We start from the raw sequence: 60,948 nt of genomic DNA, 5'->3' as shown, positions 1-60,948 counted from the left end.
TATTCACTTTATCATCAGTGAAATTCCGCATGTGTATAATATATACAGAGATAAACACGTCATTTTTTTATTTCTTTATCATTATTTATCTATTCATTTATTTATTTATTTATTTATTTATTTATTTATTTATTTATTTTTACAAGCCAGCAATCGAGGCATCTGAATCTTCCAAGGCCTTAAACGTGTTAAACAATCTCGAATCTCTTTTATGCAATAAATGGTCTTAAAATGATAACAAATCTACAAAAGAAAGAGTATGCAAGGGGAAAAAAAAGATAATTTGAAGAGTGGCTTCGCTCACAACTTTCTGTGATACCCATCCCGACAAAATTCTGATTACCAAGACTGCAACTTTTTGACCCAAAGCTTGTTACAACTTCGTACTATGGCTGAAAAGGTACAAAGGATTGCCTTCTTCTTCACTGCACGCAACCACTGCAGCCACGTGATAACTTATTTGTAGACAATTTAACCAAGAGAGAATCAATAAAGATGTATTATTTTATAGCAAAAGGGACCTTGTAGAAGTGATTGTCGGAAATGATTCTATAACGCCAAACCTATATCCGATGACACTCTTACATCTGGGAGCCTGTTAAAAACGCTTAGATTTTGGCAGTAGCTTGATACTCACTGCAGTAAGACGTTTCATCAAAACCCATATCTACAATTTAAGGTAGACCCGTAATAGGTTTTGAGAAACGAGCAGGGAGAATTCAGCAACATCAATAGCTGCTAACGCGTATTTACATGTATAAGTATGGAATACTCGTACTCTATTATAGTGACAATTCAGCTTCACTGAAAACCAAATCATACAAGTGGTATCCTTACACCTACCCTCGTAATCGGACCGGTCGGAAGGGTTTTGCTGCACTGAAGTTATCCACGGGAAAGCAGGCTCCCCATGGACTGCTACATCGAGACCTGGTGATATGCAATTTATTAAAGATACGCTTTCATATTTTCTCTCTCTTTTACTATCTCTTTCTATGCATTACTACACACCATAAATATGCGTTGACTGTTATATCAGTGTTGATTTTATGAGGAATGTCAAAGGGATGGTACAGTTTCGGTTGAGATGGGGTTTCAGGTTTCGAATTGTTTTATCACATTTTTTTTTTTTTTTTAGATAATGAAAAACCTCTTTTAAAATATGCCAGAACATATATACAAATTCAAAGTTTATTTGATGAAAATTGGTTTTGAAATGAGTGGCCGAGATGTCCACAACAAAGCGATCCTTATGATAGGTGGGACGCGCCTTTCATTAGGATCACTTTGTTTTACTTGGTTTCTGGATACCAAGCCACTTCAAAACTAATTTTCATCAAATAAACTTTGAATTACTGTAGAATATAATTATGCTCTTTTATATTTCATATAATAAAAAGGTTTCATATAATCGCACAAAAACAAAGTTGGAAACCTGAAGGACCATCTCGACTAAATATATATACCATCCCTTTAAAGATACACTCAAAGTCTCTGTCACTTTGCCTGTCTGTCGTCTCTCTCTCTCTCTCTCTCTCTCTCTCTCTATTTCTACATAATACACACTATATGCGCTGATATGCCAGATATAATACAGAATATTAATCAATGACATCTTTACAGGTGTAATATAACGCTTGACATTCCCGCATGCAGGAGTTACATTTTCCCCCAGCGAGGGGAAATATTATAAGGGACTGCCAATCGTGTTACTTGAAAATGATAAAATAATAAGGCAATGTTAATGTTATATCAAACAGGTTCAAGAGATGGAGTTACAACAGTCTTTTGGCCCATGTTTAATTCCGAACTATGATATTTATGCCAAAATCGAACTGTATCGCAGATAGAAAAACAATAATGAATTCATGTCTCATTGCGTAATGACCAGGCACTCTTTATTTATAAAGGAAGATATGTCTTTCTTTAGAATCTGTTTTCTTTGAGTCTACATAAAAAGACAATTATTAATCATAAAAAGTCATGTAAACAAAATAATTGTACATGTACTAACCCATTTCCTCCTCCCTTTCCGAAACTCGAAGAAGGTTGAAAAAGTTGAGCGACCCGAAAAGAACGAAAGATATGATGCCTGCCCATCCGACAATAGCCACGCCCCCAAGTAGGTTCCATCCGAAGCACTGGAGGAAAATGTTGGATAAGAAGTTTTGTTCCCTCGATCATCAGTAATGCAAATTATAACGATAACTGTACTACTACCATCTACCACCACTACCACTACCACCACCACCACCACTACTACTACTACTACTACTATCTACTACTACAACACTACTGCTACTACTACAACTTTTACTTTTAATAAGAATGGAAAATGGCGCTATAGAAACTGAATGTATATGCCTGTGTTTGTATGTATGTATGAATGAATGTATTATTGTTATTATTATCATTATTATTATCATTGTTATTATTATTATTACTATTATTAATATTATAATCATTATTATCATTATTATTATTATCACTACTACTACTACTATTACTATTATCATTAGGCCCTATCATTATTATCAATATCATCGAAATTTGAACTTACAGAACGTCAATGGTATAGATGCAAGCACAAAAAGAGGAATATAATATAAGAATTAAAAAAAAAAAATGAATAAAGAGAGAACTACGCGCAAATTACCGTGAAGCCAAATCGGTTGAAATTGAAGAAGACTCCTTTGGTTTTACTGAACAGCGGGGCGGCGATGATCCCCCAGGTACCAGCTCCGAGATGCACTAAACAGGAACGAAGAAACACATTAAGAAAATAAATGGTAAAATATCTAACACTTTCAAAGCATTTCAGAGATTTTTTCTTTCTTTCTTTACTCATCATCAGTTGATATGTGGCCCTCTGAGGGATCGTGTACACCAAACAAACAAAGAGCTCGATAGCAAGACAAGTCGACGCGACTCACTCGGAACAAGTTTTGAGCATGCTCAAGGCCTTGTCATACCGTATCTGGGGAAGTTTTACGGGTTGACTTGATAGTACATAACTCGTATCTCGCCCGTTGTGTGCGCATGCAAGTCCGATTTACCCGCAGCCAAGTTTTGAGCATGACCAAGGGTCGTGGGGATTGCCCGCAGGGTCCATCCACAACGCCAGTAGGAGGCCCTAAGCGGCAACACCTCGTAGGCAACTCCCACGCATGTACTTCGCAGTCCCCGTATACAACCAAGATAATGGTATTCTGTGAGACTTCGGACATTCCTTCAGAGGAATTTCTGCATTGAGTTGTCAACCCCCACGCGCCTGGCACGCAGGTCACACAGAATACCCGCAAGTAGAACTTAAGTAGAACGCTTCCAGCAAGTAAAAAAAAACAAGTAAACTCGCAAAAAACCGGTGCTCGCCCCTTTATTTTTCTTTGAAAACAAAAGCAGAAAAACGGAAGTGGCACCAGAAATATTAGCTGCGGTCCCCCCCCCCCCCCCGCCCCCTTTACAGAATTCCTGGATCCGCCCAACACATTTTTAAAGAGCAGGTATCTATAGGGATGTTACAATGGAGTGGAAAGACCGGTCAGACTCAGATTTATTCGAGGATTCCCGAATCGAATTGTGTGTACAGCTTTATCACTGATCTCTATGCAAAGACACACACAGCCGAAGAATCCCGACTGGTGCCGATCCTTACCGACGAGCGTACGCTTTAAGGAATGATATAATATTGGTTGAATTGAGGACGAAGCTTTTAACTTTTTGCGAGATATTTAGAAACCCCTTTTTTGAACTGTTAAAGACCATACAATTCTAAGAGGAATTCAAAGTTTACTTGATGAAAATCGGTTTTGAAATGGCTGAGATGTCCAAAACAAAGTAAAACAAAGCAATCTTAATAAAATTTGGGTTCCATCTTTTATTAGGTTCGCTTTGTTTTGTATACATTAGCCATTTCAAAACCAATTTTCATCAAAATTAGTGAATTTTGAATTCCTCTTAGAACTATGATATATGCCGTATGCTTATATGCTTTTAATCTAGGTTTCTCGTCATCTAAAAAGAAGTCATTACAAAAACGTTGGAAACCTGAAGCCCCATCTCAACCGAACCTAAACCACGATGCGCATTATTGAATTCGCTGACCGGTGCTATTCGTGGTTTTCGAATGTACCCCGGTGGGCAGCGAATGAATCGGGCAACCTATGTATCCCCACGCTACAGGTCCTCCAAATAATGATCATGAACTGCTCGCATATATTTTTCTATTTGTAAGTCTACTCCAGATGAATTTGTTGTATTTCCTTCAAAAGACAGATAACTCATTTTGATTGATAATACAGTTGGTTTGTTTTTCGCGGAAGTGTTGTTTCGTCTGGTTTGAAGCAAGCCATAAGAACAGGAAGATGTCCGGCTGTCTAAAAATAAATTGGCGTGACAATCGTAGGAGTCATCTATCTGGGTAAGTCTGGTGACGAGTTTATGCTGCAGTTACCATGCAGTAACTGTTGCTTACCATCCATGTCAATAATAAACAGCTAATCTTGTTGAGTTTTCCCATCTACATCATTCAGTGAGTGCAGCACCTCAGGTCCTTTTAGGATTTCAGGGTTTCGAAAGGGGAACGAGAAAATATCAAAAGAAAAGAAAGAAAGAAACTGTATTCCATTGTATAGCAAATCCCCGGCGATTCGAAGAATCACTGAATGATATCATCATTCTCAGCCAAGGCTGCAATGTTGTTGTTTTTTTTTGTGTGTGTGTATGTGTGTGAGCTATAACACAGCGTTCGGGACAAAACAAACGAGTAAACGGTTTACCACAGCGTCTGATCATTTTGACAATACAACTGGCATGATCTGTCATCCTCTGGCACAATTCTTTATGGGTCTTTCTCCCCGCCTGGTCTCATTGCCATAAGCAGACTAAAATAGCTGATATCACAGTCATAAATCATATCAAATCATTATTCTGATACATGAGCTGATCTTGAACAAGTTAGTAGTTATCAGGTTTTCCTCTACCTTTCCTTAAGGGAGCTATGATGTCCTTGGAAATTTAACCCCCTCCCCCCCCCCCCCCCCCCCCGAAAAAAAAACACGATAATCCTCATTGCAGCTTTATTATTCATAGCACATCAGATGAGAACTACACGCCATTCCATTAACGATATTCGTGCACTTTTTGTGAATTACACAAACAAGGCATGTGTGTTTACTCAACTGATTCTTCTTTTTAATCTTTATTTGTCATGGTATATTGTTTGTTTGTTTGTTTGTTTGTTTGTTTGTTCTTTACCCGCAACAGCGTCCACAGGATCGTCGATGCGTAGTTTCAGTACTAGCCAGCTCCAGGCGAGGTACGTTAAAGAAGCTATGCAGCCGATTATGAGTGCACTCCAAGTTGGAATAACGTCACAGCCAGCGCAAATTGACACCTAAAAAAAGGAACAACACCAGAACAGCAACAATAATAACAATAATAACAACAACAACAGTCTTCATTCCTTCATTTATTTATTACATCGTCACTTCCGACAGACCTATATACACCAGTTTAACCCTTTTTGTCGTCATCAGTGTATTGTCTGTGTATACAATCTCAATTACATAATAAGATAATGTTTCTGAGATGGGTAATATCCCCGTTCTGTTCAGCGTAGAGGCTCTGAAGTACATTGTCTATTCAAGCGCTTAATCTTTACCGAACCATATGCTAGCTCTGCGGTGAATGGGACAAAAACAGGATGTAAACCTCTGTAACAACAACAATTAAGAGATTATCAGATTACTAGTTTAATGCTGAAATTAAGCATGCTTTATAAACACATTCTGTCCATGATTAATGCCAACTTTCAAAGCAGTAGCATTATCCTTTCAAAAGTTATTAGAGTTGAATGTGTGCAAAGGATTTTCAAGAAGTGCAAAAGATTTTAAAAATATTCAAAGGGGCCTCTAACATGTCTAAGCAGTAAGACATACCTGATCACACTATTCTGCAAAAAAGGGGTTGTAGAAAAACTGCTTAAAATATAGTTTCCAATTCATATTATGATCCCAAAATTAAGCATAATGTAGAAGAAAATCTCTTTCAGAAAATATAAAAAACTCAAGATTGACTTTGTTGACCCTTTTTATTTCCTATTTTTGAGTCTCACATAAAATCAAGGGGTGCGACTTTTTGTTGGTTTTGTGATGCATGGTCACAAATATCAAACGACCTTTTCTGCCTTTCTATATATATTGAGGACTTAACGATTTCAACGACGGATGTAACAGATAACGTAAACGGACATAATCCCGTTTGCCCCCCCCCCCAAAAAAAAAGAAAAACAGGAAGAAAGAAAGAAATACAACGGGACCCTCCGCAATTATAACTTTATAAATAGTAAATAAATCCAAATAACATTCCAGGGTATGAAACAGTAACTTATCATTCACATCCTACAGAAAACCCCATCCGATTTGCTTCAGTGGTCAAAGAGAAATTAGGATCTTTGTAGAACATGTCAGGAATCCCGTCGCTGCAGTTTTTGTCCATTGTATTCACACATTGATATGCAGTTTCAAGAACAAGAACAACTGCTGAACTTGCAGATAACCAGGTGATAACTGAAGCAGACCAATGACATGCTTTACAACGATCCACATTTCTCTGTGACCACTCAACCAAAATGAATTTGATTAACTGCAGAATGTAGATAAGATATTTCATTTCCAGACCCTGAAATAAATTAATTCAGTGTAATTATATTGAAATTTGTTAATGCAGGAATCTTTTTGTAATTTTCTTTTTTTCGGGGGGGGGGGGCATGATATATTTTAATGTACATGTAATATAATCAGTATTGATATATTTGTGTCATTAAAACAGACATAGACAACAGGAGTGTGAATGTCCAGTTTGAAGATTTCTTACCGCTCCGGCCAGAGCGCCATTGCAGACCAGGGTAAAGTTCCACTGCTTGGTCGAACCGAAGAGCCTAACCACCGCCATCGTGGTCGTCGACGAGGCCCCGACGGAGACGACGGTGCAGATGATTGAGTGAGCGACGACCACATTATCTCCACGCTTCGACAGAGTGAGGGCAGAACCGCCGTTAAATGCCATGAAGCCGAACACCAGAATGAATGTCCCGAGGGCTATGTACTGTTGGTGTTGGTCGTGATGGTGACCGGTGGTGGCAGAAATCGGGAATGGAAAATTCAATTCAAATTCGAATGATTTTCTTTTCATACAGAGTAATACAAAGCAATATACATAATGCCTACATGTCATGATTACATAATACTTTAAGGAACTTTGAATCACATAAGTTTCATAAAACATGATTAGAGTATTATAGTAATATCAACTTTGGTTTGGATAAATAAACAAATAAGCAATTGTGATAATAACGTGAATTGTGATAATGACATATTGAATAGAACATTAACAATTCCCGGAGTTTTACATTCATCGTTCCCTGTTCAAAATCCATTCAAAACTTGCTAACCAAAATCATAAGCAATAGATAAGTGCGCATTAAGAACATCCAGCTTAAACCCTTAAAGAAACAGAATTACGCTCAATGCAAAGAATTCATTAGCCAGAATGGTAACATCTAAAGACAATAATTACTGTGTGAGATATTTGATTTCTTTTTCTTAACTTTCTAGAAAATCGTAAAACTTACAATCTATTCGATCGAAAAGCAGGAGAAAAAGAACACCGTCTTATGCTGAGGTAGAGTCTTCTTTAAATTAAAAGGTACTTACGCGTTACCCTTACCTTTGAACTCTACTGCTCTCATGGGTGTGAGAAAGAAATGTTTACAGTATTTTTTTTTCAACTTTATTTTCCCAATTCACATGCTGCTTCATATACCAAATACATGCAAAATCATGAATAGTACATTATGGAAAAAAACATACATGTATAACATAGAAAACTATGGTATAAGAGCTTGCCATTTGCTCACATGAAAATCTAGACGATTCTTTTTCATAGCTATAATGCGTTCTGTATTTTCCAAATGCTTCATAGAAAACAGAAACGGATTTAGAGTTGGAATGATATTTTTGATTTTACAAGAAAATATAAAATATTTTGTATAATAGATAATTGTATTCACGAAATGTCCCCTTTCAACATGCAAAGTTCCAAAACAGATTTCTTCATCTGTGAACATAACATTGCGGACATTTTTAGCTTTGAGCCAAAAAAAATACTTCATACCAGAAGGATGACACATGGGTACATTTCAGAAATAAATGTAATAATGTCTGTGGATGAGAGTCACAAAAATTACAAAGTGCAGAATCACTGATACCTATTTTACATAGATAATATTGAGTAGCGATTTTTCTATGTACGAACTTAAATTGAAAATTACGAATTCTGTTCTCTATCGATGATCTATAGATCAAAGAAAATCGAGACTTCCATAACAAAGAATCTTGTAAGTTCAACAGTAAATCAGTTTCCCATTTTACTTGATGGTCTGTCTCTGAAAGTGTGGTTTTATGATTCTTTACAAAGCATGGGTAACAAAAATTTGAAACTCTTTTGGATTTAAGAAAATTGTTCAGTAGAAGATCACAAGGATTCGAAAGTAATACAACACTTTGACAATCCATATTTTGTTTTATGGTGAATTTCCATTCTTGAGGAATTGCATGTACTATTGAAAAATAAATCAAGAATGACCCTGGATTAAATTTCTGTAATATTTGGTCATAATTCATGAAGGAACCATCAGGCTTGATAATATTTCCTATGTAAATCATATTTGATTCAAACAAATTTCTAGAATAAATAGGCTGACCATCAACTATATGGGAATTAAACAATAATGGCTGTGAAACAATTTCCTTGAATTTAGCTGGATTGTAGTACTTGTACCAAAAAATATCAATATTATCATTTAGAATAAGGTACCGAGGTGAAAGATTCCATTTAAAGAACATATCACCGCCCATAGTTTTTACATACATTCTAAGAAAAACTTTGTGTTTACTCTCATTTTCTTCATCAAGGTACCTCTTTACCCAAGTTATTTTCATACCAGAGGTAAAAGATTGCAGATGCGGCATTTTCAGACCACCCTCATCATAATCATTATACAACAAAGAACGTTTTATCTTATCGTTCTTATAACTCCATAAAAACCCAAAGAATAATTTTTGAACCTCATCAAAGAAAGATGGAGGAGGATTTGGCAATATACTTAAAGGATAAATCAATTTTGGAATTATCAAAGATTTTATAATAACAATTTTTCCATACAGTGTCAAAGATCTACAATTCCACAAATTCAAAAGTGCTCTTATTTCTGCAATTTTAGGTTTGAAATTCAAATCATAATCGTTGGTACAATCAGAGAGGGGAATCTTTATTCCTAGATACATAAACAAATCTGTTGGCCAAATAAATGGAATGTCTCGACACAATGTTTCTGAAAAACCTCCAAGTCTGACTACATTGCATTTCTCAAGGTTTATTTTTAGGCCTGACATTTCTCTGAAACTATCCAACACTCCAAGACATTTTCTTTCCTAGATTCAATTCATTCGGCTTCAAAAACATAATTGTGTCGTCTGCATATTGACATATTTTCACATCTATATCGTATATTCTTAATCCCTTGATTTCCTCATTTTGTCGCATTAAACAGGCAAGTAACTCAACTGCAATTATAAAAAGATATGGAGATAAAGGACAACCTTGTCTCACTCCACGTTGTATATCAAAAGATTTCGAAGAAAACCCTTTATTTATTACGCAACCCTCAATTTTGCAGTATAGCAATTTGACCCACTGAATAAAAGACTGATCAAAACCAAAGGTATAAAGAGCATAATATAAGAAATCCCAATCTAACATATCAAAGGCTTTTTCAAAATCAATGCTTAAAGCAATACCTTCCATGTTATGCATTTCACAATAATGTTTTATATCAATGAACAACGTATAATTTCTCCTATGTATCTACCTTTCAGGAAACCATATTGATCCCTACTTATTATATAAGGTAAAACCTTTTTAAGTCTTTGGGAGAGAATTTTTGCCAAAATCTTGTAGTCACTATTAAGAAATGATATTGGACGCCAGTTCTTTAAAAGTAACAGGTCTTTACCTTTTTTTGGAATCAAAGTTATAATGCTTCTTCGCATTGAATGTGGAAGATATTTTTCCTCAAAACATTTATTATACATAGAACATAACAAATCTCTAATCTGAAACCAAAATATTTTGTAAAACTCGATGGGTAAACCATCAGATCCCGGTGTTTTATCGTTTGCAAACGACATTATAGTTTCATAACATTCTTTCTCTGAAATCTTTCCCCCAATGAATCGTTCTTCATTCTGATGCAGTGTAGGTAACACCAAATTTTTAATTGGATCAACATCTAACTTTTTCAGATTGTCTTTGGTATATAACCGGAGATAAAATAACCTTTCTTCTTCAAGAATATCAGTTGCATCGGTTAAAATGCCATTGTTTGTAGATAATCGAGAAATACACTTCTGTTGAAAATTTCTCTTTTCCAAATTAAAAAAATACTTAGTATTACGTTCACCTTCAGCAATCCATTTGGCTTTGGTGCGGACAATTATACCACGCACGACTTCTTCCTGTAATTCTTCATATTCCCTTTCTTTCCTTTTCAGATCATTCAATAACACATTGTTATCATTCAAATTATCTGTATTACGCAATTTATTAATTTCTGATTCTAATTTACTCAATCTTTTCTGACGGACACTTTTATTTTCTTTTGAAATTTGAATACACTTTTGTCTTACTTTGTATTTCAAATATTCCCAAGTCTTTATTGGGTTCGAATCTTTGTTTTCAGTCAAAACTAAATCTACTACACTTTGTATCTTTTCCAGATTTTTTGCCGAAGCTTAAATAGATGTGTTGAGTTTCCAAAATCCCGGCCCCCGCTTTGCAACTGACTTCATTAACATCAAAGAAATCAAAGAATGGTCCGTTTTATATCCAAAGCGGATATCACATTTTTCAACTGTAGTGGTTAAGCTTTGGGATATCAAAAAATAATCAATACGACTTCCTATCTTACTGTCATGAGACATCCAAGTGTATTTCAATTTTGATAAATTAAAGGATCTCCATATATCAATCAAATCAAAATCTAACATTATATCAGTTATGGCCTTGAAGCATCGTGGATGATTTTGGATCAAATTCGGAAATTTATCTAACTTAGCATCTAAAATTGTATTAAAATCACCACCGATTACATATGGTTCTTCCCCGTGCATTGCAAGTAGCTTATGCAGATCAGCAAAAAAACTATCGTTGTCATTATTGGGGCCGTAAATATTACCGAGTGTTAACAAATTTGCATTGAATTTCAGGATGACCAACAATATTCTACCATTGTCATCTCTAACAGTGTTTACTATTTCAAAAGTTGCAGAAGGTTTCAGAAGCATACATACTCCTGCACTGTCAGATCGACCATGGTTGAATATGATTTTATATCCCCATTCTTGACACCATCTTTTTTCTGAATCTGGTGAAGAATGTGTTTCTTGTAAGAAAATCACATGATAATCTGAATTTCTTATCCAATTAAAAACGCATCGTCTTTTAAAGGGGTTTCCAAGTCCCCTCACATTCAAAGAACAGAGCTTGATATCAATTGGCTCACTCATGACGTACGTAAAACATTCTCACAGTATTATACGGATTGTACAGACAATATATGAGAAGGAAATTGGCATGTATTTTCATTCCGAAACTCAAAAGGCACAGTATGAACAAGTGATGTGAATTGAGTTTTTGGCCTAGATTTGTAGGCAGATTTGAAATGAAACAAAGCAAAAACCACCACCACCCAAAAGAAACCGTAAAACACGAAAATTGCTGATGTTTACAGTATGTCCCCCCCCCAAAAAAAAAAAAAAAAAAAAAAAACCCACACACACAATACGATCAGATTTTCGCATTGATAACACCCAATCTTATTATGATTAAACTGCCTAAATGCTACTTCAAGGTCTTAAAATATAACATCTTAGCTCTATTTTGCAGAAAACCCCACTCAATTTAAAGCTGTCACAGCTGAATAATGTGGATTGTTGTAAAGCATGTCATGAGTCTGATTCTTCCAAGTTTAGCACTTCGATGCTCTTGTGTGTGAATGCAATAGACAAAACTTGGAGGGAAGAGATTCCTGGCATCCTCTACAAAATTCCTAATTTCTCTTTGACCACTGACAGACTGAAGCAAATCGAATGGAGTTTTCTGTAAGATGTGAGCAATGAGTTATAGTTTCATACCCTGAATTTGTATTTAGATTGATTCACTATTTTTAAAGATATTGTTGCGGACATACGATACAACCTCATGTATTTATGTCGTTCATCTGACGTGCCTGACGCTGGTCTACCGATAGATTAACGATTGCACACAGTTCAGGTAGCGGTTTAGATGTGAGTAGCTCGTTCAGCTCATCGCGAAATACAAACTTAAATTCGGGACTTATTTTGACTCAATTTATTTCCACTTATAAGAGATTATTTCGTCACTTTAGGTGCTTGAATAAAAATACTTTGAGTTATAAACTAGATGGTATTCAAGTGCGCCAATATGAGGTGAAAGATCACGTGAAAAAAAATATTCATTAAGCCATGTTGGTGATGGATCGCCTTTCTAAATGTATTGAAATCGATTTTTTTTTTTTGATAACGCTACTAAAGAGACTTGGTTGAAGATGTTGTTATGAATACAGTCGATGATGCATAATATCATATTAGCATCCGACGGGTATTCCCTTGTCATTCGTTTCGTACGCTCAGCATCAGTTGGATTAACGTTTCACACACGTTTTCCTTCTCTTCTGTGTATACTAGTAATACAGTTAGCACACGGTCATCATTCGTTAGGTAAACGTCTGAAACAAGATTTTTGCCTGAGAATTTGAACGTATTCGAAGGTATCTGGAAGTTGCTCCTGAATGTAGGTTCCTAATGTGTACACGAGGCATACGCTATAATATAGGCATTGTAGCCTTTGAATACTCTGATATAATCTCCTGAACCAGCGACATCCGCGAGTCCTTCAGAGGAGCAGCGGAACATTGGAACCGAAGATTGAGGACGAGGGGTTGTTTTTAAGCCAGAAAAAGCATGTCAACTCGAAAGAGATTAGTCACTTGATTTCAATGTTTATTATACTACATAAAACAGTTTTTCCAAATTCAAGCACTGTAGAGCAAAAAGAGCCTCCTGCAAGGCAATGCTTTAACACTCTGGTACGTCGCAGAACATTTCATAATGCCCACTGGTTAACGACAACCTGGTTGAGATGGAAGACTATCAAAATGTATTCACACACACACACACACTACATACACATTAATACAGTATACTCATTATCCATACGCAGGGTTAGAAGTGGTGGATAGTAATGGCCAGCATTATACTCACAGGTATGGTAGGTTGAACGATCTGTCTCGGCCTCCCTTGCTCGTCAAATCGCCCCAGCCTCGGACCCAAAAGCACGGCTCCTACTAACCCTACAGTACCCCCGGCCATGTGAACCACACCACTTCCGGCAAAATCCTGGATGGGGAGGGGGAGGGGAACCTCAATAATTGTGACCCTTTCAGCACGAGTCACTTAGCGGAGGGATGGTATAGTTTGAGTTCAGATGGGGGATTCAGATTTTTTATTTAACCTTTTGGCAGCTGATTAGAAACCACTTGATATTGCAGGATGGCATGCAATCATTCTAAGAGGAATTATACGTTGATTTGATGAAAATCCGTTTTTGAAATGATTGAGATGTCTCAAAATCAAAGTCATTCTTATAGAACGTGCCTTCCATCTTTTAATATTTGTTCATTTGTGGACCATTTTGTTTTGGGATATCTGAACGCATTCTAAAAGTCAGCAGAAGGGTGGTGTGTGTAAAAGATTCAAGTCCTGTATCACACTCTGAGGGAAAATATTGATGTTGTGTGAAAACACACTGCACTATAGGTATAACCAGATTCGCCTAGAACTATAGTTATGGTATAAGGAGTTCCCTCGCTCATTGAAACTTTATAATATAGATGGTCTCAGTTTGTCAAATGATGGAGTACAGTTGCCATGGTTGTGATTTTCAAATGATTCCAAACTGCTACCTACTGTACATTTTGCATCGCTCTTGAAGATAGTTGGAAATACCACGGTTGTAGCTCCATGGAAATACTTTGGCCCATTTCAATATGAATTTCCCTCATTTGGTCAATCGATTGGAACCTCCTGGTTTTTTTTTTATCCATATTCATTTGGGTCTCTCCCCCTTTCTTTCTCTCTCTCCCTCTCCAGAAATAATCTATCATTACTCTGTTTGTGAATACTTTTGGCGGCTTCACTGTATAGAATATAGAATAATTCGATGAAAATGTGGATCGGACCCCCTATAAAAGAGAGAGAGAGAGAGAGAGAGAGAGAGAGAGAAAGCCTGAGGCCGCAAAGGGCTATACGTGAGCTTGAAGAATAGATGAATTATGAATAAAGATAGATAAAGACCCGAATTGAATTGTTGGAACATTCAATGCAGCCATGGAGGAGACTCTGCGTCTATATAACGTGTATTTGTTGATATATTTTTCTTTATTATGTGGCTTTCACCATGCAGTTGATGATACAAAGAGGTTCTAACTTCGATTCAACTGCACCCCCATCCTACTTGCGTGCTATATACCGTATCAAAAGCACAATGACCATTAATGAAAAAAAAAATGACAACGCTCCCATCACTGTAATATGGCGCTGTTTGGGATGCAAAGAGCCTTTTGAATGTTTAGCCATGGATGAACCTTTGGCTAATAGCGGTGCACTAAATTTTTGGTGTACAATGCATTCTTTTATTATTATCTCTCTTTTTGTGATTTTTCTGTTTGTCTGTCATTTTGTTTGGCTCATTGACTGTCATGGTGTGTGTGTGTGTGTGTGTGTGTGTGTGTGTGTGTGTGTGTTTGTCTTTCTGCTTGTTTGTTTTTGTTTGTTTGTTTATTTGTTGAATTGGTGTTTTGTTTCAATTCCATTGAAATGCAGTCATACACTGTGTTTGATTTGACCAACCTGCATGGTAACACCCGATATACCAGGCCCGGAATTCAGCCAGCCTTCTTCGGTCCAGACCCAGTGAGATATCACCGGATATATAAAACCTGCCAAGGAAACGGAGAAAAAAAAAATGTATATATATCCCATGTAAAAAATGTTACTTTAGCGAGGGTTTAATTTTCGCGAATTTTGCGAATGACAGTAGGAACACGATTTTAACAACACTCAAAAATAATTGTCATGCACTAATAAAGGTAACTAGCGCATAAGCCTCGGTGTCAATTCGCGAAAACAACATCTCGCGAAAATGTCTGTGACCTCTCCACATGCGAAAATATCTGTACGCGAAAATAGCAGCATATACAGTCGCCAGAAATGTTTAAGTCCATGACGTCACCTCATTATTCCTTAGCCCTTTTCCTATATACGAGACTTTGAAGTCTACAATACTCCCAATGCAGGTTCCTATATATTATTAGGCTATTATTCATGGGCTGCTAGATTGATTGCGCATTCAGAGACTCCAACCCCAAGCACCTTCTGATTGGGAGATTCTCCCGCCTGAAACCCCTAGCAAACGGGAGACTCCAATTTGATGTGCGCGAAGTTCCTTGCTCTAGGGTTCTAGATGCTCTCTCGTTTTATCTACGGCTTATTTTTTCAACATAAAATGATATTAAGTAAGAATTCATTTCAAGCGGGAGATATTAAATTTCAAGCGGGAGAACGGGAGGTTTTGCAAAAAAGGGATTTCGGCGGGAGATCTCCCGTCAAAAACGGGAGAGTTGGAGTCTCTGCGCATTACAAACGCTGTACTTTTATATATGACTATACTATAAATAGGTTATTGAAAATCCAATGTAGAAAGATCGTGCATTTCATGTCATATTTGATGGTTCTTGACAGACAAATATAGTGCTATATATTTTTGTGACATCATTTCCAAAAATAGATACATACTATTTGGGAAATGCCGTCATAAAAAGTGACGTTATTCTGCAAATAGTATACCTACAGCTGCATAGTACTTCCTGGAGCGTCAGCATGCCAACATTTTGACATATTCTTAGATGAAAATACCTATAATCACTTAAACTCTTTCAACCTATCACTAGACTTAAGAACTTAATTTTTGATCCAAAATATGATACCAGCTAGTAATGGAAATTAAGGACTTGTCTACGACAGTCATCGCATTACATAAATCATATTTCCTTCTCTTAAAGAGGAAATCCAGTCAAAATATAAGTTATTCTGATAAAACAGAGTAAAATTTTAGGAAATAGAACAAAAGAAGAAGGCATGCATAGATTCTGCACAGGTGAACTCGCAAGCAGGCGGTATTGTAATGGAATTACGATGGAATTACATTTCTGAAATATGTGAACCTCCTAATGTCATCATCCTTGTTCAGTGTAATTTGTTTAAGGTTTTTCAAAGTATTGTTTCTCTGCTAAAAACCACAATAAATTCCACAAATCTGCACATGGAGTTGTCGATTTATGTACTACATGATGTGAAATTATGAAAATCGTCTGGAATGTCCCTTTAATGCTTTTTTCTAATGCACATTCTTAAAGAGGATGGCTAGTACCTGATCAGTCAGGAATCAGTGGGAATGCTGGGGATGATTGTTCCAATCCTTATGGGATTCATTTGAGAGTACATTATATATCTATTGTAGTGTGAAAGTTATTTGCTTCAGAATGGTCTCATATTCAAGTAATGTGCAGTTTAATCGCCCCGTTACTGTACAGGCATGCTAACCTGGAAACTTTAAACTGCACATTTCTTGAATATGACACCATTCTGAAGCAAATAATTTTCACACAACAATAGATGCATGATGTACTCTTAATTGAATTCCACATTAAGGATTGGAACAATCATCCCCCAGCATTCCCACTGATTCCAACTGATCAGCTAGCCATCGCCTTTAAATTCAGGCCCCCAGTCCTTTCGACGCTCCATCGATAAAATCATGATATTATTGTCTGCAGCGATTCAGGCGGTTCCGTACATTTAAGCAAGAGAAGAGGTTTTTTTTTATCGTGGTTGGTGTTTTGCGCTTAACGATGTCGTCTTTGACGAGATAAAGGTTAAAAAATGAAAAGATGAATACACGAAATGATAAAGACGAAAGGAAAAAAGCCCGAAGCAAAGGGGTCAACATTTTCACGTATATAGATTTTACTGCGCAACTATTCAGCCTATGACGAGGCAATAAACTTGTTCAAATCTTTTCATTGGTTTTTGCCCGGTATGTTTTAAATTCCTGAGCGACGTGATTGAGGTACCGTCAATAGTAAGCCTATTTGCTTATGTGGTCGTTCTTGATTTGGTGGGGGTTTAAAAGGAAAAATGGGCAAACGCCGAATTCAAATTTGGTGCATGGAATCGTCAACAATAATGGCCTGACCTGGCCTCCTTTTTGCCTTGAAACTAATCCGAACCAAGAAAAAATAATTGACAGTGGTATAATAATGACCAGAAAAATTACGTATAGACGCAGCTGCACCGGGATTCTACAAGCATTCTGTACTCACGACGTGTGGAACTCCTTTGTCAAATTAGCGACCTTTAAATCTACGACGCGAACACTAAGACGACGTAGCCTTCCCACATTGGACGATGGAAGCAGCTGTCTCGCGCATGCGCAGAACACCATTTGTGGCCGTCTTAGCGTTCGCGTCGCAGATCTAAAACTCGCTATTGTTGATAGAGGAATATGACGATAATGACAGAGAATACTCCTTTCCTCTCCTCTAACCCAAGCCACCTCTTTTCAGGTACACTGCAAAAATCGGGTGTTAAATATGAAACGCTGTTGCAACTGGTGTAAAATTCGCGGTGTTCATTTTTCTAGTCTTATCACTCTAGATTAATACCTCCGGGTGTCACTTTAGAATATCAAACTATTTTTAGACAGGTAACTAGCATACTGTTTCCTTGTTGTTTTGAAGTTGAACAAGTCAAACAAGGACTTTCTGATAAAGTAGGCCCATTTGATTTTTTGGGGAAAAAAAAAAGGAAACACATTTACACCACAATATAACAGCAACTGGTGTGATCTCCTATTGACACCAGGCTGGTGTATACCCTTAACATTAAGACCAGCACTATCAAATCAACACCATGTAGTGTCATTGTTGAATTAACACCAGCGCAATATCAAAATATCATCAGTTACAGTGTCAAATTAACACCGCGAAGTGTCAGGTGAGCACTTATCAACACCATCACAACATACTTTCTACACCTTTCGGTGTGGTCCTCTATTGACACTGTACACAATGTCATGCATGTACATGTGTGTGTGTGTGTTGTGTGAGTGTAGGGGGGGGGGGGGGGGGTAAAAACAAAATCCTATACGCATGTACACTGCACAAAGTTCGGTGTTAAATATGAAACACCGAGCTGGTGTTAAATTTCCGGTGCTCATTCATGGTGTTAGATTAACACCTCTGTGTGTCATTTCAAAATACAATTTTTTTTTTTTAGTTTCTTAGGGACTGAATTTCTTGTTAATTCTGAACAAGACGATGAAGAATTCTACGATAAAGTACTTGATTTTTGAAGAAAAAAAAGCGTAAACACATTTACACCACAGTAACACCAGTTGGTGTGGTCTCCTATTGAAGCTGGACGGGTGTTATACCTTGAAATTAACACCACCAATATCAAATCAACACCATGCGGTGTCATTAATGAATTAACTCTAGCACAGTATCAAAAACATCACCAGCCACAGTGTCAAATTAACACCACGAAGTGCCAGTTGAACACTTTTTTTAAACGTCACAATACATTTTCTAGACCTGTGGGTGTGGTCCTTTCTTGAAGCTTGACCGGGGTTAAATGGTGTTAAATCTAACACCGTTGTTTTTTACAGTGTATATATACGAGATTCCAGACAGAGAAGAAATCATGGATGTTTCACTATCCACGACGAATGCGGTTAACAAGTTCAAGTTCCCCTTCAAAATCATCCTCATACCAAATAGTCCATGGGCCAAGACCCGAAAAATGGGTTGTTGGTACCATCTGAGGTGGCACAACCTTTTTGGTGTCAGTTTGTTTGTCGGGCATAGATATGCTTATCAAGCTATGATAGCATTTCCAAATGAGTAGCTTAGTCATAATAAATGAATTTTTAACCAATTTGGTCTCGTTTTTATATCCCTATACTTCTGAATCGAAACTAAACCGCTATACAAAGAAGAGCACTGCCTTCTGTATGTCCACAGGTGTTCTGTTGTAAACGCGGTGCGCTTAGTTTTTATTCAAGGCAGCGAAGGGAATATCCAAAAGGTTATGATGTCCACAGCTGTCACGCGGTGCGCTTAGTCTTTATCTAGACCAATGTACCGTTATCATATCTAAAGTTCCTCATAAAAGGGATTATCTATACTGTTTTTATACTACCCTATCAACAAATACATCAGTTTAAAAAAAAAAATCACTCTGTTCATTTACAATATCATTCATTATAATGTATTGTAGTGTACCGGTACATTGTTTTTGCATATCTTATATTGTTGGAGGGAAATAAAGCGACATTGGCGTGGTATCAACGTTTTCACCGTAGCGTTTTCGCCGGAAAATGATAAATAATTGAAAGATACGGTAAAATTCACGAGGAATTGCTTTTGTTGTTGTTGTTGTTTTTAGATAAAAGGATATACACTGTATCATACGCTTTGAATATTCCCTTCGCCGTCTAGAATAAAGACTAAGCGCTGTGGACATCATAACCTTTGGATATTCCCTTCGCTGCCGTGAATAAAGACTAAGCGCACCGCGTTTACAATAGAACACCTGTGAACATACCATAGAGCTGCATTTTACAGCTCTATGGAACATACAGAAGACAGTGCTCTTCTTTGTATAGCGGTTAGTTTCGATTCAGAAGTATAGGGATATAACAACGAGACCAAATTGGTTAAAAATTCATTTACTATGACTAAGCTACTCATTTGGAAATGCTATCATAGCTTACTCTCTAAAAAAAATCGAGTGAAAATTTTCACTCTAAAAAGAGTGAATACAAAAAAGAGTGAATTTCGAGTGAGATTGGAGTGAATTTTGAGTGAAAATGCTCATTTTCACTCATTTTGGAGTGACGTCAGGGATCACTCCAAAATCTTCGAGTGATCCCTGACGTCACTCCAAAATGAGTGAAAATGAGCATTTTCACTCAAAATTCACTCCAATCTCACTCGAAATTCACTCTTTTTTGTATTCACTCTTTTTAGAGTGAAAATTTTCACTCGATTTTTTTTAGAGAGTAATAAGCATATCTATGCCCGACAAACAAAATGACACCAAAAAGGTTTTGCCACCTCAGATGGTACCAATATCTGGCCTGGCCCATGGACTAAAAAGGCAAGACATGCTTCATTAACTGTTAGAGAGATCATGCCTGAAATAATTGTTTCACAAGAGATATTCCCCCTACACCTCTTCACTTAATGCAAACACAGCCCGCCCACAATGACTCCTTTGTATAGCCGGAACTCAAGCAGAAACTCGCGTCTCTTCGAATGGCAAAAATGCAATAATGACTATTTGAAACATGCGGATTTACAAGGGTATAATATAGTCTACAGGAAATCATAGCTAGACTGCCGTGTGTTTTCCAACACGTTAACTGCTTACTTATCCGTTATACTTTTTGTTTTAAACACGTTTGGCTTGTGAAAGAATAAACACGCATGCTGCGGGGCAACAGAATAATCATCCTAAAGTATAGGCTTCTTTTGGTATTCGATATCTTCTATTGTTTAGGGCAAAACTCTAGCATACCATGGAGACACTTTTGATTGCTTTGCTTGAAAATAAAATGAAATAGATAAAAAGAAAATACTCTGGGCCCCTGCGGAATTTCGGCTTAGCTCACAGTGCAATCGTTCATTATCCATCTGCATTGTTAACGAACCTTTTTGTTGACGAACCCAGGAATAATAGTTGACAATGGTATTTCCTCTGCGACGTATTTGTTATACGGTTTACTCAGTATTTGAAAAGTAGCCGTGATAACAAGCATGGCATACGATGACTGCTGGATAGAGTGCACTGCTGTTCTCGGGCTATAAACCATCACTGGCTATTGGGCGGTAGTCTATAGCAGATGTGACGCCTGCCTATGATATCGTGGGTTCGAATCCCACCCGAGTATATACCCATGGTGTTCATCATGTCCACAATCCGGTTAACACTGGATAATCAGTGCTTATTTACATCGACGAAGTGCAATTTGTCATTCAGTTGCGATCAAAAATAACTCGACGCAAGAACCATTTTATTTGAATTCCGGGAGTACGTATTTCTACGTAATCTATACTCGGATCATGACATGATTAAGTCTGTGTGATGATAATATTAAGGTACTGCGCTTTAATACTGGTTTTGATTACTTCTTGGCAGTAGCAAACCAATCGCTGTTTCCTTGACAAAAGCGATATATCGGAGTGTGTTCTGATTGTAACCACTGATCTTTGTTTGAATTCGACACCTAAACCCTTATATGTTTATTAGCATCTATACACTTTATGAAACAATGCATCTTTATGTTCAGGTCTTATCCCCATTCTGCTAAATAAAATACTAGTATGTATACTACAGTATATGTAAGAATACGTAGATTTCCCGGGCTGCTACGTGCTCATGAATCTGCTTATAGTGGCAATTCTTAAGTCTGCATAATTTCTCAGGTAATCAGTTGCATATCAATTGATAATAGGACATATATTTTACTTAATGGAATCAATATATTTATACATTTATTTTCTTTCTTCGAATCATGTATATTGTAATCTGTATACTGATATTATATTCAATATTACTGAAAAGAATCTTGATTTATGTATGATATTATTTTGAAAGAAAAATAAACCAAATAAATCAAACAAACAAACCCGAGCAAGACTATAAAGAAACGAAGCCAGCTGAGATATCATTGGGACATAGCAGGGTGCCAAGGCAAGGGTTCGGGCATCCTTTGCCAACTTCGTGAACAAGAATATTCTGTGCTCATTGTACAGTATACGTAACTTCGAATGATATATTTTGTCTTTAATAGAAATATAATTTACATGACAAATTCTTGTCAATAACTTTACTTAGCAAATACGGTCGAGAATTTGTTGCATTTTATCTATCATGAAGTCGCAATCACTCAAGTCTCTCCATGACGTATGCATATGTATAGGTCTATCCCTATGTGTGTATGTGTGTATGTAAGCCTGTGTATGCTTGTGTGTTTGCTTCTGTAATTGAAATGTGTTATCTGATATCGCGATATGGATGTTTCCATTTTCGCATATCATACTTGACTCCGTCTTTGATTAAAGGAAACCAAAACCCAAAGAGAAATGCGGATTGAGTGAAAGCAGCAACATTAGTAGAACACATCAGTGAAAGTTTGAGGAAAATCGGACAATGGATGTAAAAGTTATGAATTTTTAAAGTTTTGGCGTTGGAACCGCTGGATGAGGAGACTACTGGAGGTTATGACATCATGTGTGGACAACAATATAAAGAAAGTAGTAAGGAAATTCCACAAAAATTAATTTTTCATGAAAATTACACATTCTATCAACTTGATACTGACATAATATGTTAAGGGTAGCAGTTATCCCTCCTGCTTTCTGAAAGTGGTTGGTCAAGTGCTCTTTCATTATGCTAGAAAAGTGAATTTTTGTGGAATTCTCTTTATATTTTCTTTGTATTGTTGTCCACACATGACGTCATAAGCTCTAGTAGTCTCCTCATCCAGCGGTACCAACACCAAAACTTTAAAAATTCATAACTTTTGCATCGATTGTCCGATTTTCCTCAAACTTTCACTGATGTGTTCTACTAATGTTGCTGCTTTTACTCAAACCACATTTCTCTTTGGGCTTTGGTTTCCTTTAATTTCAAGGCTGTGCGTGTATCACATGATATGTATGTGTGTGCATGCGCGCGGGCGTGTGTGTGTGAGAGAGAGTGTGTGTTCTTTTGTGCAAGAACATAACAAGCAAATAATCAATGAAACAAACAATCAATCAAACATATTAACAATCAATCAAACAAACAAACAGACACACACACACACACATACACACAAGAGAAAGGAGGGGAAATTAAGCCGCCGCACACCTGTCATTGCTGCCGAGTAGAGGATGTACGGGAGGAAGGCCAACCTCTCGGCAAGGGCTCCGGAGATGATCGTGGTGCAGGCGGCGGCGAAGGTGAACTCAAAGTAAAAGAAGGCGTACTCCTGCGCCGAGAGGTTGTCGAAGAAAAAGTATGACAGCCCGATGAACGGGTTGCCCTTGCCGAAGGCGAAGGCGAACCCCACGGCCCAATAGACGAGAACTCCTATACCTAAAGATGGGAGAGTTTAAGGGGGGAATGAATCTCGTGTTTGACAGCATTAAACACGAGCATCGCAGACAGAATTAGGGGGAAGGGTAGGGCTGAGTCATCATTTACCTTTTTCACCGTTTATTGCTGTTACAAAGCCATGCTAAGCCAAGTAATGATAGCCATAATATTGATAATAACAATACAGGAACCTATACATTACAAGCTTTGCTTTTTAGTAGGTCCCCACATTTCATGTTTGTATAATTGTCTTCTCTTGTATTCTTTGTCATTACGACGCTATGTCCAGTCTTATGTTCAATCGATTGTATCATGTTATTTGTGTTTTGAGGTGTGGAACAATCAAATCAAATCAAATCAAACAATAAAATAAGTGATAGCAATGATTTAGTTTGATGATAAGAATGCATTTTGCTGAAAGGAAATGCATAAATTCTTACCACACCTATGACACCCGTATGGTAGGTATAGCTCATACAAAGATTGGAATGGAATCTTTTGTCTAGGGATATATAGGACCAAAGCATTTCCTTGAAGGAAAGAATTAATATTCTAAAAATAAATTACAGGACGAAGTTCAGAAGAGAGGATATAGGACGCTAAAGAAGGCTTAGGACGCTTAAAAAAGACTTTTCCCTGTTGTGCCCATAATATACTTTAAAAACTATTTTGCCACAAAGCAACTGATAACAAAAAAAAAAAAACAAGTCATTTAGTTATGACTTTTTTAATTGGTTAGCTGCGTATTACAATAGATTGGTTTCAGATTTGATACCGTGACCACTGACGAAGAATTTGATGATGTTGCAATACATTAACACATGACGCTCCACGGCAGTATGTTTACCAGAGCACGGTTGGTCAATAAAATATGAAGGTATCAACATTGTTTGTTGTTGTTGTTGTTGTTGTTAATCAGAGAGCTTCAATATTGCTCTCTGCTTTCAAGTTGCCCCTTTTCCGTTTGTAAATTTAATGAGGTAGTTTAGATTTCAACAACAACACCGACGACGACATCGACAACGATGACATCCACAACAACAACAACAACAACAACAACAACAACAACAACAACAACAACAGCAGCAGCAGAAGGAGAATTTAAACTTACCTGAGTCCATAAGGTTCTTCATGACGGTATTTGTAAAATTCTTTGTCCGTATGGAGCCGGCTTCAAGGTAGGCAAAGCCGCAATGCATGACTTCAGAGCAGTAAGAATATAAAAGAAAGAAATACAGTAATGTTACTTCGTCTTTATCACTTCAGTTCTTATGACATCGTATTATCACTACCAGGTTCCACTTTTATATTCTTCTCATCCAGTTTGCTTTGTTTTGCTTATGCAACCTTCTCTGTTATACCAAGGAAAGTGAAATATTAATGTTTTTTTTTTTGAAAAATAGAATAAAATTTGAATTGAATTGAATTGAAATGTGTTTTACTTCCGGGTAACATCTTTATCGGAGACGGGAAAAAACAAGAATAGTAATAATAATGATCGCAGAAAAGCATGATAACGCTGAATGGCATCAGAATTGGATGTGACTTTTTTGTTCATGGTCTGTGAGATCTTCCAAGCTTTTAAGATTATTCATGGACTTGATTCTGATCATACCAGCAATTACAAGCACAAACATAACAAATCTGCATCTGTTAGCCCCAGTTGTTAGCTACGACTGTGCCGTGCTATCAGTGATAATATATTGCCATTTTTCCGCAATTATCTTTTTTCCCTTTCCCCCTGCTACAAATAAAGTTGAATTTGTAATTCCACGTGTTCAAAATGACTTCTGTTTTCCTTTGTAGCGTATTGGCATATTCTCTTTCTTTCTTTCCATTTTTCCATTCATTTTCTGTTAATTATCCTTTCAGTGGTGAAGGCCCAATACCCTCAGTTAAGTCATGTCATGTTGTTGTGTTTTTCCTATTTTGTTCCGTCCTGTCTTAAATTGTTTTTGTATTTGCAAATCAATATTTCCATAAGAATCTTTTGAGTGGTTCACAAGATACAAGTATGCTTTTTAGCGGACCTATGATTCTTTGTTTTTTATGATTCTTTGTTTATGTTTTTTGTTTTTCTTTGTTTTGTTCTGTTTAGCTTTTAGTATGAAGATCAAGGTGACCAATCTCGACTAGCACGTGTGCTAACTTTTGGTTTCCTTGTTAACAACAACAACTTTGTAGAATTACGCTACATGTATCATATTTAAATCTCAAATGTCTTCATTTAATCATGTTATTGTAAATAATAATAATAATAATACATTTATAAAGCGCATAATAAGCACATGCTTCTCTATGCGCTGTACAATTGAGATACAACATACAAACAAATGACTAACAAATGTAACACTCAACATGATAAATACAATAATCAACAAAAGGAGTAATGAATGTTTATCTTAATCAAGGAAGACGAAACAGGTGAGTTTTAAGATCGGATTTGAAATTTGCAAAACTGGGTGCACATCGAATTTTTTGTGGTAAATTGTTCGAAAGCGTACGTCCAGCAACTGCGAAAGATCTGCCCCCGTAATATGAAGTGTTGGTTCTGGGAATGTGAAGAAGCGCTTGGGTGCTTGAGCGAAGGTTGCGAGGAGGGTGATACTGCTTGAGCAAATCTGCCAGATATGTTGGGGAAGAACTATGTTGTGCCTTGTAGGTCAGCAATATGAGTTTGAACATTATACGTTTGTCAACAGGTAGCCAGTGTAATTTTTTGAGGGTATGGGTTATACTTTGTTGACGAGGAGTCCGTGTGACAAGCCTGGCTGCGATGTTCTGCAGCATCTGCATGCGATGGATGTCGGTAGAAGGAAGGCCATACAACAAGCTGTTGCAGGAGTCTATCCGGCTGGTAATAAATGCATGAACCAGTGTGAGTGTAGCTTTATTTGTGAGGAAACCTCTGACTTGACTGATGCATCTGATTGCTGCCATAGCCGATTTGCCGACAGTTTTTATATGTTCCTTCATACTGATATGCTGATCAAAGACGACCCCCAAATTTCTAGCATGAGGCACAGGATTGATTTGGCCATCACCAACACAGACATTCAAAGGGTTGGGTTGAGAACAAAACTTTGATGTGAAATGGATCACTTCCGTTTTGGCATCATTCAGAGACAACTTGTCTCTGAAGGACGGCATCAAAGGAGTAATAGATATAAAGGAGTAATAGATAAGTATTTTTTTTCATATATGTATGTAAATACAATTGTATAATGATTGAAAATGTACATGTTCAAATGTTGCTGCTAATAAAAAACGTCAAACATCAAACTTCAAGCTTCAAACTCAAAACATAACTTTGTATTTTGCTGATATGCATGTATATCTTAATTTTGTTAACTATCATCTATCCTTTGCAGAGTCAAATGTACGCCTATGATTTATTTTGGTGTTATGTTTTGTTGGGAAAATGAAAGTAAATGAACTGAAATTGAATCAAGATACTGAAATAAGAATGACAGAATGATATTGAATTTTCATACAAATCAGACATCATAATGAATTACAAAAAAAAGACATCAGTGAAAGTTTAGAAATTCAGATCACTCGGAATCCAAAGGGACAGATAAGGTATCTTCATGGACTGTAATCAGGCCTCATTAACAAGCATAATGTTATTAGGTTAATCGGCAATGTGTGTAAAAGATCATTGTCTATAATAGCGCTTACCCCTATTTTCATTTACTAGTAAGCCTTTACCATCTGAAAATCCTTTCTGAAATGGGGCGGTACATATCTGGTTCACCTGTACACCTGTCTGGGGCCATTAAGTACTAGATGTCTAGACCTCTTTGAAAATTCTGTCTGATCAAAATGGCTTGAATGTATGAAGGACTTCTCAAACTGAACAAGGACAAAGATTGTCCTTATGTGTGTTTGAAACATACAATCATCGTTGAGCACACACCCACTTATACACACTTACACGCGCTTTTGAACAGCGCAAAGAATTCAAACCATTTGCGCGGATGCACAATGGGATTCGCGGGTGCACAATAAAGGTGACAGCGCTGAGATTACAGGAAGGTCAGTCATACAAGTTGTTTCATATGAAGAAGACACAGAAGTGTCTCGGTGAATTGTCGAAAAGGTTTTAAAAACTCAAACACTGAGTGAATAAACCCCATCAATACTCTTTCTCCCGCCTTAAGGCCACAGCACACTACACGATCAGACTGGTCTTAAAGTCATAAACCAAGCTGGGTCTTAAGACCAGTCGTACGACCGGACACCGCACACTATACGACCGACCTTACGAGTAGGCTTACGACTGTAAAGCGCGCGCAGTGCACATCTGCGTGCGCTTGCATTTTGCTGCATTGTGAATGGCTGAAAACCTACGACTGGTCGTAAGGAAATTCAACATGCCAAATCTCTCCGACCGGCGCTAAGACCTAGTCGTACGACTTGAAAATGGCAAGACTGTTACGTCGCACTTCTAGTCTAAAAGGTCTTAAGACCGGTGAATCGGGGCAAAATCGTGTAGTGTGCGGTGGGCTTTAGGAACACTCTAAAGAGGACCTCCGGATGATTTTCAGACTTTTACATTTGAACAACTATAAATTAGTCAAACTGAGTGCAGAGTTTCAGAATTTATAGCGATTGGGATAAGTAATGAGAATGTTTACAAAATTTATTATGAATTGCAATGAACAAGGATGATGACATGACAGCCTCACCATAAGAACGTATGAGTTGGGGCTCAAGGAAGCGGAATAAAAGAAGAAGGTATGCATGGATTTTTCACAGGTGAACTTGTTGAGCAAGCGGTATTGTAATGGAATTACACTGCTACATTTCTGAAATATATGAGGCTCTGATGTCATCATCACTGTTCAGTGTAATTTGTTTAAGATTTTCAATTTATTGGTTTCTTTGCTCAAGGACCATAATTAATTCCACGGATCTATACATGGAGCTGTTGATTTATGTACTACATGATGTGAAATTATGAAAATCATCCGGAATGTCCCTTTAATGAAGGTGCAGTGTAAATATAACAGAAGTGATTGTCCTCTTTCATAAAATGCCTACACGTTATTATAGGTAATTGTATCGCGTCCTTTCGTACTGCCCACTACGTGTGACAGAATGTTACTGCGAAACAAGAATTCACCGATGTGTATAACGGAGGCGCGATGGCAAAGTTACCCAGAGCACACGTGCATTTTTGGCTCAAAATACATGATGAACATTCAAATAATGATGAATATCTCATGCTTAGGACACAATTGGAACTTCAAGTTTTCCTTGTTTGATCTGATTCTCTTTCACTCTAGAAGATCTTCCTGGAGAAAAGGGAGAACATGCACCAATTTACCAATTGATGATTCTTTTAGATTTGAACGAGCTTGTTCTCATGATGACTATTAAATTTTGCACTTTTTTTTTTTGGCATTTTTTGCACTTTGCTACCCTCAGATTTTCATACTTCCTTACTACCTGAAACCAATTGAGGAAGATTTGGTAAAATTAAAGAAACAATCGCTTCTCATAAACACCTGCTTGGGTGTAGATAATACAAGTTAATGAAGCCAGCCACAATAAGCCCGACATTGACACAATCCATAATAGGATATCATCATGGTTCTTAGTTTGTGTGTTTGTCTGACTTGTGTATTTTTGTTAGAAGAGCGCAAAGAATAAAATGCTTTTTTCCCCTTCTTTTTATCCGTTCCCTATACATTAGTCATGCATTCATTGATTTTTTCCAAGAAAACTTCATTTTATGAGAGACATTGATTGATTGATTGATTTTATTTTCCGTATAAAAACAACAACGGCTGGATGGCCCATATTCAGCGATGCCAACATGGCATCGCTGGTCTTCCATGGGGTCCAGAACATGGAAGTTATACAAATACAATATGACATTATGAAATACATAACTCTTGTAAAAATGTACATATTTGAAATACAGTATACATAAATTGAGAGAAAGAAAACAACAACAACAACATCGAATGGCGAATAGCAAAAGAGAAGGATACAAATGAAAGGGAGTGGAAAAATGATAAATCATAACATTCAATAACCTGAACTAATTCAAATAATTCTGTAATAACTCTTTTTCATCAGCAAAAAGAAAAATAAATTAAATCAACGGGCAGTGACCTTAAACATACTTATTTTAGATTTAAATATATGAACACTGGGGGAAATTTTGATATCCATGGGAAGGTCATTATATTCCTTAGCATATTTATACTTAAATGATTTCTTCAAATATTCAGTTCTAGGTTTGGGAAGTCTTAATTTTTGCCCAAAACGGGAGGGGTAGGAATGAATTACAATTTCAAATTCATCTTTTAAATAAGAAGGAGTTAAATTGTTCATTATCTTATACATAAGAGTAAGGGAGTGACGATGCCTTCTTTGGTCAAGGAGTTGCCAATTTAAAGCGTTATGCATTTCGAGAACAGAAACATGAGAATCAGGTTGTAATCTTAATATAATTCGGCCGGCCCTATTCTGTAATTTTTGTAGCTTATCTAGGTGTTTCTTAAACGATGACCCATATATAATGTCTCCATAATCAAATTGAGGAAGAATCAATGACTTATAAATTAATTTCAGAATCGATTCACTTACAGAGTGTCTTAGTCTACCGAGAAAACCTACCATCTTTCCAATACTCATCAACATACTTTCAATATGATATTTCCAATTTAAATTTTCATCACACCACAGACCTAAGTATATTTAAAAACACGTACTTGATTCAGAGGAGTGTTGTGTAGCGTAGTCATCCAAGGTGAAAAATTATCTTTTACTCTTTTACACCGTTCAGGCATATGTTTTTCGATAACATTTAGAAACAAATTCTGCCATAATTCAACAGCTTCGTCGATAGACTCAGGTTCTCTAATCTTTTCCCACGGTTGATTGTGAATATCAATTCTGAAGTCATCAATATTTAAATTTTTCCGACTTCTGAAATTTATAATTCTTGAAGAAAATGAAATATCAGACTTCCAAATCATAATACTAATCGAATGATCACTCATTCCATTGTGAATTACATCAAAACTCTTCACTTTAAAGGGAACAAAAGCGATACATCCGACGTCAGGGTTTCACAGCATTTTTCTATTTGGCAACCTTTCTTGAGCTGTCGAATTTGATGAAGTGCCTGCATACCCCTATATATACTCTGTGTGTCTGTGTGCATGGGTATTGTTAAATTTTATTAAGCATTTTATTCATCTACGTATTAGTTAATTAATTAATTAATTTATTTATTAATTAATTAATTTGTTTATTTATTTATCTATTTATCTATTTATTCATTCATTCATTCATCCATTCATTCATTCATTCATTCATTCGTTCATTTGACTGGAAACTATAGGCCTAAGTGGGACGGGAGGAAGGACATAATTAGATGTCTCCCTGGGATTTCAAAAGGGAGAGGAGACGGGAATATGGAGGAGTAATTTTTTCTGATGATTTTGGACAGTTTATTGTATAGCCATATTGTAAGGAAGGGTTGTTAGGGATAATTGTTTTTGGGGATGTGGTTTATTGTAGATATGCTTTTATTTTTGTGTAATTGCTGTACTATGTGGTATTTTACTTGTTATATTTTACTTGTTATATTGAAAAACAAAAATATATATTTTAATTGCTTTCTTTGTTAAAGGAATTATTCTGTTATGTTGTACGGTAATGCCAAAGTGAATCGATGTTTCATAGTATTACGTGATTGAAAGGGAATTAATACTATATAGTTGTAGTTGAATAAAAAGAAAAAGTCTATGGGGGCAGTAATTACCCAGGTTTTCTGTCGTTATTCAGTCAGTCACTTGATATGGCAGTCAGAGAATAGCAATGAAGTGGACTACAAACTGTTTATGTATGGAAAATGTTCTATTTGTTTTATAAGCATGAAGCTGTATAGGCCTACCAGTGCGATTGCCTTTCACACGGTATAAACTTGTAAACAGAATCACTTCGCCATTTTCTATTGTGACGTCTCATTCGTATAGTGCTCCAAACAGGAAGACAATGAGGTGTAATGACTTTTCTGCGAGAAGAATAATACAGTGCATTGGAATTTTCAAGCCTGATGACAAGAGGTTAAATTTGCCTTTCAAGGTATATACCGACAGGCAAAGGACTTTGTGTTTGCTAAATGACCGAAAACCATCCATAAACACTATATCACCTTTACCGTGTTTACATTTTTTTCAGCTGAAATAGTCCTGACAACTTCACAAAGGAACTCTATTTGTGCAAATATCTTTTGGTTGACGTCCTGCAACGATATAGAATATTACTGGTCTTTGAGTGTGAGGCTTATCATGCAAAGTATTATAGAGATCTGTATATCGCTGCTCCCTGCAATAATACACCCGTCGAAACCACCTTGACATTCATACGTGATCTCATTCTGAGTCTTTTTTTTTTTGTTTACATTATCTATTCAAAATCTGGAACCAAAGTAATGAGGCGGTAGTTGACGGAAGCTCAAACTTTATGGGGGTGAGAATTCGATCCATGGAAACTCACCAAGGAACTATGATGGGAATCTTGTTCAAAACTATTGAGCACTCAAAACACAGTGATTCCGAAGAACAAGGGAGACTTACAGTAACAAAGAACAACATTTCGTTTTTGCTCTCTTTTCGCGTTTTTTTTTTTTGTCCTAAAACCAACACGCTCAGACGATTCTTGACATAGCCTTTACCTTCTTGCATTTACGTCCTGAACAAGGTGTCTCGGCGAATTTTGATAAGTCATCGAGGCCTGTTAGCCCTGCATTGAGCAAAAGCATGCCTGCACGTGTGCCATGAGGCTGCCTTCTCGCCTTCCCTGCCTAAAACAATGTGCCATTATAGTGAGTTTTCCCAAATCCTGCCTTGATGACGCACCTGAGCGAGATTCATTGGCTGATATTCACAAAGACAGTTTGAAAAGTTATGCAAACTTATTTAACGCGCATAAGCGTTTCGCGTATACGCCGACAAACATCCAGTCATGAACGCTCGCTGACCCTGCTGACACGCGATTCAAATCCCCTTCCCTTTTCAAGGTCTCTGTTCTTTTCCCTTAATTCGCAGCCCCAAAAGACATGAAAGAATAGACAGTCCGTTCGCAAACGAAAGCATCAGATTATTCATATTATACAAGTGCATTGTAGCTAAATAATGGAGCACATAAGCGTTTCGCGTATACGCCAACAGACATCCAATCATAAATTAACGTTCGCTGACCCTGCGGATATGACACGGGATTTAAATCTCCTTCCCTTTTCTGGGTCTCTGTTCGAAGATTCTCTTCCCTTTATCCGCAGCCCCAAAAGACATGAAAGAATAGACAGTCCGTTCGATTACGAAAGCATCAGATTATTTATATTATATAAGTGCATTGTAGCTTAATAATGGAGCACTGGATAATCAGTTTTAAGCAGAATGAAAAAAAAAATTAAATTTAAAAGAATACCTTACATGCAAGGTAGGGCCACAAGCGACCTGGCATAATAAGGTCCAAGGATCGGCTGTATCGTTTGATAAACAGAATAATGATTCTGTGCGATTCTCACAAATTATGTAATGCATGGCGATGTTTCAATTTAATGTTGTTGCCAAGTATTTTCAGCCATCGTTCCTTCTTCTATCTTACGACAAGACAGGATGCCAGTGATTACACCATTCAGCTTCTTGTGAGCTTCAGTAGAAGAAAAAAAAAAACCCAAACACATTAAAAGACAAGTTCACCTTCATAGACATGTGGGTTGAGTGAATGCAGCAATATTAATAGAACACATCAGTGAGAGTTTGAGCAAAATCGGACAATCCGTTAACAAGTTATGAATTTTTGAAGTTTCTGCTCAGTCACGGCTGGATGAAAAGACTACTATAGCTTGTGATGTCACATGAGTACAACGATATAAAGAAAGAATAAAGAAAATTCAACATATTTCCATTTTTCTCGCATAACAAAAGAACACTCGACTTCTCTCTTTCAGAAGGCAGGGGGAATAATATTACCCTTAACATACGTCAGTAGCAAGTCGAAGAAATGTGCACTTTATTCAAAAAGTAAAGTTTTGTGAAATTCTCTTTTTATTTTCCTTGTATAGTTGTACGCATGTGACATCATACACTGTAGTAGTCTTCTCCCCTAGCAGTGATTGCACAGATATCTTAAAAATTCATAACTTTTGAACGGATTGTCCAATTTTCCTCAAACTTTCACTGATGTGTTCTACTAATATTGCTGCATTCTCTCAATCCTTATGTATATGAAGGTGGACTTGTCCATTAACTTTTAAACAGAGTGCCGGGGATTAGACAGTTTAACTTCCTAGAACTTTAATTGTTCAAAAAAGAAATAACCAAAAAATCCAGTTTACTTACAGAACACGATGGATCCGAAGACGGTGAGGAAGAATGTGTCAACATTTTCCGTCAGTAACTTGACATCTTCCGCCGTCTTATTCCAGTTCGGCACTCCGTCTGCCATTTTGACCTGCTGAGATTGACAAGTGTGAAGAAATATGTGGTAACTTATTTCTCTCCCTCCGCTTATTTCTCTTTCCCTCTCTTTCTCTCGGTCGTTATTGAAGATGAAATAGTTTTGGCGTTTCCGATCCTATAATCCTTTCTCCACACGTGTGGAAATGGTGCTCAGAAGTGTTCGAGGATACTGGATCCGCGAAGTATCATTTCAGGTAGTAGCCTGGTTAGATCCCTTTGGGTGATCTCTCCCAATGATCGAGGTGCTTCCTTTACCAGCCAGGGCGTCTCTCATCCCTCTCTGTGCGGGAACATATATTAATACAGGGCTAACTAACAGTCGAATATGCACATAGGCGTAACACGCACAAAAACACTTTCTCGCTTCAGTAAACTTGCCTCGGGAGACAAACTCCTTTTTGTTAATTGACTTTTTTTTAATAAACGAAGACAAAAACAAATCGTAGAATACAATAAACGAAAAAAATTACAACAATAACGCATGCCTACGCTTCATGTGATCCATGAATGTGTAGGCCTATTGCGTGGTCGTTTGACAAAAACAGACTAGCCTTCGTCTCTTGTTAAAGGCACGTGAGTGTGAGTAAAGGGGTGTAGGTAGTTTTACATTCATAAATCTACATGAAAAGTAATCTGCTACACAGGAACCTTGAAACTCGCGGAGGAGCCGAGGGGGGGGGGGGGGGGGCAGAAACACACAAATTTTGGTCATAAGGAAATACCGATTTTCTTCATGTTTTAAACTTCAACAAGACGAACAAGAACTTTCCGATATATTATATAAAGTATTTGATTTATGAAAAGTTGTGAAAACATTTACACCACAACGTAACAGCAGTTGGTGTGGTCTCCTATTAACAATGGGCGAGGGTTATGCCATATTGGCAATAACACTAGCCATATCAAATCAATACCGTGTAGTGTCATTGTTGAATTAACACCAGGCAGCGCAGTGTGAAAAATATCACCATCTATATAAGTACAGTGTCAAATTAACACCGCGAAATGCTAGGTGAACACTTTTCAACACCATCACACCATACTTTCTGCACCTGTCGGTGTGGTCCTATATTGACTCTTGATCGGTGGTGGATTTAACACCCATGGTGTTAAATCTAACACCGGGGTCCTTTTGGAACGTGAGGCAGACGCGCTACCGACTCAGCTATTAAATTAGTCCAGATACTGGACGATTTTGATCGTCCGCATTCCCCACTAACACACGCATACACATGCATGCACCCACACACAATGCGCCCAAACGCTGATTGCGACACTTCACGCCACCAATTGGTACTCCCGACAAAAATCAGGAGGGGAGAATTGTATAATACAGTGCACATACAGACACCATCAACGTACGTCCGTACGTACCCGGGTACACTGCATACGAATACAGTCCAGGAAGTGGACTACTATTAAACTCACCGCCCTTTAGAAAGATGTTCTTTTGAAAGATACAAGGTAGGCACATTCAGTAGCTAACAACAGTCAGTTTATATCGTATATAAACAGTAATCTCTGGTGTGACTCCGCAAACAAATCTCAACAGGTATTATGACTCCACATAATCATAATAAAGTGCGATAATCATATCACTCGTACACAGTTAAAAAAGATAGTTCCTTTCCTATGAGCTTTTCTGTTCCTCTTATTATGTGTTTATTGGTTCAGTAATATTCTTTTATCTTTTATATTTTGGGCGTTCTCACTAAAGAACTAATCAGCATGGAAAAAAAAACTAAATAATTGTGAACTTGAAATACAAACATAACATGTAACAGTCGAAAATGTGTTGCGATCTCTTTAGTGATTAGGAAGCCTTCATAATCTGCAAGAGATAAACGTTAAGGTATTAGGTATACGATTTCAAATGAGGGATAGGCATTTAATCCACCATATCCTCCGTAACGACAACCTCGAAATGAATATAATGAAAATCAACAGTACAGCATCAAACAATTCCATAGGGCTCATTCCACAGCGCAGTGCCACCAGATCTTCTCAGTGAATTTAACGCTCAATAATCAATTCCTTATTCAATTCAATTCAATTCAATTCCATTCAATTCAATTCAATTCAATTCAATACAATACAATTCAATTCAACTCAATTCAATTCAATTTCAATTTTCATTTTCATTTTTCGACAAGAACATATTGACATCACTTTTTTTTTTGGGTAACAGAAAATAAGGTGCGTAAAACTATGTAGGATAAAAAGAATGTACAATGATCGTAGCACTTTATAGGATACATCGTCATAAAACTCAATTGATTAGAAAAGTAAACAATATGTAAAATTCGAAAAATGGAGGGACCCACTAAAAAGACAAAGCTTGTATAGGATGTGGGCCACTCAGAAGAAAAACATCAGTTGAAAGCAAGGAAAAAGTCTGGAAGCCCACTAAAAAGACAGATCAACAAAAACAGACACCTGGACACGAGAGTAAAAGCGCAATATAGATATTGGTCGTATAATAATAATAATAATTATTGTTATTATTGTTATTATCATTACTACTATAATCATCATTATTCTTAAGAGTTAACATGAAACGGGACTGAAACGAAAGTAACAGTACAACGGAGAGTTGACTATGAGACGAGACAAAATAAGACAGAACTCTAACATAACAGTAGAAAACAGACCAGTACAGTGCAGAGAGCAGTCTGGCAGAAACGCAGCGATCTCGTCAGAAGTATAGGTCTATGTCGAGAAGAAACAAAAAATGTGACGCAAGAGATAAAAAGGTAATAGGGATAATCATATTCGCGGACATGCTAATCCAATGATCCCAGGGGTCGTGGGATTGAGTCGAATTATAAGAAATCGTATTTACGTATCTACAGAATGTGCTTGGACTTATGACGTGAAGACACCTTGGAATGAAGAAAAAAAAAGTTTTGACATAATCACACACATATCAGTTCAATATACGCTATATAGTCCCTTTATCAACCTGATGAGTCGCAACTATTTTAGTAAACAAATGATTATACTCATTGCAAAATGGAAGTGATCAAAGCGATTGAGAGAAGTGTCCCCATTTCGTCTGATTCAACCGAGTCATTGTACTTTCAAACAACGTTGGATATTACTCTATCTTTAAAGGCATAACTCACCATTTGCAGATGACACAAAAACAGCCTTATTGCTTGAAAACAGTTCTGAAATGTGAGTTATGGATCTAGAAGCAACCAACATAAAATTTGAATCAATATAATCAATATAAAGTATTGCTAGATATACAAAATATGAACAATAAGTACAACAAGAATGTTTCTAGACTAAACCGTCTACTGTTATGGTTTATTGAGAAAAATAATCATATATCCTCATGTTTTAGGCTTTATCGAGAAATGTTTACATGGTTGGATGTTTTGTGATACAATTTAACAACGCATCTGCATCAAATGTGATATCTTTATATATATATATATATATATATATATATATATATATATATATTAATCACTGCTCCCAAAGGTGAATCGTACCTTTAAATTATACTTGTGCATAACATACGACATTGCAGTATCGGCAAAACAGTTATGGCTCCCCTGAGAGAAAAAAAAAATGAATCGTGTCCTTGTCACTGTTGCACAAAGGAAGCGTCACGCTGTTAACCTCGCGTGAAACTTTTGTTCGTCGAAAACAAAGGCGTCTATTGTCTATCTCTGACGATGTTAAAAATACCTATATCTAAGGGGCCCAGCATCAGTCTGATCTTCGGCATTAGTTTTGAAGGAATTCATTCCCCCCCCCCCCCCCCCAATAAAGAAGAAGGTTGGTTAAGACTGGGAAGAGAGACATACCATGAAGAAGAAATTGTTGTTGTTTTAAATGATAATAATAACAATGATAATAGTGATAATGATACTACTACTACTACTACTAATGATAATAATGATAATAATAATAATAATAATAATAATAATAATAACAACAATGACTATGATAATGATAATGATAATAATGAAAAATGATAACCATAATAATGATAATAATAACGACAATGATAATAATAGTAATAATAATAATGAAAAAATAATAACAATAATAATAATTATTGTTATTATCATTATCATTTTTTGTTATGTATCAATTATTATCATTGCTCGTCTTGTGGTGTTCATAAATTCTTGCAATCAGTAATGTATGTGACGTAATTTTGGAAGGATGATTACTTTACAATAAACCAGAAGAGCTATTTGAGGTATCTTCAAATGCTAAGACGTGTTGACTACCATAGAGTCATGATACTCTCAACATCGCATGTGGCCGATCGGATATCTGAATACCTGCCATACAGACTGTATAACTTTATATCTTATAAAATTTTTTTATACAAAATGTTTTCTTCAGATTACTAGAATGCACCCATAAGGACATCCCAAAACAGAATTTTGCCAGTGACCTCATCTGTCTGTAGCTACTCAAAAGTGTACAATATCATGATTAAAGGTTTACTAATGACATTGCAGGAAAATATGCAGATTATTATTGGTCTATTTATAGGGGAAAATGCATTATTTTTTGTATATTTCCGCGTCATCATCACGTTTTGTTCTGATCTTTTTTGTGTGTGATAAATTTTGGCGAGCGAGCGTAGCGAGCGAGCCGAAAATTTTTGTATTTAAGCTTACAAAACATGGAATTCTTGTCTTTTTTTGCTTATTAAATCTTACAATTCTAATCAAGAAAATTAATGGTGACGGCCTTATAGATAACGATCTATACCAACAAAGTGAGGACTTGAAAAAAATACTCCAAATTAGTACGCACGAGTGAGCCGAAATTTGTATATTTCCGCGCCATCATCACGTTTTGTTCTTATCTCTTCTTTTTTTTTGAGAAATTTTAGCGAGCGAGCCGAAAATTTCTGTATTTCAGCTTACAAAACATGAAATTCTTGTCATTTTTTGCTTATTAAATCTTACAATTCTAATCAAGATATAGTGACGGCCTTATAGATAACGATTTATACCAACAAACCGAGGACTTGAAAAAATACTCCAAATTAGTACGCACGAGTGAGCCGAAATTTGTATATTTCCGCGTCATCATCACGTTTTGTTCTTATCTCTCTTTTTTTTGGGGGGGGGGGGAAATCTTAGCGAGCGAGCGCAGCGAGCGAGCCGAAAATTTCTGTATTTCAGTTTACAAAACATGGAATTGTCATTTTTTGCTTATTAAATTTTACAATTCTAATAAAGATATAGTGACGGCCTTATAGTTGAGGATGATTTAAATGTAATGAATTTAGAGCGAGCGCAGCGAGCGAGCCGAAAATTTTTGTATATTTCCGCGTCATCATCACGTATTGTTCTTATCTTTTTTTGTGTGATAAATTTTGGCGAGCGAGCGCAGCGAGCGAGCCGAAAATTTTTGTATTTCAGCTTACAAAACATGGAATTCTTGTCATTTTTTGCTTATTAAATCTTACAATTCTAATCAAGAAAATGAATGGTGACGGCCTTATAGATAACGATCTATACCAACAAACTGAGGACTTGAAAAAAAAATACTCTAAATTAGTACGCGCGAGTGAGCCGAAATTTGTATATTTCCGCGTCATCATTATACGTTTTGTTCTTATCTTGTTGGATTTGGTTTTTTGCGCCCCCCCCCCCACCGTATGTTCGACACATTTGGCGCCCTCGTTTGATCCAATGGGCGATCGCTTCAGAACGAAAGAAATAAAATTGCAGCCGCTGCTCCGTGTAACATTTTGCCTTCTAACGATGGCATGTGTGAACACAATATACATTGTCATTTTGTCCGCGTCATCATCACGTTTTGTTCTTATCTTCTTTTTTCTCTTTATATGAATTTTGGCGAGCGATTGCAACGAGCGAGCCGAAATTTCAGCTTACAAAACATGGAATTCCTGTGTGAACACAATAAACATTGTCTTGTTTGATTTCGTTCCCCCCCCCCCCCCCCCATTCTCCCTCCTTCCCGGTCCGGGCGAGTTTTTTTTTCTTCTTCTTCTTCTTCCTCTTCTTCTTTTTTTCCTTTTTTTCCTTTTTCTTCTTCGTTTTTTTCTTTTTTTTTTCTTTTTTTCCTTTTCGGCGCCCCCAAAGAGTGGCGCCCGGGGCACGTGCCCCCTTGCCCCCCCCCCTAGATACGCCACTGCATACAACGACCGGTTGAATGTAAGTTGAAAGAATTTTTGTGGGCATGTCCGAGTAAATGAAAGAAAAATTTGCATTTTAACTACAGTCATTTTATCTGTAACAATGTAAAAGAAAGGAGAATGAAATTGTGCTTAGATTTTGGTTTGCAACTAGAAAAGCACCCCGTTTATTCATAGTGGTTACCTGATCAAAGAAACGTTAATATCAACCTGAGAAATGTTACAAAATACTCTCAATTGTATTGTAAAACTGACCGGTTTAAGAAAAGTGCAATTCTGTATTTTATTGATATACTGAATGTTTATCATCATAGTGATTTTACACGTACGAGTTAATGCTATAATAAATCACTTATGGATGAGTATTATAGATTCGTAGCAGATTTTTTATTCTCAGTGTTGTGTAAATGTGTATGTAATTTTATTCTTATAGTAATGTGTATAGGAATTATCAGGGAAGTTGGTAGGGGAGAAAAATGATATATTTGACCAGGAAATATACTATGTGTATTATAATTGTATGTACACTAGAAAACCCCACTCTTGCCACACTGCACCCAAACAAAATCTGGAATTTTTGTGTGTGTGATCCCACTTTTAATCATGGGTCATACTGTAAAGTGTAACCATAGGGCTGCGGCATGTACAAAGCATACCCATGCTGTAAAGTGGACCTCTGTTTACAGCTGCAAGGAGTCGACACCTCCCTGGTTTTGGGGATGGTTGCTGGATAAGTTCGTAGGCTGTGCGTGTGTTGTGTGCATGTTTGTGTGCATGGCGGTGCATGGGTGTGAGTGCGTGCGTGTGTGTGTGTGTGTGTGTGTGTGTGTGTGTGTGTGTAGTTGCCAGTGTGAGTGCGTGTGTTTCTCTCTGTGTGAATGTATGTACGTAAATGTGTGTGCGTGTGTGTGTGTGTGTGTGTGTGCGTGAATGTGTATGTGAGTGTATTTTTTGTGAAATTTTTTACAGGAAAAAATATTTATTTAGTAAAGCAAATTTTGGAAAAAGATTGTATTAGAGCAGCTGTACATTTTCACAGGTTAGGATTAGATAGTGAAAATAATCACTATAGTTAAAGTTTGGAAAATAGGGGAGGTTGTTGTAAGAAGCCAGAAATTTGAGGGAAATATGTATGATTTTTATTCTGTTGATAAAGAGAAATACAATATTTCTTAGAAAATTGTCGAAAATGTAATTTTATTGAAAGATGTTTCATATAAAAATGTGTATGAACTGTTTAGTTACAAATTTACAGCAATCGTTTATTTTTTGAATTAAAAATGGCCAAAGTGATTATTTGTTTTCGAAAAAGGAAATTACATAATATATACTTTTAAGACCAAGAATGACAACGCTTTTAACAAAACTCAGGGAATTTCAATATAGATTATTACATGGAGCTGTTTATACAATGGGAGTTTTTTTGAGTTTGGTTTCGTTGAAAATAATCGGTGTTCTTTTTGTGAGCAATCGGTAGAAACATATAAACATTTATTTTAGGATTGTGTGTATGTTAAGAATTTGTGGCAGAAAGTGATAGATGGGTTTGAGATGACAGATTTTCAAAATATAGAGTGGAAAGATGTTCATTTCGGTGTTATGGGAAGAGACCCAAAAATGACACTTTATAATTCAAATTTTTTCATTTTGAAATATATTATTTTTAGATCTAGGTCGGAGGGGAAATTCCTACTTTTGAGGAAATTTTTAAAAGAATAAAAATATTTTGGATGAAGAAAAGAAATTGCTTTAAAAAGAAACTAGTTGGAATTACATTTACTGGAATGGGAATATTTTTCTGAAACAAGGGCATAAGTATTGTTTTGTTTTTTTCTTTTTAGTATAGTTATCAGTGGTGAAGGTAAGATAATGTGTCATTGGCAGCGCGCGGGGAGGGGTAAGTTTTTGTTGGCATAAAGGTTATATGATTTTATCAGCAGCAAGGAGTTTGATGAGTTTTGTTTGACGGATTTGCATTTGAAAAATTGAATTTGGAGCGGTGCTTGCGTGCGGGCGGATGCTGCTTTTATGCATACTATTATACGGCCCATTATGTTTTACGTACCAACATTTGGAAGTCGTTTCATCAGGAAGGAAGGTGGTATCGTTTCGGGTGTGTGTGTGTGTGGGGGGGGGGGTTGTATGTGTGTATGTGTGTTGGTGTTTGGTGTGTATGTGTGTATGTATTTTTATGAATGATGTCATTCTGGATTTGTATAACGTATTTTTGTATATGCCCTTGTAAGATAATTAAGTATATTCAGAGGATATATGTTTGGTATATGTCAATACTTTCTCGTGAAGAAATTGTCAGTAGGGTTTATTTATAATCGAGTTGTTTATGTTGAAGAGAGATGATTTTACAGCATAAGTTGACAAATAGATTTGTTTGTGTTTTGAATTGTATTTATACCGTTTATGTTCATGTTACACCCAGAATGGGTTGATTTATGAATGATTTAAGTGAAATCAATAAAATAGCAAGGGGAAAAAAGTATACATGTACACTGTATGTGTCTGTGTAGTGCATGCTGTGTGCTCGCGTGCGTTTGTGAGTATATGTATGTGAATGTGTGTGAAAGAGTGTATATGAACAATGTATGTGTTTATGTAACGTATGTATGCTCACGCTCGTTCGTGTGTGTTTCGATCTATGTGTGTGTGTGTGTGTGTGTGTGGAGTGTGTATGATGTGTTTTAATAGGCACATGTGTGTAATGAATGTGTATCTGATTATGGGGGGGGGGGATGAACACCTCACCAAAAATGTTATTTGTGGATTGTTAAAAATGTTATTTGTGGAATGTTGGTTGTGTAATGACAGCCTTGTTGACGCGTTTTCCCCAAACACATGACTATAATCCTCCTTTATCTGTAGAAGATGAATAGGATCTTTTTGGTGATGTGTTGTGTGGCTCTGAGTAAGTTTTATTTTGTTTATGTGTTTTCTTTTCTTCTTCTTTCTCTTTTTTTGTCTGAAAAAAAAAAGAATTTAAGAAGGTTTGTACCCGTGCTGTATACAAAATGTACATTTATTTTTTCCCTTCTTTGTCAGCAAGATTTATATGGTAATTTGTAGTGTTAAAATCGTATCAATAAACTTACAGTATGTTTGAATGTGATGTTTTCTTTGTATCTATTATGGTAATGATATTACTCTGTTCATCTTAATGTATACTTTTTGTATATCTGCGTAATTCGACTTTTAGTTGCCCACTCAGATTTTTTTTTTTGGAATAAAGACATGTTAATCAATCAATCAATCAATCAATCAATCAATCAATCAATCAATCAATCAATCAATCAATCAACACTGTGTATATTACCCTGCATACATGTGCTCACCGAACGGTAGGTCTGTACTAATGCAACGTTGTCAATGATCATTATAATTACTATACCATAATCCCCACCCTTTATACGCTTGAGGTTATGTAAAGTGCGAGAATATCTTGGGCAAAAATGTTCTTTCTTCACGGGCAGTCAACGGAACCAAAACGTTTCGATTGAGATTCAGTATTAACCCTTTGTCTGCCAAATTCTCACATTCGACATAATGAAGTACGGCATGCCAAGTTTGCACATTCTGCTCAAACGCACAAACTCGTCAAAACCAATCGATAGATTTGAAAAATACTTTAACCAGTGCAATGAAAACATCACACGCAGTTCCTTTCCTGTACCACATTGTGTGGTGATTGAATATCAAGCGGTGTGTAGCCTATTAGATTTGCGAGTAAATGCTAAGTTCCTGAATACCTCAATGGTTTCTGCGACTGTCCTGTGCGCCAAAGTACATCATGACTGCGTAGGGGATTTCTTGCCACTATAGGTCTAATATCAGATGGTCCCCTAATATCAAAAAGTATATGGGGCCCATTTAGGTTAAAATGTGGGCTATCCGGGCTGAAAAATGGGTCCCATATGGGCAGCATATATGGGTACCATAAAAAATGGGACATAATTATGGGTCCCATTTGGAACAGATGGGGACCAGATCGCGTTTGCACCGTACAGACCATAAGGGCACCATATTATGGGCAATGTGTATTTTGTATGGGCTACATGTAGGCCATTAGACATCATTCCCATACAATTCCCATATAAACCACATAGGCCTAGTGCCCATAAGCAGCCCAGATCAAGATACCATATGGGCCCAAGATGGGTTATGTAGGAAGAATAAGGGATTGATATTGCATGGCCCAGATGGGGTACACGTCGTGTTTGCACCGAACAGACCATAAGGGCACCACAATATGGGTAATGTGTATTTTGTATGGGCTACATCTGGGTCAAAAACATTCCAACATAATTCCCATATAATCCATCTAGGGCTCATAAGTAGCCCGGGTCCAGATACAATATGGACCCCAAATGGGTTATATGGGAATAATAAGGGATTTATATTACTGTACATAGCCCAGATGGGATCCAGTCCTTTTTACACTGTACAGACCATAAGGGCACATGGGCAATGGTGAATTGGTATGGGCTACATCTCGGCCATCAGACATAATTCCCACATACAATGTAGGTCCCAGACAACCCATATATGACCCATAAGCAGCCCAGATCAAGATTCCATATGGGCCCCAGATGCATTATGTGGGAATATTAAAGGATTGATATTACAGCTGTACATGACCCAGAAGGGATCTACGTCGTGTTTGCTCTGTAGACCCTATTATGAGCACCATTAAAAATGGACTAAGTGGATTTTCTGTGGACTATATAAATGTGCATTCTAACATCATTTCCGCATAATTCTATACATGACATCTGGGGCCCATAAGCAACCAAGACCAAGATGATGGACGCTATATGGCTTTAATATATGTGGGAATAATACGGGATTGATATCACATGGCCCAGATGGGATTTATATCGCTTTTGCACGGTACAAACGATAAGGGCTTCGTATTGGACAAGTGGATTTTGTATGGGCAATATTTCGGCCATTTGAAATCATTCCAAACATCTACGGCACACAATTTTAAGCTGCCTTTAAGATGCCATGATGCCAGTTGGGTTACATAGGAACAATTTGGGATTGATGTTACTTGGCCCATATTGATCCCAGTTATTTTGCTTCGTAAGCACATATTGGCACCGTACAAGACAAATGGATCAGGTATGGGCTATATCTTGGCCATTGACATCACTCCCACAGCAGCATATAACATACAATGCATATCATTAACATTGTAGGAAAGTGAAGATTAACAAACATTGAAGTATAGTATAACATGCCTGTTTATTTCCCCCAAAAGTACATAATCCTTATCTTAGACTACTTCATTCATGCGGGTAGTTGCCCTGATTACTCCTCAATTCATCTTTTTTTTTTTTAAGGCTGCTTCAGTATTCAAAACAATGTACACTGTATACATGTATGTGAAAATGTGAACACCATTTCATGCATACAGATGTAAACTTTGGTAGTATGTACATGCAATATGTTCAATATACGTCTACATGAGTGTTACTGGTCAATAATTTTGTACACCTTCACCATAGCTTCTGATTAAGACAACTAGGAGAATAATGAAACATAGTATGTCCATGTAAAGAATTCATTAAGCTTAATAATATTTTTATGCTTGTCGATGCTCGTCACTGTCAGTGGCTTTAATCATATAGTGGTTTGTAATTTTGCGTGACAACCAGGTAAAAAACAACAACATTGATTCTAAAGATGAGACATTTTCAAAAGAGTGTTGCACAGAAGTATGATTATCTTCATGACCAGGATATGGGAAATTCCCTCCTTTTTAATGAAGTCTATTTTTTCCAGGGATCGAGATTTAAAGCCTTTTCCAGAAAGTTCCTATTTATCTTACTGAAGCTTAAAGGATAGTATAGTTTTGGTTGCAATTGGGATTCAAGATTTAACTTTTTGTGAGATAATTAGAAGTCACTTATGAATTATTAAGACGCAAAACAAGGTAGTCCTGATAAAAGGTTCGTCCCACCTTTTATATTTTGCTTCAGGTTTTTTCTTCTTTTATAGGGGAGGGGGTGGAGGTTGGATATCTCAGCCATTTCAAAACCAATTTTCATCAAATAAACGTCTAATTCCTCCAAGAATTGTACCCTCTTATCAGCGGTTTCTAATTATCTAGTAAAAAGTTGAAACTTGAATCCCCAACTCAGCCAAAACTTTACCATCCCTTTAAAGGGGAAGGTAATTATGACATGTATGTATAATGAAAACAACAAATGATGCTAAATTTCGCGTACAAAGCTTATAGAGAGTTGTTGACATGATTGTCAAAAAGCATTCCAGTTTGATTTAAACACAGAAATACATTGCTACTTCAGAGAATTGTAACTTTCTTATGCACACATCTTGGATGAAAATGTACTGTCATCCTCTTAAAAAAATATTGAAATTATTCTAAATCTACCACAGTAATAAAATGCACTTTTAATGCTTCAACATCAAATGTACGTATCTAATCTAACATGAGCTACACAATAATCAAATGGTTTGGCACACATTTAGTTTTAGCTTATTATTTTGCGATCAAAATACATTGTAGTTGCATAAAATATCAATCCTGTTAAAACAAAAATATGACTACAATGTGTTTTTGCTATAAAGAGCACTATATTATAGTATAACAAACTCTTGTTATAGCGAAGTCATTCTGACAAGTTAAGAAAAAAAAAAGAGTTCTACGCATTTTTTTTTCTACAACCCTGATATGAAAAATGTAATTTCTTGAGTCCCAAGAAGTTTGTTAAGAGTCCACTGTAAAAGTACACTCTAACATATATGATACAGCCATTCACTTGACTTGTTTAGCACAATTATAGGTCTCATTTTTATTATTAACATAAGAATTTTTCTGGCAAGATTTATGAGGTGGAAATTAAACATTACAATCTATTGACATCTAGTTACATGTGTTATCCCTACCAGGCTTATACAGCTGTATTATGTGAAAACAATTTGCATACGTGTACAGTAAAATTAGCAAAAGACGAATAGGGACTGAAATTTGACTGAAGTTATTATAAAAAAGAAAGCAAAGAAAATTGATTTGTATAATTATAAAAAGACCTTTGGCTATAAATGCAGGTTTTGACTTCTACAAGTTCCATATCTTATAGCTATGACTGAAGATACTATGCATTTGTTTATGCATTTATTCAGTCTATCATGAAACCTGTGAATATGTAAAGGGTGGAAAAATACTTTCAAGGAATTATGAATTATACTTTTGTCTGCAAAGCCTTTTATAAGGAAGCTGTCCATATTCCTGTGAGAAAGCTAGCATTGCCAGTTGATGTCCAAACAAAAACAATGACTATATTTGCTCAAAGGGTCACAACTTTCTTAGCTCATGACTGAAAATGTAAAAACTATTTTGTCTTGCTTTTCTCCTCTTCCTTTGTCATAGTTAATTTCAAGACTTGATTGTCTTATATTACAGCATACTACAATGTATACGTCGACAACTATAATGTATTAAATTCTTGACATCAAACATACAATGTTCACTTTTTACATACATGTATGTGCAGTGTATTCATTTCTGTAGAAACTTATTTAATACATGTAAATATATTGAGTTTTCGTCAATGAACCAATGGTTTCGTGCACACTTTCATATTCAGCTGTCTCTTGGTCAAATAATTAACATAAAATATCAAATATTGATCAATATATGACATGTGACACATACTGGAACATACGTTGATTTTTCGTTACTCATAAAATATCTGAGGATTTTTTTGTTGCTTTTTTGTTTACTCGTATGTTTTCATGAAAATTACCCAAGGATTCATGGCAAGGCTTTCAAATGAATACAAATTGTAACAGATTAAAAAAAAAAATGAATACTGTATACTAATTAGTACGCATGCCATTGAGTTAACTCAATGGGCACATATTGTGCGCCAGTATGAGTTGTGTTATTTTACCTGTTCCATAATACTGTAACCGACGGCGTTCCATACTGCTATATGTTCTGTACACATGTTCGTGCGTTTTGCCTGTTGACCCGGTCACGGCCAATAAACACCTAAACACCTTACTTGGATCGTCTAATGTTTTGCCTTATTTACTGGCGTGGTGGCAGCGTCGGTTCGAATCCACGGACCATCAATCAACGCTACATGAAATTCAGCAAAGGGTAGATCTCGCCCGATATATTGGGGTTAGGCGTTCACCAGAAAATTGGTGTGATAATTTAGGTAAGGGATACACAGTTTGGAGTTTAGAGTCGTACGCAGCCACACGCACTGCAATGCTCGCGCCATCAACGAAACGATGCGCGGCCGGCAGTGGCCGAGCCCAACCGTGGCGGCGCAGCATCCCAGCAGCGATGCGCTTCCGCCCCCGAACGCCGGAGTTACCAAAGCGCTGGTGCCCGACTGGCAGTGCCGTTTCGGATCCCAATGTGACACACCAAATTGACCACAATGTTCCTCGTTTCCCTGCCGTCCTTCAGGGATATTATGACCAGTATTTGCACTTGAAGGTTGAACTTCGAAGTGGGTCCACCATATGCCCTATGGTACGTCCCAAAATACCACAGGACAATTCATGTGGTACTGTCCTGTGGTACTGTCCTGTGGTACGTCCCAAAATACCACAGGACAAGTCGTGTGGTACTTTTTCCTGTGGTACTATCCCGCGATACTTTCCTGTGGTACCGCCCTGTGGTACGTCCCAAAATACCACAGGACAATTCATGTGGTACTGTCCTATGGTACTGTCCTGTGGTACTATCCTGTGGTGCTTTCCTGTGGTACTGCCCTGTGGTACGTCCCAAAATACCACAGGACAAGTCGTGTGGTACTTTTTCCTGTGGTACTATCCCGTGGTACTTTCCTGTGGTACCGCCCTGTGGTACGTCCCAAAATACCACAGGACAAGTGTGGTACTTTTTCCTGTGGTACTATCCCGTGGTACTTTCCTGTGGTACCGCCCTGTGGTACGTCCCAAAATACCACAGGACAATTCATGTGGTACTGTCCTGTGGTACTATCCTGTGGTACTTTCCTGTGGTACTGCCCTGTGGTACGTCCCAAAATACCACAGAACAATTCATGTGGTACTGTCCTGTGGTACTATCCTTGTGGTACTTACCTTTGGTACTGCCTTGTGGTACTGTCCAGTTGTACGTCCCAAAGTACAGGACAAGTCGTGTGGTACTTTTTCCTGTGGTACTATCCCGTGGTACTTTCCTGTGGTACCGCCCTGTGGTACGTCCCAAAATACCACAGGACAATTCATGTGGTACTGTCCTGTGGTACTATCCTGTGGTACTTTCCTGTGGTACTGCCCTGTGGTACGTCCCAAAATACCATAGAACAATTCATGTGGTACTGTCCTGTGGTACTATCCTGTGGTACTTACCTGTGGTACTGCCTTGTACTGTCCAGTTGTACGTCCCAAAATACCACAGGACAAGTCGTGTGGTACTGTCCTGTGGTACTATCGTGTGGTACGTCCCAAAATACCACAGGACAAGTTGTGTGGTACTGTCCTGTGGTACTATCCTGTGGTACTTTCCTGTGGTACTGTCTTGTGGTACTGCCCTGCGGTACTGTCCTGTGATACGTCCCAAAATACCACAGGACAATATATGTGGTAATGTCCTGTCGTACTTTCCTGTGGTACGTCCCAAAATACCACAGGACAATTCATGTGGTACTTTCCTGTGGTAGTATCCTGTGGTACTTACCTGTGGTACTGCCCTGTGGCATTGTCCTGTGGTACGTCCCAAAATACCACAGGACAAGTCGTGTGGTACTGTCCTGTGGTACGTTCCAAAATACCACAGGACAAGTTGTGTGGTACTGTCCTGTGGTACTTTCCTGTGGTACTGCCCTGTGGTACGTCCCAAAATACCACAGGATAATTCATGTGGTACTGTCCTGTGGTGTACGTCCCAAAATACCACAGGACAATTCGTGTGGTACTGCCCTGTGGTTCATCCCAAAATACCACAGGACAATTCCTGTGGTACTGTTCTGTGGTACGTCACAAAATACCACAGGACAAGTCATGTGGTAGTGTCCTGTGGTACTGTTCTGTGGTACTGTCCTGTGGTACTGCCCTGTGTTACGTCCCAAAATACCATAGGACAATTCATGTCGTACTGTCCTGAGGTATAAGACCCAATTTACCACAGGGATTCCTGTCGTACTGTCCTGTGGTACTTCCCAAAATACCACAGGACAGTTCCCGTGCTAATGTCCTGTGGTACTCTCTTGTGGTACTACCTTGTGGTACGGTACGTCCCGAAATACCACAGGATATTAGACATGTTGTACTTTCCTGTGGTACTGTCCTGCGGTACTATCCTGTACCACACATCAGTGCCTGTGCTGACATATGCTTGTGTTGTATATGCATGGTACTGACAAGTACCACAGAGAGTACCACACGAGCCTGTGACACAGTACCACACAGTTCCTGTGTTAACATATATTTGTGTGGTACATTGTGTGGTACCGACCAGTACCACAGGGAGTACCACATGAGCCTGTAAAACAATACCACACAGGTCCTGTGGTAACATTTATTTATGTGGTACATTGTGTGGTACTGACAAGTACTACAGGGAGTACCCTACAAGCCTGTGGTACAGTACCACACAGTTCCAGTGGTAACATTACAAGTGTGTGGTACATTGTGTGGTACCGACAAGTACCACAGGGAGTACCACAGGACTTTTTTTGTTAGGGATAAATATGGTGAGTGAGTCGACTGCCGACAATTTTGGTTAGGATGTTTCCATTGACCACTATGGTTACGAGGATTACATTGATCCTGATTTCTCATTCCCCATACCCCAGTCCGCTATCATAGGCCTCACTTCTTTCAAGTTAATTCACAGTGATGTTGAATTATGGTTCGATGGTTTTGTCGTCTCTGATGACGTGCTGAGTGACCACCAAGAAGACGTAGATCTAGGTACATGTATAGATGTTGTTGTGGCTGGTGCTGCCTTTATGGAGCAAAACGACATTTGTGTACGGCCTTCCAGGCGCATGATCTCGTTTCCCAATGGTTGTGTGTTCTCATACAATGACATGCCCACCACAATCGGTGTTAGCGACCGTGAATCCCCTTTGAGTGCCCGTGAGGGAGGGGTCGAATGTGAACATGCCCCTGACAGGAACGCGGTATATGAAGATGATAGGCATATGGTTTTGACTGTGTGTGAGGATGATGACAGCAACCTACATGCACCTACATGTGAAGACCTGAATGAATGTAACTTCGAATGTACAGGTGATACCACCACTGATGGTAATGAGCCTGTGTGTGACTATGATGACAATGCATGTGAACATGCACTTGAACCTACATATGAAGACACGAACGAACCTGTCGTTGTGTGTGAAGATTATGTGAATCAGTCTCTGTTTATCAATGTGTTTCAAGACAATGTAAATGGCTCTGAACATGAGCATAACACTAATCCTCAATATGATGAGAATGTGAGTAAGATTCCCTATGAAGTGGGAAAAGAGAATGAGAGTGAACATGCACATAAGCTTGTGTGTGAGGATGATGAGAGCAACCTACATGCACCTACATGTGAAGACCTGAATGAATGTAACTTCGAATGTACAGGTGATGCCACCACTGATGGTAATGAGCCTGTGTGTGACTACTTATGATGACAATGCATGTGAACATGCACTTGAACCTACATATGAAGACACGAACGAACCTGTCGTTGTGTGTGAAGATTATGTGAATCAGTCTCTGTTTATCAATGTGTTTCAAGACAATGTAAATGGCTCTGAACATGAGCATAACACTAATCCTCAATATGATGAGAATGTGAGTAAGATTCCCTATGAAGTGGGAAAAGAGAATGAGAGTGAACATGCACATAAGCTTGTGTGTGAAGGTGATGAGAAGGTGCTGGTTATTCAGTGAATATGTTGCATGCATGTAAAGCGGGGACATAGCAAGGCTATTGAAGACAATGAACAGGGTTGTCCAAGTACTTCCACTCATTCAGTTAGGTCAGTACTTCCATGGGAAACTCTATCATATTATGACTACAACGGTGAATGCAACCTGGGGCGTTTGGCAATCAGCTCTCAGTTGGTCACTATGTCTGTAGATAGTGGTTATGATGTTGATCTTATAGCTTCACCCCAGACTGAGCCTAGCTCTTGCTCTTCTCGAACTGAGCTTAGATGTACCTCTGGTTTTCTACCCACTATGCTTAGCTCTTATGAGCCTGGTTATCCCCCGACTGAGCATAGCTCTGGTTGTACTCTAAGTGTGAAGAGCTTGGGGTTCCCTGCTACCATCTTCCAGCCATTTGACTCCTCGCTTTACTCTGGTCCGCCTATGACCGATTCCAGTCCTGTCCTTCACACCAGTGTATACATATCACACAGTGAGTACCGCTACCAATCCGAAAGCGTGGATGTGTCTGCCTCTGATAACGGTTGCCATGGACTCGCAAACCAGGCTGACATCCCTTCTGCCTTGCACCCAGGACTTCACCGACTCACCAGTCAACATCGCAGCACCATCAGTCGAGCAGATGTCATGCATGCAAATCAGCATGCCTTCCCTGATAGCAGTGGCTATTACGCTGGTGAACCTCCTGGTGATCCGACAACTGCGAGACCTGCTGTGAGTCCCTACAGTAATGCCGGTGATGACTCTGACCAAATCGCCGATCTTGACGTCGACAGCCATCCGTCTCATCTCCATCCACCCCCGGACGGTGTCAGTCCCACCTACTGTGACAGCAGCCTCACCCGGAGTATGCCCCCCTGGACCTGTGGCCCTCGCCCACCATCTTCCTTCAGTGGAGGAGGTCCTGTCGCTTGTCCCCTGTATGGAACCCGAGGTGTATGCGTCTTCTTCTGTGCGATGGCCCCCCGAGCGCCAGTCCGATGATCTCCATGCACCTGCCTGTGGCACCGATGGTTTTGCTACCACGGACAGTTATATACTACCCACCTGTGTTGAGATTCCCATCCCTCAGCACCCTTTGAGTGGAGCCTAGCAGTACCACCCCAACCTCCCTTGTCCCCCTTTACTCCTGGGTAGTTGGCCCTTTTTGGGGTGATTTTACCCTTCCTGTAGTTTTAAGTTACATTCACCATGCTGTACTTGCATGTTTTATTTAAATGTGTGTGTTTTTTTACATTGTTGTGGACTCCTGGTTTTGTAACATTGGGTATGGATCAATTTGTTACCATGTCATCACTCATCCACCTGACTCTGATTTATGATTCTGTTTTAATGCATATACAATGTATTGTGTATGCCACAGATATATTACCCTGTACATGTTTTTTCCAATGTATGGGTCTGCATCTGATATAGGGCATCCTTTTGGATTGTTATTTCTTGAATATCCACAGTTTTAAAGGGCGTGTATGGATATTACATACATTGTATGGTTATTTATTTCTCAGTCTCAAGTGTAATCATGGATATAATTTTTTTTTTACCCATGTACAGTTACTATACATACAATCATAGTTGTTTTATGGATACATCTTCCTTAAGGTTCTGTCCTCATTTTTGTTCAATTACATTCAAGTCCACATCCGTGTGTCAAGATCGTCATGTATAAGCCTTTTTTACAGCTTTATAGATTGTTTCTTGTTTTAACTGCATTATCTGCACAGCACTGGTGTAGGTTTACTGTTATGTTATTCTTATGTATCCACCATCAGCACACTGATAAATTATGTACTAGTGTCTAAACAGCATGTACTTATTGTTTTCTGTGGAAATGTTGATCAGCCCTTTTTGAAGAAGCATTCTCATGGGCCTCTCTTTGTATCTTATTGTATGTTTCACATTTTCTGGTGTAAGGATGCTCCATTTTTATATTCCAGTTCTGGGATTGTCCTTTGAGCTCAAAACTAGAGTTTCAGCATTTGATAGATTTGTAGATTTCTGCACAACTATATGTGTGATATTTGATTATGTTTACACATTTTGCTCTCCAGACTGTTTATCTGCATCCCGCCTCTAGGTTATTTGTTATATTGACTTGTATTTTATCACGTTACGTGTATTTCCCTAGTGATATTTCATTCAATAATTTTGCCCCAGCAGTGCATACAGAAAACTGTTACCAAATATTTTTTTTTTCTCATTGGCGGATGGAAGATTGGCTGGTGTGTTACTTGGTTTAGTTTTATAAGATATACAAGAAGGCAGATGGCCTTGGCAAAATTGTATTTGGGTTAGTAATTATACATTGTATTAAGAAATATTTGTGGCAGTATTCATATACAGTCTCTCAAAATGCACATAAAGAGCAACATTCTAGATGTGATGAAGTTCTCCAAACAGAACTTGCTTATAGTTTTTTCATAGTGTTTGAAATGTGTAGATATAATGTTCAAGGAGGGTCATATTTTTAATTCAAATTAGTTGAAATAGAATAGTTGTGTAATTGTATAGTTACGATGTCATGTGAAACTATAGTGACAGTATTTTTAGTAATTGTGTTTTTATAACCCATGCCAAGGTCGCAGTATATTGCCAGACAGTGGCTTAACGTTATACTGACGTTATCATAATTTTATGTAATGTTTTTGGCAGATGTTGATCAGTCACGCTGTTTTGTAAAGTTGCCTATCAAGCATGGGCGTAAATCCCGGGGGGGGGGGGGGGGATGGGGATATACCCCGTGTCATGATATGACATATTTTGTATTTGTCACGTAATAATTTGTCTCATTGTACTACTGGTTATTGTGTAGCTCATGTAAGAAATTGATGTTATGGCAATGGTTACAAAAGAAGTGCAGCTTTAAAGACAAAAGCTTGCATCAAAATAACCATATAAGGAGATGTTGCGATGCACAATCAAAGTAAAAGAGAGTGATTTGGAATTAAATGTTTTAGGGATGAGTAAACCCTACATGACGTCAAAATACGAGGAAAGGGTATCCCTGGTAGTATGCCTCATACTATCTGGTATGTGGACGTCATTCACGACGTCAAACACAAGTTTCTAGCTAGGTCAAAACAGGACCACTTCAAAGAATTTTGGTTTCCGTGGACAGGAAGTGATGACGTCAAGCAGAGGCTTGACCAATGCAAAATGAGATACTCAGGAAAGTTTTGACAGACAGAAAACGCCAACCAATAAGAAAAGGGGGCAGGACTTCTATGAAAACTTTCTAGGAAGTCACTTGACTTCATTTAATTAATTTTACATGGAGACCTATGGTCCAACAAATGTATAAATATGCAGTGTTTGGGCACAAAATTCAGATGCCACATTATTTGCGGAACACTCAGGACCAGGCTACGGTACTTCGAGATTGCGAAGTTAGAGTAGCAGAGTGTTATTTGGAATCAGTGTGATTCAGGGATTGTTGCATTTCGGCTGGGACAGCCTGACCATCCAGCAGAGAATCTAGGAGGATTCGAGTGTAAACACCAACAACTGTTGGTGTTTAGGGTTCCAGGGAGAGAGCCACCGTTTAGGGTTCCAGCGAGGACCAAGTTTAGGGTTCCAGAGAGGACCAGAAGTAAGGGGAGACGACCCGCTACTTCAGGCAGGGCATCGTCTACAACCTAGAGCAACCAAGCACGGGAGCTTCTAGAATAAACCAACGAGCAGAGCAACCAAGCTCAAGATCAAGTGGAATTGGAAATCTGTATTCAAGTTTGTACCATGTTATTATAATTGTAAACGACCATAATTTGAGACGAGTATAATAAATCTTATTGCTTGTTACATTATAAGAACACTGTGTAATTGGCTACTTATTTCGAGGCACTGTAGTTGCACAAGTTGAAGGAGTTGATTGAGTGAATGGTCTGCTTAACAATCTGCTGCATTTAGAGAAAGTCAGCCTTTGACTATAGAAAAGATCCCAGTCGCAGGGAGGACTTTCGTTCCCCACATTCAGAGGAAAGTCCCCTGTGACAAGAATTGGTGGAGAACCCGGGCAGCAATTGTTAAAAGTTAATAACTAGACCAGTCAACTCATGTGCAACTGATAACTCGAAACAAGAAGCCAAAGGTTAGACCGCCAGTGGCCACTTGTCTGGCCAGTGAGAGTTAGGCTCAAGGTCCAGTGTCTTAAGGTCAGATTACATTGAGTGATTGTTGCTATAGTAACGTGACTGTACATTGCAATGGATGTGTATTCTGAACTCATAAAAGTGGGGAAGGAGGCAGGGCTGACAGGCAAGGAATTGGTCGATTTTGCTAGGGATGAAAAGGAGAAACTAGACTTGAAGGAACAAAAGCTCAGAGAGGAGCAACAAAAGGAAAGAGATGAACGACAAAAGGAAAGAGAGGAACGACAAAAGGAAAGGGAACATTTGGAGAAAATAAAAGAGCTGGAGCTGCAAATCGCAGCAGCCAGACCTAGGAATGATTCCCCTAGTAATGGCATGAAAAAGGTGAAATTACCTCTTTTCAATGAGAAAACAGATGACTTAGATTCCTATCTATGCAGATTCGAGAGATATGCGGAAAGCATGGGATGGGCCAGAACTCAGTGGGCCCTACCCCTCAGTACACTGTTGACGGGCAAAGGCCTGGAAGTGTATTCCCGAATGCCGTCAGAACTTGCAAATGATTACGATGAATTAAAGGCTGCCTTACTCCAAAGGTATGAGTTGAACGAAGAGGGATTTAGAGCTAAATTCCGGAGCTCGCAGGTAGAGCCTGGCGAGACTCACAGTCAGTTAGCCGAGAGGCTGAAGCGCTATCTCTTGCGTTGGTTAGAGTTAGCTGGTTTTAGGGCTGAGTTTGATGACCTAATTCAATTGATGATAATGGATCAAATTTATGCCAGGAGCTCGAAAGAGCTGAAGCAGTTTGTTCGCGAGAGACATCCGACAAACTTAGATGAAATGACGAAGCTAGCGGATCAATACAGTCAAGCCCACCCCCATAAGGAACAAAAGAGCAACTCCTACAAAGACCAAAAGCGACCTGACAAGGGCCAAAGTCAGGGTCATTCGGCTTCCAAATTCAGTGGCCCACAAGGAAATAAGGGGTCAAGTGGTTGTTATGTTTGTGGGAAGGCAGGTCATTTGGCTCGAAACTGCCAGGCCAAAACGAATAGTCCGAGACTAAACCGGGCTGCTGCTTTGGATGAAATGAAGGGGTCTGAGGAGAAGACTAGTCAGGACCGAAAGGGGGCTGCCTGTATTGAGGCTAACACCGTTAGATATGAAACGGCAAGACAGCCGGGCTCGTATGTGAAGCTAGCTTCGGGGGATGAAATACCCCTTCTCGAGGCAGGATGCTCTTCGGGAGTCAGACCATCAGGTGTGAACATGCCTGTTCTTCAGGGAAAAGTAGAAGGGCATGTAGTGTCCGTTCTAAGGGACAGTGGCTGTAGTACAGCCGTGGTAAAGTCAGTGTTCATTAGAACCCCTCAGATTGTTGCAGGGCAGAAGAAGAGGGTGGTTTTGATAGACGGGACTGTCAGAGAATTCCCCATTGCTAGGGTATGGGTAGACACGCCTTTCTACACTGGGGAAGTGGAAGCTCTGGTTATGGAAGACCCAATGTATGAGCTTATTTTGGGGAATATTCCCGGGGTCAGGGACCAAAATAATCCCGATCCACAGTGGTCACTTGATAGTGACGAGGTAGTGGTAGAGGAGGAAGAGATGGTAGAATCATCCGAGGGAGGGGCGGTAGAGACACGTGGCCAGAAGGCGCAAAGTGCGAAACCCCTCAAACCCCTGCCGACAGCAAGTGCACTCTCACTCGCGACGAGTAAAGGTGAGTATGAAGCAGCGCAAAAGGCTGACCCGACGCTAGCGAAAGCTTGGCGAGCAGCGGAGAGTGGTCAGAAAACGACCACAAGCAAAGGAAATGAGAGCAAGTTTCTCGTGCATCGAGGCCTGCTCTATCGCGAATTCCAATCTACAAAATTGGAATATGGCAAGCCAGTTCGACAATTGGCCGTACCGAGCGCATACCGTGATGGATTAATGGCGCTTGCCCACGATGGCATAATGTCTGGGCACCTAAAAACACAGAAAACACTCGACCGATTACAGCAAAGCTTCTATTGGCCAGGTATGGGAGATGACGTCCGGCGATATTGCATATCATGTGATATCTGTCAGCGCACCGTGAATAAGGGGAGCGTGGGTCGCGTGCCGCTCGCGAGCATGCCGCTCATTGATACTCCGTTCAAGCGCGTGGCGATTGACCTCGTAGGACCTTTTGACCCCAAGACCGATCGTGGGAATCGGTATGTTTTGACGCTGGTCGATTATGCAACTCGCTACCCAGAAGCTATTGCATTACCGAGCATTGAAACCGAGCGAGTGGCTGAGGCGCTTGTCGAGATGTTTAGCCGCTTAGGTTTGCCAGACGAGATTCTCTCTGATAGAGGGGCGCAGTTCACTTCTGAGCTAATGAGGGAGTTAGGGCGTTTGCTGTCCGTAAAGCAGCTTAACACAACTCCGTACCATCCCATGTGCAATGGGTTGGTTGAGAGATTCAACGGAACTCTCAAAGCCATGCTGCGACGAATGAGTGCAGAGCGACCCAAAGATTGGGACCGTTATTTACCGGCATTGTTGTTCGCGTATCGGGAGGTACCACCAGCTAGCCTTAGCTTTAGTCCGTTTGAGCTACTGTATGGTAGGACTGTACGTGGACCTCTCTCCCTGATTAAGACAATCTGGGAAGCGGAAACAGTCGACGAAGAGGTCAAAACAACATACGAGTATGTTGTGGACCTACGAGCGAGACTCGAGGAGACTTGCAAAGTGGCGCATGAGGAGCTCAAGCGCGCATCGAAAAGATATGCCAAGTACTATGACGCAAAGGCGCGTGACAGGAAGTTTGAGGTTGGCGATAAAGTGCTCATTATGAGGCCAACGAGCGCAAGCAAACTCCTGATGCAATGGCAGGGACCGTATACGGTCACAGGCACACTAGGGCGATATGATGTGAGAGTTGAGGTCAATGGCAAGGTCAAGACCTACCATGTTAACCTCTTGAAGAAGTATGTTGACCGTGCGCGAAGTAGGGACAATGGAGTCCAAGCGAATGCCATCTCCGTGGTCGAGGAGGAGGTCGAACCCGATCTCGACCGACCGTGCATAGGACTGCCCGCCTTATCGCAGAATGAGAGCGTGGCTGACGTGGTGATAGATGCGGAACTGACCGAGTCACAAGCAGCGCAGGTAACCGATCTGCTAAATCAGTTTGATGCGCAATTAACCGATGTACCAGGGCGAACAAACGCAATGGAATGCTCAGTGACACTTACTACCGCTGACCCCGTGGTAAGCAAGCCGTATCCCCTACCACAATCTATGCAAGCTGCGGTAAAAGCAGAATTGAGCGAAATGCTGAAGATGGGCGTGATAGAGAAATCACGATCCAAGTACGCGTCACCGATCGTACTAGTGAAAAAGAAGGACGGAAGTAACAGATTTTGCGTCGACTACCGCAAATTGAATGCTATAACTGTGTTTGACCCAGAACCTATTCCGATTGCTGACACTCTCCTAGCGAAGCTGTCAAGAGGTAAGTACTTTTCGAAGTTCGACCTCAGCAAGGGGTATTGGCAGATACCCATGGCCGAGTCTGATAAGGAGAAAACAGCATTTGTCACCGCTGAAGGCCTGTTTCACTTCACCGTGCTGCCATTTGGTATGGTGAATGCACCAGCCACCTTCTCACGGCTGATGCGAGAAGTGCTGTTTGGACTCGACAATGTAGTGAACTACATCGACGATATCCTTGTGTTCTCCGAGACCTGGGAAGAACACTTGGATTCCTTGCAAGCTGTACTCTCGAGGCTTGCAGATGCTGGGTTAACCGCGAAGCCAAGTAAATGTCATGTGGGCTTCAAGACGCTCGACTTTCTAGGGCATGTCGTAGGTGGCGGCACGCTGAAGCCTCACCCCGAGAAAGTAGAGCAGATCTTGCAGGCGGAAGTGCCGCAAACAAAGCGGGAGGTACGCGCGTTTCTAGGGCTAGCTGGGTATTACCGCAAGTTCATACCCAACTTCGCAGCTATCGCCGCACCGCTGTCGGACTTAACAAAGAAAGACAGAGCCAACCGCGTAGACTGGGGACCCCTGGAAGAGCAGGCGTTCAACACGCTGAAGTCCCGACTGACTTCATCCCCCATACTCCATCTTCCAGACCATGAATCCCCGTTCATACTTGCGACTGACGCGTCTGACGTAGGCATTGGCGCAGTACTCATGCAGCGCGTAGAGGGAGAGAAGTTCCCTATCGCATACATCAGCCGGAAGTTGTCAGACACAGAGCGACGGTATGCCGTCATAGAGCGAGAGTGCCTCGCAATTGCATGGGCAGTAAAAAAGTTCGATGTTTACCTATATGGGAGAGAGTTTGAACTTGAGGTGGATCATCGTCCCCTCATGTACATTGCCAAGGCTAAGTTGCAAAACAACCGAGTCTTGCGCTGGGCACTTGCCCTCCAATCCTACCGCTACCACGTGACCGCTGTCAAGGGAACAGATAACGTTGGGGCAGACTTCCTTAGCCGATGTCCAGAGTAAGAGGGGCAGGTTTACCCATATCAAGGGGATTATCGAATGTTGATATTGTCATGTGTATGTACGGACAAATTAGTTTCATACGTGAAAATACTATTGTAGATAGCAGTACTATCTTGAAATGGGGGGTTGTGTCATGATATGACATATTTTGTATTTGTCACGTAATAATTTGTCTCATTGTACTACTGGTTATTGTGTAGCTCATGTAAGAAATTGATGTTATGGCAATGGTTACAAAAGAAGTGCAGCTTTAAAGACAAAAGCTTGCATCAAAATAACCATATAAGGAGATGTTGCGATGCACAATCAAAGTAAAAGAGAGTGATTTGGAATTAAATGTTTTAGGGATGAGTAAACCCTACATGACGTCAAAATACGAGGAAAGGGTATCCCTGGTAGTATGCCTCATA

At 38.6% G+C, this 60,948-nt stretch overlaps 2 protein-coding genes across 2 annotated transcripts; one reads left to right on the top strand and one right to left on the bottom strand.

The window, feature by feature from the left end:
• Positions 1-2,641: 2,641 nt before the first annotated feature.
• On the bottom strand, positions 2,642-33,884 carry LOC139739004 (putative ammonium transporter 1). The gene is made up of 8 exons (XM_071649621.1): positions 33,779-33,884; positions 24,517-24,606; positions 23,178-23,405; positions 15,051-15,139; positions 13,404-13,538; positions 6,877-7,107; positions 5,257-5,395; positions 2,642-2,751 (listed from the first exon to the last, which is right to left on the bottom strand). Exons 1-8 carry the CDS (start codon positions 33,882-33,884, stop codon positions 2,642-2,644), a joined length of 1,128 nt encoding a protein of 375 aa, XP_071505722.1.
• A 22,619-nt stretch (positions 33,885-56,503) lies between these two features.
• On the top strand, positions 56,504-60,538 carry LOC139739003 (uncharacterized). The gene has a single exon (XM_071649620.1). It carries the CDS (start codon positions 56,504-56,506, stop codon positions 60,536-60,538), a length of 4,035 nt encoding a protein of 1,344 aa, XP_071505721.1.
• The last annotated feature ends 410 nt before the right edge of the window (positions 60,539-60,948 follow it).

This window comes from Diadema antillarum, unplaced genomic scaffold (assembly GCF_040938485.1).
Source record: "Diadema antillarum isolate AM-2024a unplaced genomic scaffold, OU_Dant_1.0 seq00000778_RagTag, whole genome shotgun sequence".
In the NCBI taxonomy this organism is placed as follows: Eukaryota; Metazoa; Echinodermata; class Echinoidea; order Diadematoida; family Diadematidae; genus Diadema; species Diadema antillarum.
Note: the sequence above shows the minus strand (reverse complement) of the source record. Positions and strands in the feature narration are given on the sequence as shown.

Excerpts from the sequence above, each read along its gene's own strand:
- LOC139739004 (XM_071649621.1), bottom strand. The coding sequence starts at position 33,884 with ATGGCAGACGGAGTGCCGAACTGGAATAAGACGGCGGAAGATGTCAAG. Across the intron at positions 13,539-15,050 it reads TATCGGGTGTTACCATGCAG|GATTTTGCCGGAAGTGGTGT; the intron begins GTTGGTCAAATC and ends CTCCCCATCCAG. Across the intron at positions 5,396-6,876 it reads ATGGCGCTCTGGCCGGAGCG|GTGTCAATTTGCGCTGGCTG; the intron begins GTAAGAAATCTT and ends TCCTTTTTTTAG.
- LOC139739003 (XM_071649620.1), top strand. The coding sequence starts at position 56,504 with ATGGGATGGGCCAGAACTCAGTGGGCCCTACCCCTCAGTACACTGTTG.